Source organism: Akebia trifoliata, chromosome 8 (assembly GCF_017979445.1).
Source record: "Akebia trifoliata isolate Shusen 1 chromosome 8, ASM1797944v1, whole genome shotgun sequence".
Taxonomy (NCBI): Eukaryota; Viridiplantae; Streptophyta; class Magnoliopsida; order Ranunculales; family Lardizabalaceae; genus Akebia; species Akebia trifoliata.
Window position 1 is genome coordinate 45,790,814 of NC_141382.1, and position 70,256 is coordinate 45,861,069.

At 35.2% G+C, this 70,256-nt stretch overlaps 7 protein-coding genes across 8 annotated transcripts in view; 6 read left to right on the plus strand and 1 right to left on the minus strand.

Moving 5' to 3' along the window:
- Window positions 1-5,008, plus strand: part of LOC147397169 (hexokinase-1-like) — an 8,033-nt gene extending 3,025 nt beyond the window's left edge. The window contains exons 2-10 of the mRNA XM_086452671.1: window positions 283-433; window positions 524-706; window positions 1,453-1,527; window positions 1,693-1,848; window positions 2,070-2,168; window positions 2,280-2,410; window positions 3,956-4,037; window positions 4,315-4,667; window positions 4,822-5,008. Of these exons, the coding sequence (XP_086308797.1) occupies window positions 283-433; window positions 524-706; window positions 1,453-1,527; window positions 1,693-1,848; window positions 2,070-2,168; window positions 2,280-2,410; window positions 3,956-4,037; window positions 4,315-4,662 (1,225 nt within the window). The 3' untranslated portion in view covers window positions 4,663-4,667; window positions 4,822-5,008. The remainder of the gene's footprint in view (window positions 1-282; window positions 434-523; window positions 707-1,452; window positions 1,528-1,692; window positions 1,849-2,069; window positions 2,169-2,279; window positions 2,411-3,955; window positions 4,038-4,314; window positions 4,668-4,821) is intronic.
- A 4,736-nt stretch (window positions 5,009-9,744) lies between these two features.
- Window positions 9,745-22,556, plus strand: LOC147397170 (uncharacterized). 2 transcript variants are annotated; one of them, XM_086452669.1, is made up of 15 exons: window positions 9,750-10,142; window positions 12,596-12,651; window positions 12,787-12,961; window positions 13,400-13,501; window positions 13,722-13,793; window positions 14,440-14,556; window positions 15,636-15,713; window positions 18,860-18,922; window positions 19,016-19,112; window positions 20,390-20,468; window positions 20,560-20,771; window positions 21,585-21,730; window positions 21,858-21,980; window positions 22,068-22,241; window positions 22,367-22,556. In XM_086452669.1, the coding sequence occupies exons 1-14, from the start codon at window positions 10,056-10,058 to the stop codon at window positions 22,221-22,223; spliced, it is 1,563 nt and encodes a 520-aa protein (XP_086308795.1). In that variant the 5' UTR covers window positions 9,750-10,055; the 3' UTR covers window positions 22,224-22,241; window positions 22,367-22,556. The 2 variants fall into 2 exon arrangements, with proteins under 2 accessions (XP_086308796.1, XP_086308795.1); XM_086452670.1 differs by having other exon boundaries at window positions 9,745-10,142; window positions 21,585-21,655; window positions 22,068-22,556.
- Window positions 22,557-30,105: 7,549 nt separating this feature from the next.
- LYK3 (protein kinase family protein / peptidoglycan-binding LysM domain-containing protein) lies at window positions 30,106-43,458 on the plus strand. The gene is made up of 11 exons (XM_086452672.1): window positions 30,106-30,953; window positions 32,298-32,378; window positions 33,272-33,562; window positions 35,285-35,430; window positions 35,532-35,621; window positions 36,006-36,111; window positions 36,718-36,869; window positions 36,952-37,049; window positions 37,134-37,281; window positions 42,223-42,330; window positions 42,965-43,458. Exons 1-11 carry the CDS (start codon window positions 30,323-30,325, stop codon window positions 43,127-43,129), a joined length of 2,016 nt encoding a protein of 671 aa, XP_086308798.1. The 5' UTR covers window positions 30,106-30,322; the 3' UTR covers window positions 43,130-43,458.
- A 128-nt stretch (window positions 43,459-43,586) lies between these two features.
- LOC147397172 (senescence/dehydration-associated protein At4g35985, chloroplastic-like) lies at window positions 43,587-50,822 on the plus strand. The gene is made up of 5 exons (XM_086452674.1): window positions 43,587-47,098; window positions 48,150-48,280; window positions 49,089-49,255; window positions 49,356-49,440; window positions 50,538-50,822. Exons 1-5 carry the CDS (start codon window positions 46,514-46,516, stop codon window positions 50,689-50,691), a joined length of 1,122 nt encoding a protein of 373 aa, XP_086308800.1. The 5' UTR covers window positions 43,587-46,513; the 3' UTR covers window positions 50,692-50,822.
- A 1,014-nt stretch (window positions 50,823-51,836) lies between these two features.
- On the plus strand, window positions 51,837-55,842 carry LOC147397173 (uncharacterized). Its single transcript, XM_086452673.1, has 4 exons — window positions 51,837-52,166; window positions 54,253-54,363; window positions 54,447-55,323; window positions 55,410-55,842. The coding sequence occupies exons 1-4, from the start codon at window positions 51,981-51,983 to the stop codon at window positions 55,622-55,624; spliced, it is 1,389 nt and encodes a 462-aa protein (XP_086308799.1). The 5' UTR covers window positions 51,837-51,980; the 3' UTR covers window positions 55,625-55,842.
- A 5,831-nt stretch (window positions 55,843-61,673) lies between these two features.
- On the plus strand, window positions 61,674-64,457 carry STP14 (sugar transporter 14). Its single transcript, XM_086452678.1, has 4 exons — window positions 61,674-62,032; window positions 62,690-63,012; window positions 63,100-63,729; window positions 63,816-64,457. Exons 1-4 carry the CDS (start codon window positions 61,891-61,893, stop codon window positions 64,254-64,256), a joined length of 1,536 nt encoding a protein of 511 aa, XP_086308804.1. The 5' UTR covers window positions 61,674-61,890; the 3' UTR covers window positions 64,257-64,457.
- Window positions 64,458-65,102: 645 nt separating this feature from the next.
- Window positions 65,103-70,128, minus strand: CAF1 (RNA-binding CRS1 / YhbY (CRM) domain-containing protein). The gene is made up of 5 exons (XM_086452677.1): window positions 69,227-70,128; window positions 68,791-68,918; window positions 66,622-66,847; window positions 66,394-66,521; window positions 65,103-66,299 (listed from the first exon to the last, which is right to left on the minus strand). Exons 1-5 carry the CDS (start codon window positions 70,041-70,043, stop codon window positions 65,337-65,339), a joined length of 2,262 nt encoding a protein of 753 aa, XP_086308803.1. The 5' UTR covers window positions 70,044-70,128; the 3' UTR covers window positions 65,103-65,336.
- Window positions 70,129-70,256: the final 128 nt, after the last annotated feature.

The following is a 70,256-nucleotide window of genomic DNA, read 5'->3' on the forward strand; positions in this document are numbered from 1 at the left end:
AGGAACTGAAGCTCCATCTCTTTTCAATTTCCATTTGAGACCTTAATAAATGGAGAAATTCCTTCACTTAGGAAATAGGAACGCCTACAATTTTCGTCGCTAGAAAAAAGAAAATGGTTCTTGTTACATATACCATAGATATCATTCTATTAGATAGGGGCACAAACGCGAAATATTCAATGTTAACCTTTTCAAAGTTTTATAGTGATGAAAAGACTTTCCTGAGAATTTATAGATATTATTATTGAATGTGCTCATCTTTTTTTGTTTTTGTTGTTGTAGGGATGAGCATGGATTATTTTATGCATTGGACCTTGGTGGAACAAACTTCCGTGTGATACGTGTGCAATTGGGTGGAAAGGAAGGGCGTGTTATTAAACAAGAATTTACTGAGGTGTCAATTCCTCCAAATTTGATGGTTGGGACTTCTGATGTAAGAACAACTGCCATTCCAATCCTTTGCTAATTCATCATTCAGATTCCTACCGCAGACCTCTAAACTGTTTAAATATTGTGATTTCAGGAACTATTTGATTATATTGCTGCAGCACTAGGAAAGTTTGTTGCCGCTGAAGGTGAAGGTTTTCATCTTTCTCCCGGCAAGCAAAGGGAACTAGGGTTTACTTTCTCGTTCCCAGTGAAGCAAACATCAATCTCATCCGGGTCTCTTATTAGGTGGACGAAAGGCTTCTCCATTGATGATACGGTTAATCTTGATTACTTGACTCTTGTTTACATTCTTTAATATTGATTGATCCTTTTCTAGTTACGAGCTAAATAGAAATATAAAAAATTCAAAGAAGTTGATGGTTACCAGTAACTATCTGGATTTTGCTTGAAAGTTATATCTTTAATCAAAATAATGTAGAAGCGTGAAGCTCATACTTCTTGCCTTTACTGTCCCCATGTATTGGCTAACAGCATCACATTTTAAGATATTGCTTCCTACAAATGCTCCTATAGCTTTTCATTATATCTCTATATCATTCAAAGTGTGCAAAGTGAACACTTAATGCCTAGGGATGGCAATCTTGCACCAGTGCACCACCACTACATTTTTATGTTCTATCCCTTGTAATTCAACTAGGAATAAATGAGTACCTATTTAACAACATGGAGCTTTTAGGGTTTTGTTTTCATGTTGGATTCATATTGACTCTCGTATCCATGGAAACACGTTTGGACATGTAAGGTGGTCACCTTTTTTTTATTATTAATTGTCAATATTTTATATAAAAAATGATTTCTAAAGAGGCTGTTATGTTCCGCCCTCCATACACTAATGTTGTAGTTTTCAGTACAGTAAATGACTCTAATTGAAATTGTAGGCTCTCTAAAGCACTATCAAAGGAGAATTATTTCATAGATTCCAATTGAACTCTGTGACTCACCACACTGCTCATGTCTTGTCAATTTTATGTGACATGGGTTTCTTGGTTTCTGTGTGACTAGGTTGGCCAAGATGTGGTGGCAGAATTGACAAAAGCTATGGAAAGGCAAGGTGTTGATATGCGAGTGACAGCTCTGGTAAGTTCAAAGTTGTCTCTTCTTGGAACCTTCATGTCAATCAATTAGTGTTTGGAGTTCAGTCCTGGTAGTCAATTTTCCTTATTTCAGACGGCAATTTTGTAGGAATATCTGAAAAATGTCTCTTGTTAATATCGGTGTGCATAACTAGCAATGTTGGTGCAGGTCAATGATACAATTGGTACATTAGCTGGAGGTAGATACTACGATAATGATGTCACTGCTGCTGTTATCTTGGGTACTGGAACGAATGCTGCATATGTCGAGCGTGCACATGCAATTCCTAAGTGGCATGGTCTTTTACCTCAATCAGGAGAGATGGTTAGTATTATCTCAATAGCTGTCATTTACTTAATATTTAATCTGGTTGGAATATAATACTTGCTCTTCCTCTTTTTGAATATATTTGAGATTTCAGTAAACTGCAAATAGGCTTTATAACGTAGAACAGGTCAAACCTGTATTTAAGAGTCTCAAAATGAAAAAAATGAAAAGAGAAGAAAAGAAAATGTAAATTGAAGTCTGTTCTTGTGAGACTGTAGGTTATCAACATGGAGTGGGGTAACTTTAGGTCATCACATCTTCCTATAACAGAATATGACCAGGAATTGGATGCTGAGAGTTTAAATGTTGGTGAGCAGGTATTTATGCTTTATTCATTTAATGAATTCTAGTTTTTCATTGTTTTCATAGAATTCCAAGAAAGCATAAAATGGTGTACATTAAATTACTTAATTAATTAATGTTCACAGATTTTTGAGAAGATAATTTCTGGAATGTATTTGGGCGACATTGTACGTAGAGTCTTATGTAGAATGGCGGAAGAAGCTGCTTTTTTTGGTGATACTGTTCCACCAAAACTTAAAGTTCCTTTCATATTGAGGTATTCCATCGTATTAATTTTCTAGCTATCCATCTAAAACGTGTCTTTATGATCTACTCCTGCTAGTTTTTTTTCCTAGTTGACGATATCTTCTTTCGTGTTTTAAATCTATTTGGTAGGCATCAGTAGTTGTATATGCCTGTAAATAACTTCATTAATAAATCAAATTATGCATAGTTACCAAAGAACACATCCAGTGGCATTAAAGAATTCTATTTCAATGACTCAAGATTTTGAACTGCGCTTGTTGAGTCAATGGCTATAAGAACAGTTACATTAATTGGGCCAATACTGTTGGTTTCAAGACATTAGGATGTCTGCCATGGATGACATAAGGGTGTCTGACATGGATGCCATCAGGGGCTGCGAAATGGATAGCTTCGCCCCCCAGCATGTATGTACGTGGGAATGTATTTTTGTGCTTGATCCATGTACCGTCCTAGTCATCACAAGTTTTGTAAGTGTGGTTTATCTATGAGCATTTACAGATGCATGCAATCTGTCACATACTGTTGGATGGTTAGATGAACTTCTTCATTAATAGAGCTAGAGCTCGTTTGGTTAGAGCTATCTGATTGGCTTAGTTTTTGGGATCAAAGGTTGCACAGACGTGATCCACCAAAATGTTTCTTTTGTTTCATAGAGAGAAATTTATCAGTCTTCTGAAGCTGTTGTATTCTGGAGTGGGCACATATTCCTGAAGGATTTCATCTGGTGGTTCTATTTGGCCTCTGTTGCTAGTCAATTCTGCTGGTTCATGTCTCTAGGAAAAGTCTCTGGAGTTTTTGCCACATCTAGATTGTCCATTTGGTTGCAGGAACCTTCTAGCACTCTCTATATCTTGCCCCCTGTTCACGGTCCTAAAATAATTTAATTAGAAAGAGTTTGCAACTTTCGCTCCTCTCATACTACTACTCCCACTTCATGCAACTAAGCACCAACTTGCTAAGCTATTTTTTTATGACCTGTCAATTTGTGAGTGACACTCTGTTGTTTGGATTCTGTCTGGACTTTGCACAGTTCATTACGTTTCTGTTTCTATTGGGTATCCAACTTCCTAATCCAAGGGACGCCAAAAGCAGTGCTGTGGTGCCTCTCAACTCTTGCGATGGATGTTAGGGTTGTCTTGGTAATACTTTTAGAATGTAAATCAAATGGTCAACCTAGTCATTGCATGACGCCATGTGTTAGTAATCCATGTTAATGTGGAATGTTTGGTCATCGACTTCTAACAAGACAACTTACTTACTTTCAGTGGACAATGGCATCCCCATTGAATCATGGAGAGCATATTAAATTGATTTTTTTTCCATAGCTTAGCAGAACAGGAAGAAATGAAAGTGAGAAAGAAACGAAATGAAACTCAATCCTATGGTTATAGTTGTCCACGTTTCTAATTCGTAGGCTTGTCAGATAGCACAACCCCCTCTTGTCTTTATTATCAGTGTAAATTTTCAGTTTCGAATCTTGTAATCTTCATATCAGATACCACTACAAAGATATAGCTTTGCATTACACATAAATTCTGAGGTGTTCAAAATGCAGGACTCCTGAAATGTCTGCAATGCATCATGATACGTCCCCCGACCTCAAAGTGGTGGGGAACAAATTGAAGGATATCTTAGGGGTAAGTTTTTCTTTCTTGACCGTATCTGAAGTTACTAGTTACTCTTCTTCCCATTTACCTATGCAACCATGAAGAACTTGATGGCTCACATCACTTTCATCTAGAGTGTCAGTTCAAATTATTATTAATTTGTTTTTCTTTCTTTTAAGTTGAAAATTTGTTTTTTATATATCGTCAATTGTGATGGAGAGTAATTGAAACTGTTAGTGGAAACAAGCACCGAAATATCTGACGAGCTTTGCTCATCTATTATTATTATTTTCCCCTCATATTTCAGATATCTAGTACATCCCTGAAAACTAGAAAAGTTATCGTCGAGCTTTGCAACATTGTCGCTACACGTGGTGCTCGTCTCTCTGCAGCAGGGATCATGGGCATCCTGAAGAAGATAGGAAGAGATACAATCAAGGAAGGGGAGAAACAGAGGACTGTTATAGCCATGGACGGAGGGCTCTTTGAGCATTACACCTTATTCAGCGAGTGTTTGGATAACACTCTGAATGAGTTACTGGGAGAGGAGGTTGCAGACAACATTTTCATCGAGCATGCAAATGATGGCTCGGGCATTGGAGCTGCTCTTCTCGCAGCTTCTCACTCCCAATATCCAGATTCCGAGGAGTCCTGAGAATGGTCAGTTTGAAGCGAATGTGCTTTATTTGTTTAAATGTTTTTCCATTTTTTTTTCTTCGTTTGCTCGTTTGAGGTCGGTTCTTTGAACTGCTAACTTATGGCATTGTAGAATTATATGATAATGAGAAAGAAGACTAAACTGTATGAATTGCAGGACCTGGAAGGGCCATCTTCTTTCTCACTTTGGGCTCTCTGCATTTCTGCCACATTTCGTCTTCCTGCTGGATGAAATGGTAGTGTATTTTTCAATTTCCTGACTTGTGAGAATAAAATTCGGAATTAGGGGTTTTTTTTTCGGTATTTATTATCTCTGAAAGTTAATAAAGCAGGTTATTATGACAGGATTCTGTTAGGGTGTTATGTTCTGTATAATTTGTTTTCTGGAAAAAAAAAAAAATGGGCTTCCTGTAGGTACAATTCTTCGGCCCAGCTAGCTCGAGGCCCTTCTTGGGTAGTTCCACTTCAGCCCAAACCTTTTGGGGGCCTACGCTGTCTGGGCTGAACCGCCCTCGGCTTGTTAATGCTTTTATCTTGCTTGGTTGAAGGGAAAAAATCAATTCATATTTTCCTTTTCCTTCATATGATTTGGGGTGGCGTCAGCAAAAATTGGTGTGTCAATAGAATATCTGTTAATAATGGGGAGTTGCTTTTAAGATCCTAGAATGGAGTTAAGATGAATGTTGTGGACTAAAAAGTTCTAAGCTTTTGAGAAAAAATGGGGGAAAATTGAAGACTGGAACTCATGCCTCGCACCCCAAATAACAGATTACTGAGAAAAAATGATGCACCTTTCAACTTCTTGTTAACGTTATCGATCTACTCTGAATGGGTTTGATAAGAGATTACTGAATGGACCTATTTGGTATATTTTTTTGAAGTGGGTTGGGTTTAAACGAAAATTTGTTTTTAAAAAAATGACCTTTACAATATGTTTAATCTTGTTAAACATTAATTTGTTTTTTTGTCCAATAAATTAATTAATTTATTGAGATTATAAAGATACCTATTTTAATCTGTAATATTTAATCAGAGACTCAAATTCAAAATCTCGCATATTAATATTTTAAAATACAAAATTATCTTAACAATGTATTAAAATTATAAATTCTGATATGAACTTGGATTATCTATTTATTTTAAATGATTGTTTAAATTAACTATAGGAATTTTAATCTTAGATAAATCCTATTTCTTGGAATATCATGGATTGGGTCTGGATCGAATTGATTTGGTCTGGATCAGATTGAGTTGATTTGGTACTGATCCAATAAGTATCAGATATCAGATTAGGACATGATTGATTCAGATCCGATCCAATATGATATCTGATTGGATCAGATCGGATCAAATCCCTTTAAAATCCAAAACATCAATCTAGACCAGAAGTCATCGGATCAGCACTACTTGTCATAAGACCTGTCTTGCACTCATCCTTACTCCTTACAAAGATTATCAGTAACAAAATTTACTTTATTTTAATATTATATAAAATATAAAAAACCTATTTACGTTTTATTCAATTTTAAGCCTGAAAGATACTATTTTATGGGATAGAATCCTACGCGTTGTGAACACCTTTATATACACGGAATCTAATTTTTAATGAGTCGATCAATAATTTTTTTTTTTTTTTAATGAGTCGTGATTTTCTGACTCGAATTTTTTTTTACTCTGTCTGTACTCATACAGAAAAAGAAAAAAAACATCTATGATTCTGTGGTTGCCATGTCAGTCGAGTACAGACCGAGTGAAAAAAAAACGAGTTGAAATTATTAGCCGTGTTTAATCTATCTTGTTTATAAGGGTAGTTAAATTTTGGCTTTTTCTAAAAACAATTTAAAAAATATAACTTTTGACCAAATGCTAGCCCCATACTCTCCCCTTTTAGGACACGTGTATCCTTAGTTTTTCTAAATATTTTAAATATCTAACTTTGTGAATATTAGAGATACCTACTTATATTTTGAAATAATTGAACTACCCCTTGACCTTAGTCTTTTCTTATAAACAAATAAAACGTGACTTCCTTGGCAATTTGTGGGATGCCCGTGGTGTTAGGGTTGTCAAGTAAATCTTCCAAGGTCAAGGAGTTCCTGTCCTGAATCATGGTAGGAAGATAGGGTGGTGATGTGATCCAGTTGTGACTATTACAAATTATGTTATTGTTGTTTCTATGATGAAGTATTTTGTCCCGAGTAAGTTGTCACTCCACAATTAGGTTTGTTCGAGATTACAACGACAGTGAGATGATTTAATAACCTTATCATCATCATCATCATTGAAAAGTGACCTCAATGCCCCCATCATCATGATCATCAAAAAGTGATCTCAATGCTCTCGTCATTGTCATCACGATCATCTACACCATCGGCAAGCAGCATCAATGCCCATCATCATCACCACCATGGTCATCATCTTATTGGAAATGCTTAAATTATTAGTTTTGAGAAGAAGAATTAAGGATTTTTCGGTCACATTACATTAGTTGCTAAAACTATAGTCAGGTCGTTGGGGGCGTGTCATTAGTTTGAAAACATTTGGGTGTGTCAAATGTTTACAAGAACAAGGAAGAGTCCGTGTTTTTAAGAGGTCCTCATAAATTTTTGGGTGATTTAGACACATCCCTCAACTTTTTAGTGAATACTTGGGATACCCCTAAGCTTTTGAAACTAATGACATTCATCCTTTGATCTCAATTTTCTTAATGGACTAGTGAGGAACAGTCCAAATACCTTCTTCTTCAATCTCTAATTAAAAAATCTTGTTGTAGAAAAAAGTAGGATTTTCTACCATGGATTAAGGTAAGGTAGAAAATGATGAATCAAGACAAGGTTGAAAAGATTAAAATTATCAAATAGGTTGAAGAATTTGAAGATAAATGGCTTTGAAAAGAATGATAGATTAAGATTTTAAGGGAAGAGTAAAATGGTATAATTTTTTTTATAAAAAACTTCAGGGCTTTATATAAAGGTTAAATGTTAGATGGAAAATGATGAATTAAAGAGAAGATTGAGGAGATTACACAAAGAAACCATAGAGATTGAAGAACTAAAAGATGGGGAAAAAAAATCTAGGGTTTTTAGTCAAAAGTCGAAGATGAGGATATCTAGGACTTTTTTTTTATTTAGTCTACTAAGAAGACTAAGACCAAGGGAGGCATGTCATCAGTTTCAATACATAGGGAGGGGGGTATCTACAATATTCACAAAAAAGGAGGGGGGGGGTGTATATGAGGAACTTAGGGCAATCGAGTTAAGCTTCTTTCCTTTTCTTTATGTTGTTGGATGGCAAAATTTTCAAAAAGTAAAGAAAATATGAAAAATTTCCAAAACAGTAGACTAATATTTTAATTTAAATCTTGCGCTTAAAATTAAATTTTTTCCAAAACAGTATATTGTTGATTTTACTTGAGAAAATGGTAAATTACCATTCTTGAAATTAGGAACTTAGGCAACCGAGTTAAGCTTCTTTCCTTTTCTTTTTGTGGTTGGATGGCAAAATTTTCAAAAAGTAAAGAAAATATGAAAATTTTCCAAAACAATAGACTAATATTTTAATTTAAATCTTGCACTAAAAATTAATTTTTTTCCAAAACAGTATACTGTTGATCTTACTTGAGAAAATGGTAAATACCATTCTTGAAATTAGGAACTTAGGCAACCGCCTTAAGCTTCTTTCTTATGTTATTGGATGGCAAAATTTTCAAATAGTAAAGAAAATATGAAAAATTTCCAAAACAGTAGACTAATATTTTAATTTAAATCTTGTGCTAAAAATTAAATTTTTTTCAAAACAGTATAATGTTGATTTTACTTGAGAAAATGGTGAATTACCATTCTTGAAATTAAAATAATAATCTACAGTTTAGGAAAGTTCCAATTTTTAGTTCGTGTTTCATTTAAAACTGCTTTTTAAAATAAAAATAATAATTGATTCCCTGACCCTTAAAAGTCAATAATAAGACATACCTCGCCATGTTTTGGTGAAAATTTAGAATAACCTTTTGCTTTCAAACTGATGACCATCCCTTACCTCAGTATTCTTTTATAAAATGACGAAAATAACTTAAATGTCCTCATCTTCGACCTCTAAGTAAAAATAATCTTTGATTTTTCTCTAACAAATCAATTGAACTCTTTGATAAATTATTTTTAATCAATTTAATCACATATTAACCACTTGTAGATAACCCTCTATTTTTTTTTTTTTTATTATTATCCAAAAGTCCATCATTTTCTAAACTTCTCCCAAAATCCTCAACTTGTTCGTGTAATTTGAAGGTTGAAGATGACTAATTTTATTAAAAAAACTTGAAGAATCTTTAACTATATGTTGAAGATAAGGGCATTTTTAAGTTATGCACTTTCATTAGTTCATCGTAGAGGATCAAAACAGAACTCGAGTTCCCCCCTCCCCCTAGTACCAAGTTTAATCATTTAAATTGATTTAATATAATTTATTAATATATTTTTTTATTTAAATAATAATACATATCTTTTTTTATATTAGTAGATTCTCAATCACAAAATCTATGTTTTATAATTTCACACAGGTGACAAACATTTAATAAGAATGATTATTTTATATCTAACATAACATCCAATCGACTCGATCATGGACGAGTAAATTCGAATGAGTCAAGATGATGAACGAGTCATCTTGGTCTCGAAGGAGTTTTAAAAACATGAGCATACTTTCAATTTTTTTAAATAAAATAAAAATAAATATTAGGGATGTGTAAAATATTAACCAAAACATAGAGGGGGTCAAGGCCAAGGGTGTATCTAAAAATTAAAATTCTAAACCACCTTAAACAAACGAGCCCCAATATAGGACTCGAGAGTTCCACTCGGTCGACGTGGCAAGTGCAAAAGGGCAAAAAAGGTGGAAAAAGACCGTGTATTTGCCACGTCGACGGAGTACAGACCGAGTGAGATTATCGAGTCCGTTAGGTTAAAGAACAGTATAGGAGAGGCAGATTCGGAACATATTTGAGTATCTTTTTGAAGGATCCCATAGTTTTACTTACACGTGGAGCTCGCACATTTGCCATTTGGACTTTGCAACCTCACTTAAGTAAATCACTAGCGATCTTATCTTTCTTCTTCAACGGTTTCTTCCAATCTTCTGCAAATATTTGTGATCTTAATTTAGGGAAGATTTGTTGTCCAATCAATGTTACAATAGCGTCTCTCTGTTTCTCTTAAAAACCATTTTATAAATTAAATAACTTTCTCTCTCGCATTTTATTACCTCTGTTCTTTTCTTCCTCTGATGATGATCGGTATGTGTTTCTTATTTTAATGGCGATTTGAAAACCAGAAAGAAGAAACTTAGGGCTTTTTTCTACTCGAAAACTACCCTAACAGACAGAGAGAGAGAGAGAAAATGGTGACGCTCGAAGCTCTAGACACGTTTCTCTTCTCTGCCAGCAGATTTTGTTGCAGTCCTCTCGCTGTTTTCGTCCAGATCCAGGTTTTGGTGATAAATTTTTTTCTTGATGATGATGATGCTCTGTTACTCTTTTTCTATCTCTCTGTGTGTGTTTCTGTTTCAGATTTTGATTTGAAGCTTAATTTACTTTTGTTTTTCGAATGATTCAATAGTGATTCTCTTTTAACGAAATTTTGCCTTTGAACTTCATATCTGAGCTTCGTTTTTTTTTTTTTTTTTGAGCGAATACTTTGCTGGAAAAATTGGTTGAAAACAGGACTTGATCATAAAAAAGTTTGTATGTAGAGCTTAATCTATGGAGTTATCGAAATATAGTTGCAAATATTATAATTTTTATGTTAAAAAAAAAAATAAAGACAGATTTTTTTTGAATAAATTTCTAATATTGGACCAGGTTTGTCAATTTAATCAGCTAGGTTACAAGACAATAATTGAACCACAAATCCCTGACCTGCAAAATAATACACCATTTTCTGTAGCCTTTCCTTTCTCAATTACAAACTTTGGGAATTATGGGTTTCCGTCTATTTATCTTTACTAGAAGAGAAAGAAGAGATGGAGACAGGAAGTTTACTATGAGTCCATTCAAAAAAAAGTTTAGTTTTTGGGTCCAATAAGAAGAGTATAATAAGAGTGAAGGGTGTCTATGAGACTGGGTGACAAATTCTAACCTTTTCCAAACCATTTACCAAGATACAATATTTCCAAGGTCCCAAGTGTTTGTATAATTTTATCACTGCCAACCCCTTAAAAACAGTATAAGTTTCATCCATGAAGTCAAATGCTGTTGTGTGATAGAATTTGATAATCAAGATGTTGATGTGGAATTAGGTTTTTACTAGGATGAAGTCGCTGACATTTTTAGGTGGAGTTTGGGATGGTTGGAAGAGTATTATCTTTGGTATGCCTGATTTGGAGTCCTCTATGTGCTGGTTGGTTAAAGTCGATTTTGATTGTTGTTTGCTTGAGAACCACAATTCTGGAGGGATTGGTGTTGTGTTCATAGATAATAAAGGCACAATTTTGTAAGTCTTTTCTATCTTCATTAGTGAATGCATGATAGAGATGCTAGTGAAGTAAATGCCCTGGCACTTGTCAAGGTTTTCTCATCTTCAACTCTCTTCTTTCCCTCCTCGAAGTAGAGGATGTTGCTAGTTTGCCATCTCCTACACTTTGAAAAAAAAGGATGAACCCAACGGAGATTTGCTTGTATCCTTCTTCATAATTTGATCTTTGTCCCCAGGAGTGGAGCTGGGATTTTCTTGTATAGGGGGCAAACTATAGTTGCCTGTAAGGTTGAAGATGAGTGGTTTTGAGGAGAAAATTTATAGGTCTTTTGTTAGATGTTGAAGAAAAGGGCATTGAGGTCATTTCTCATTAGTCTATGAGAGAAGATCTTAGTCAAGGGACAACGACATCAGTTTAAAAATATAGATAGAGATCTCAAATATCGACCAAGACGCCTACATGGCTCCGTGACCTTGGTCTTTTCTAATAGATTAACTCAAAATAACCTCAATACCCTTGGATTCAACTTAAAATTAAAAAAACCTTTGATTTCTATTCCCAAAGGCGAGATCTTCAACATCTTGAGTAAATTTTTTTTTACCCTAGCCTTGAACCGTAGGACTAATCTCCTTTAACCTTCAAACCTGAAGAACAATATATGAATTTTGAATTAGAAGATGAGATTTTTTGAAAGAAAATTTTAAGATTTTCTACAATGGGATTAAGGCGGATTCAAAATGATGGACTGGAGAAGAGGTTAAATATATTAAAATTAATTTTCTATAGAAGTAGAAGATTTTGAAGATAACTACTGGTTTTAGGAAAAAAATGAAGGATTTTTAGTTACAAGTTGAAATAAGGATATTTAAGTTATTTTTTGTTATTGTAGGTAGAAAAAACAAGGTCAATGGGAGCATGCCTTCAGTTTGAAAACAAAGGGCTTCTCAAATATTCACCCAAATGTGGAGGGGTGTCCAAATTAACAAAAATATTGGAGGGAAGGGGGGCATGTCATTAGTTTGTAAACATAGGGGTATCGCAAATGTCCACTAAAAATTGAGGGGGCATGTTATTGATTTGAATGTAAAGTGGTGTATTGAAAATGGCATGGTTTGAAAATACAGTTGGTATCTCAAATATTAACGAAATAGAAGGGTTTCTAATAAACCCAAAAACATGAGTGGGGAGGGGGCAACTGCCAAAAATTTGTGGGAGCAAACATGGGGGTAAACTCAAAATATCTCAAATTATCAACAGGGTCATGTAATTTTAAAAAAATCTTGTGGGGGCAAGTGCCACCATTGCCCCACTGTAAATCCACCCTTGTTTGTCCCTATAATCTTCTTAATTCTTGCTGTTTCTAGTGAGCCACTAGTAGTGGCAAGCTATGGATATTGTTGTGGTAGCATTTTTGCATGACTAATTCTTTTTTCTTTCTCCTTTTTTGCATTTGTGTAATGTTGTAGGGATGTCTAATTTGCTTGACTCTTGCTCTTGGATGGATGCTTGCTGCTTATGTCAGGTATCATATTTCAATGTATAGAATTGAATAATGTTTTTCTCAATAGCTCTTAGGTCATCTTGTAGTTATTGCTTGATAAGGAAATCTCATGATATAGTAATAAAATTATTGCAATCAATTTGTTTCTTCTCACAGGAATAGAGAGATCAGACGGATTAAAGATAGTATGAAACGTGGCAATGAATTTGCATTTCTTTGTCAAGATATCAATGACCTAGAGCACTCTAATCAGATCAAGTTGCCTAGAGTGTCAGTTGTTATGCCTTTAAAGGGGTTTGGAGAACACAATCTACAAAATTGGAGAAGTCAGGTTCGAATGCTTTTCCTCCATGTTAATGGTCAATTAAATTTAGGCAATGTGTAGGCTATAGGGTACATTTGATCACAAGGCCTAGGTTGCATAGTGATATTTTATTTATCTTTAAATATATTTTATTTATTATTTATAAAAATGAAAACATTCAAGGGAATCAAGGAATATGAGATAAATTAAAAGAAAGTTGAGTGAGATGGTTTGGACATGTACAATCTCATTGTGGATGGGATTGCTGGAACCTGTTAATCTCTTCTAGGAGATCATCATCATTTGTTCCAAATATTGGGGGTCAGCGTTATTTTTCCTATTTGGCCGGTTAACACCATATCTAGAGTGATATGTTCAGTCACGACACGTGTCTTTAGATATTGTGTGTGTTTTTCTGATTATCACTAATTGTTATAGTTTTGGTTCATGAATCATTGATTGCAGATCACATCTCTTTACGGGGGTCCTTTAGAATTCCTTTTTGTGGTGGAAAGTACAGAAGACCCTGCTTACCATGCTGTTTCTTTGTTGATCTCAAATTTCAAGGTAAATATTGTGTCACCAGTTCACTTGGTTTCAGAGTTGTATCCCTTACCCTTGAGAATCAGCCTCTTATTTTCAAATAAATATGTATCATGCTCTATTCACTTTTGTAATTCTGAAACACCCCAGTGGTCAGTCATTTACAGATTGCGGCTCAGCTTCTTGTTGGATCTTATTCTTTTACTTTCCCTTTCTAAGTTGTTATCCATGTTATATTTTCCAGGATAGCATTGATGCAAAGATTGTTATAGCTAGTTTCTCAACAACATGCAGTCAGAAAATTCACAATCAGTTGGTATGTTAAGTATTCACACCTATTGTCTGGTCTCTTTTGTAAATGTAAAAGTGAGGCCAAGCATTACTTAATTAATACTTTGCACTATTAATATGTCTGGTACTAATATTGAATAAAATTTCTTCTTTTTGTAAGTTAAATTGAAAAAATTCTCAAAGAGAAAATGTGATATAATACTGCTTTGCTATTAATATCATCTTTTCCAAAATTCGGTCGCTTTAGACTTTCACTATCTAAATTGAATAGAGTTTTTTTTTTTTTTTTTTTAAATGGGTAAGCTGGACTTGAACCCACGACCTCAAAGTTGTTTTGCAATGTGTCAAACCAACTGAGCTATGGGTCTAAGCCCTGAATAGAGTTTTCTTATTAAGCATGATATTGAATAGGATAGAGCACAGGCATGAACACCCACTTAATGTTTCTGTAAGAAACACATTTAACAAAGCAAGGACTATGTCACAGTTGCAAGATTGAAATAGAAATGGCAGAAACTTATGTAACACAGACCATTGGAATGGAGTTATATAAGCCCATGGACTTTATGGTTACTGTTGACATGCTATTTTGGTTTATGAAAAGTATTTGTTGATTGTGAAGTGCATCAGCTTTATAAATTCGTTGGGATTTTTGTGGCGCACTTTTACAGGTTGGTGTGGAGAGGATGCATAAAGACAGCAAATATGTTTTGTTTCTGGATGATGATGTTAGGTTGCATCCTGGGTCCATTGGAGCTCTCACTGTTGAGATGGAAAAAAATCCTGAGGTACTGTTTTATTTAGTTGTTTATTTAGGGGTGCAACTTGGTTCGGTTTGGGGTCAAATCAGAACCGAATTGGCCATAGAACCAAACCAAACCGAACTAAGGTCGTTTGGTTCGGTTCGGTTCTATGGGTTTCCACTATCCTACAAACCTACTTGGGAGCAACATATCTTTAACGAAAAAAAAAAACACAAAATAAGTAATGTACATAAAATTTCATATAATAAATCATTAATCAACCCATGAAAAAAAGTCAGTACAAGCCTTGAATTGAGAATTGAACCGAATTGATTGGTGTAAAATAATTCATATATATGCATATATACATACATACATACATACATACATGCATATATATATATAGGGTAGCGTTCTTTTGACAAAATCCTAGACAACATTCTAGACAAAGCATTTTGTCTTATATGAGCTAAAAGTTTCGGAATGGGTTGATTTTTTGGGAGGATGATCTCTATGGTGAGAAAATCACCCTCATAAAAAATTAGCCAATTCTGAAATTTCTAACCCTAGTTTATGAGTTGAAGAATTGTGAACCGTCAATTTTTTACCGTTAGTTTGTAACCACTTTTCATGGGGTTAGAAGTTTCAGAATTGGCTGATTTTTTGTGAGGATAATCTACTGACTATAGAGATCATCATCACAAAAAAATCAGTCCATTCCGAAACTTTTTAGTCATATAAGACAACTTTGTCTAAAATGTTGTCTAGGATTTTGTCAAAATAACCCAACCCATATATATATATATATTAAGGGTTCAGTTCTATAGGAGTCTTGAACCGAACCGAATTGATCAGTTCTACATTTTCTTAACCCAGAACCAAACCACGACTTGTTCCAAACCAACCTAAAGTCATTTGTTTGGTTCAGTTCTCGGTTTAAACTGAACCAAATTGCACTGATTCTAATTATGCTTATGTCAATAAGTAACCCTGACCTTGTAATAGAGAATATTCTGTTGTTTCCTATACTTCTTTGAGGTGTTTCCATGTATTGATACTGTCACATCATGTGAAGTTGAACATTTTTTTACTGCCTTATCTTTTTTAGCAAATTTTATGTGCAGATATTTATTCAAACTGGATATCCTCTTGATTTGCCCTCTGGAAGTTTGGGAAGCTACTGCATTTATGAATACCATATGGTATGGAACCGTCTATAACTTCTATGACTTATTTTTCTCTTCTTATGTGTGGTTCTCTTTAGATCTGTATTGGCTTGTTTTATTGTTTTGTTTGTTCTAGCTGCCTACGTATTCTTTTTCATCACATAAAGCAAATATATGCTCTGCTACTGGCTTTGATTGGTCTGAATTCCATAAGTTGGATTAAAAAACGATTGCATCTCACTTTTAACCACCATCGGTTACCCCTGAGTTTGTCAGTGAACTATATAGATTTGGCAAACTGCTAGTTGGATGCTGGTTTTCATCGAATTAGATCTCAGTACTTATATTGATAGTAGTTCTCTTGCTGGTTTTTGACCTTCAAAAAACTACAAAAGAGGGGAACATTCAACAACATTAGCTGTGGTAACAACAATATCAACACCACCACTACCAATAATAATACTAATGGTAAAACAATAATGATAATGATAATAGTATTTATCATTACTATGATGGAATAATCCATAGACGAAGATCCATAGAGAAGAAAACTTGAGGTAATGGTTTGCAAATAATAGTAATATATAGATAACCTAAAATGTAATAATCTACAGAGAGAGAAATCTTTCAAGGTAATAGTCTCCTGGAAGTGGTGGGCATAATCACATGCCTAGCGTGGCAACCCCAATAAGAAGAAATATTCAAGTTGAAGGTCCTAAAAGAGCAAGACGAAGATCCAATAAAATGTGGGTGGAGATGGTGAAAGGCTGAAAGCGTATACAATCTCACTTTCAATGACAAAAGACGTGGCTCTGGATAGAGTGGGATGGGATGAACAAGATTCATTTGTTGTTGTTATAGTAAGTGTTGCTGAAAAAGTTCTACATTTGTTACAGCGTGAACCCAAAATAATGATACTTAGCTTAAAAAAATAAAGAAAAAAAAATCACAATATTAAGCTACAACATCAAATACTCATGTTTGTTTTCATGTCTTGGTTTTTGAGAAAAGAGAAGTCTTATCCTCATTTCCTATACCAATATTGGGCACCTAGATTGGGATATCATGAGTTCTTTGTTGGTGGAGAGGAAAAAAACTAATGAGGGGTGTTGATATTTTTAGGGCACAAAGAGTAGACAAAGTTATTATTGTAGCTTATCGGGGCACTTTGATTGAGATGTCACAAGTTCTTTGTTGGTAGAGAGATAAAATGAGAAAACTATTCCCATCTTTCTTTTCTATTATTTTCCATTTTTTTTTTCTATTTTGATTATTATTGGCCGACCATTGAGGAAGGACATCACGTGCGATATTCTTTAAGAAAAAGCGGTGCCATCCCGTGCTTCGCAACTCGATAATCCTTCAATTTTTTATTTTTTTTTTTTAAGTTTTATTCGTCGATTGGTTAGATGATGAGTTAAAATTTTGATTTGATTAGTCAATTAAGTTAACATTTTAATTTCAATGTTCGATTTGATTGGTTGGTTAAGGTTCTCAAGATTTTAATTTGATTGGTTAATTAATTTTAATGTTTGATTTGATTGGTTGATTAAGTTCAAATTTTAATTTCAATGTTCGATTTGATTAGTTAATTAAGCTTCTCAAGATTTTAATTTGATTGGTTAATTAAGTTTTAATTTTTTATTTAATTTGTCGATTAAGTTAAAATTTTAATTTTAATGTTCAATTTGATTGGTTGATTGATTAAGGTTTAATTTTCGATTTTGTCATTTTACGTGAAAATTTTCAATTTTCTTAAGCGTGAGGTTTCTAATTTTTTTGATGTGCGTAAATTTGTCGGAAATTTATTTTGTCACGTCTTACTAGAAATCAAGGTTTCTAAAAGTTGTCGTCAAAGGGTATTTGGTCATTTTTTGCGATTTTTCGTAAACTTCTCCGTTTTCATCGATTTTAGTCTCGTTAGACTTGAAATCATATTTCTAAGGATAATAAAAGTACTTTTGAGACTTTTCGGAGGTATAGGACCTACAAGGGGTATTTTTATTATTTTGTCAATTTTTGCGGATTTTGACGTGAGGTTTCTTTTAGTCCCAATGTGATTATTTCTAAGTCTCGAAGTCCTATTTTCTTAGCGTGGCGAGGTCTCTAAGTTATCAAAATGTGTAGCGAACCTAAGCGTACGTACTTGCTAAATCAAGTGTAGAATGTAGCGATCCTACGCGTGTGTAATTTTCTATGTTGAGTTGTAATGAGTGAGAGAGGCGAAAGGAACGGCTAGAAACGGAAAAATTGGGAAAGAGACTCTCAAACTTTCGAGTTCTTTGCGCTCATCATTAGGAATCCATAACAGTCAGGTACCGAGTTGTCAAATTAGGCAGATGCAAAAATGAGATGTCTACACAACCATTCAAGGGTTTTGTCTCCTAGGACTATCAACACTTTTTCCCCTAAAATGAAGGTTTTGGATTCAACTGTTGCAATCAGAGTTCAAAGATTTGTACAAAAGCTTGTATATGAATTGAGGGTTTCAATTATTTATCATTTGAGAAAATTTTGGTCCAATTGGGGAAAGATTTGTGGTTGTCCTTGTACGATCATTGATTTTCCGTGGAGCTCAAAGCTATGGTGTTGACTACCAGTTATGTAGCATTTAGTTGGCTCCGGACCACTTTATGTACAATTTCCAAACTGCTTTGTAGCATTTAGTTTGCTCCGGACCACCTTATGTACAATTTCAAAACTGCTTTTATTCTATACCAGATCGCACCAACCATAATATACCTATAATCTCATACTATCTCTAATTTCTCTCTTTTATGTTACTTTTCTCTTTATTTTTTCCATTTAGTTGGAGATGTCCATCTCTACAATTTATCCAAGCCAATTTATCATCACAATGCTGCACACGTATTGATTCAGGATTTGTAGCCTCCAATGACTCAACTAAGGTTAGAAGGAAACCTTGCTGCAGTAGTGGTCCTTTCTATGTTTGTCTGTCGTTTATTCGATGATCAATGAATGTTCCATTAGCATACCATTTAGCTTGATGGACCTTTTACTATGGGAAACAACCATCGGTTACCTATGAGTTAGTCAAATACACATGTTTATTAGTAATGGTAGGCATCTACTTTCTAAATTGTCATCTATTACATTGCTCGTTTAAAATCTACTCTCTTTTTTCCAACTCATGAATATACTGAATATTTGTCTACTTTCAGCCTTGCTCGATGGGGTTTGCTACTGGTGGAAGAACATTCTTTTTGTGGGGAGGGTGCATGATGGTGAAACCTCTGTACTGTCTTTTTTGGTTGTTTGGTCAGATTGTTATGAAGTAAAAGTTCAATTTTTTTTATTTCTTTTGTCTATATTTTCAGATGCATGCTGATGATTTTAGAAATGACCTATATGGTGTTGTCACTGGCCTTCGAGATGGTGGGTACTCTGATGATATGACCCTCGCAGCCATAGCAGGTAATTTAGTTTCAGTGTTTTTTTATGTCTGCAAGCAAGCTAAATAAATTTAGCATCTGCATGCTTTCTCCTAAACTGTATACATTATAAATATGCTTATCCTCTGAATCTGTGAATGCTATTTGAGTCTTATCCATTAGTCTTTTTTTTTTTATCGGAAGAGAAACCCTTTCAGATTTTTTTTTTCTTTTTTTATTTCATTAGGTTCAATGCTACTGATAGATCTGAAAACTTAGATTTTCTGAGCACCGTGATACCAAGGGTTTAAAGTTTCCATTTCAGAATGCTTCAGGCAAGACATTCCAGTTTCGACTAAGACCGAAATGAAATATTGCCCCCCCCCCCCCCCCCCACACGCACACACCCACACAAAAAACAATAATAATAATAATAATTGAATTTTTGGGGAATATTTTGATCAAGATAGACTTGATTTTTCTACTGACAGAAACATTGCTTTGAAATGAGATTTAACCTTGGTCATGCTGCCATGACTCATTATATCACAGTTTTAGAAAAATATGGGTATGCTCGTCCTTGTTGCGCTATATGAAGCTTTGATTTGAATCTCTGAAGATTTTGGTTCTCTAGCTATCTGTTGAGATTAGTTGCAAAACTTCTTAATTTTTTAAATGAATAGGAATCATTGTTTAAAACATGGTGACAAAGTCAGGGTTCAGGAATAATTTGGCAAGAAAAAGCTTTGGAAAAAGTCGGGAAAAAATCAAACATTGGATAAATTGAAAAAGTAAAAAAAAAATGTTTTACGTATAAAAATTGTAAAAAAAAAAAAAAGGTGTATTTTATATATTAAATGAAAAAATAATACTAAAAAAATTGTTAAAAACAAAAATAATTTGTGATTTTTTTTGCAAAAAATTGTTGATTAAATCATGGTTTTTTTTAGAAATCAAATATTTTTTTCAAAAAAGTAGTGATTTAATTGACAACTATTAAAATCATGCTTTAATCCCAATTTTTTGAAAATATCGCAGATTTTTGTCACTATGTTTAAAATCATTTTGGACATTGTAGAACTGTCAGCCATATTAGTTAGGGTCAATATCGTACATTGTACCACACTTGTACACAAATACGGGGATCACCCGAATTTGAAGTTGAAACGTAGGGTCAAAATTTTGGTGGGGTTGGATATATATATAGGCAATTGTAACACATTTTCAGGTTGCAGGAGAGTTAAATCAAACAGGGAGGCTCTCAGGTGACTATGCCTTTTTAACTGCTAAGCTAGCTTTAATTTTTGTTTTGCTTTGCAGGAGCACATAAAAGACTCATTACATCACCACCGATTGCCGTCTTTCCCCATCCCCTTGCAAGTGATCTTAGTTTTGTGAGGTTTGTGATGTTCACTTTCAGTGTTTCCTTCAAACTAATTTGGCATCCTCATTTTTCCATGTTTAATTATATGTTTTCTTGTTATTGTTAGATATTGGAATTACTTGAGAAAGCAAACATTTGTTTTGGAATCGTACATGACAAGAGTTAACTGGATGATGAACCGTGCATTATTTACTGTTCACTGCTATCTATCCTTGGGATTTGTCACACCATACGTTATGGCTATGATTCATATTGCTTCAGCTTCAAGAGCACATTTTAGACGTTACCCAACTGAGGAAACAACTTTTACTTCTTGTGGTGAGCGCATGACTTTCCCTTTTTAGGTAGGGTTCGATTCAGTCGAAAGTCCTTGTGTAGGATAATATTATGTATCATTCTTCTTTCTTTACGCCCAAAGATTGATTACAAGCTTTTAATAGGATTCTTAAAAGGCATGTGCCTCCCCCTTATATACATAAGCTTTTGATGGAAAAATGAAATTTTCTTAAAGCCTCAAGGTCTCTTTTGAGAGCCTCACCCTGAGACTAAGGTGTAAGCCTCCAATGCCTTTGAAAACATTAATTGCTACCTTTAACATGGGTTTAAATTAGGGCTTAGAATTGTCTGGTTCGGGTTGGATCTGAGTATATCCATATCCAGATCCAAATCAGAATTCGGATCTTATTAGCAAAAATCATACCTGAACCATTTTGCTTTCACTAAATCCTGATCTGGATCTGCCCCAACCGAATTATTTGATTAGGGTTGGTCAGGTCGTATAATTTTGGGCTGTTCAACTTTTTTGCTATTTTCTTTTCTAATGGCTATATATACTATTTTATTTTACTATTATAATTGTTTTATTTTATAAGAATTCATATTATATTAAGCAGTAGAAAAAAAAAGATATTTTGAAAAACATAAAAAAATATATATATATAATTTTTAAAAACAATATATCATTCGGATCTAGGCGGACATGGTGATGGATCCATAACTGACCCGAATCCAACCCAGATCAAGGGACATCAACCCATATTCTATCCATTCAGTGAATACCTTATAGAGGACTTGGGTTCAAAAACCCACCTTCACTATTGACCTCTAATATACCTGCTTGCTTTGGCCTAGGTTTGAAACTTGCAGGCTGCTTGGCTATATGCACTGTTGTAGAACTCCTTTCAATGTGGAACTTGACGAAGGTAGAAATCCAACTGTGCAACATGTTATCTCCAGAGGAGCACCCAGTCTCTCTTGGTTCTTATAACTGGGGCCTTGTAAGAATTTCCGGATCCTTGATAAAGAATGAAAATTGTGGAAAGTAAAGCAAACTTGCATTTACAAATATGATACTTATTCTTTCACATCGATTATAATTCTCCCAATATAACTGGTATTCGACAGGTCTTTATTGCAATGCTGGTAGACAACTTCTTATACCCAATATCTGCTTTGCAATCACATTTTTCTCAGTCAACAGACTGGTCTGGAATCAGATACCACTTGAAGAATGGGAAGATAAGCAAGGTACGTATGATGATAAAAGCCTTTGTTATATTTGAGTCGTGTTTTTTTCTCAGTAACTGTTTTTTTTTTTTTTTTTAAATTGTGCAGATCGAAAGAAGTACTAAGGAATGTGATTCAAAGTATTCAGATTTAGGAGGAAAACACCTGTATGGAAAGAGGGGAGTTCCTCCCAAAATCTCGTTCCTTGGCTCTTTGGTAAGAAATTTCCCGCAGTGGCGCCAACCAAAGAAATTCGATGTCTAGCTAGCTAGGCCCTAAGAAGTGAGAATTTGTCCATGTGTTCTGGTTGATTTTTCTTTTTTCTTTTTTTAGTTTTAATATTATTTCCTTGTTTTCTTTTTCATTATTTTCATTCAATCAATTTGATTTTTTTTTTTTTTTTTCAGTTTCAGCCCTTAATCATTCATGGGGTTGATTTTGTACTGCCACTGTGTTTGTTAACATTGTATAATTATGTAATTAAAATTTTCCAATTTAGACAATTGAGTTGTGTAATCCCTGTTTTATTTTAAATGTTACCATGAATCTGGTCTCTGATGCAGAGGCCCTAGTGTAAGTTTTTCTTTTTCAAATTCATTGGTGGTGTTTACGTCCTTAGAATTATTTCTCAATTAAAATAGTATTGGATTGGTACCTGCTCAATACAGTTTGATCCAAGTGATCCAATCCAACTTGACCAAGTCAGACCCTCTTAAACAAGTTGAAGATAGGTGTCGAGGATGTCAATGCTGGTACCTACCATGTCATAAATGGCCTGCATTGTGCCTCATGGCATCGGCTCTTGCGATGACTTCGATAGTTTCCATGCATTAGATGCTTCACAAGAAGGGTAGGTCAAGTGTTCAAAACCCAAGCAATGAATTCCTTGGGGCCACTCTTGGGTGGATTTACACTGGGGGCACTTGCCCCATATGAATTTTCAAAGTATCGATCTATTGTGACAGATATCAACAACGGATAAAAAAAATCCGTTACCATTGCCCCCACATGGGCAAAATCCTGGCTTCGACACTGGCCACCCTCTAAGGTCCAGTTGACTTGACTCAACCAGTTGCACATAGGACTTTTCAAGGAGATGGTGCGTGTGACCATGTGATTAGTCTCACTCGATGGGTGGGGACCTGGAATGAACCCAGTTCATAGGGTTAGGTAGAGAATTCGTTCCATGGTTTGATATGATATGCATGAAATCTGACGGTCAAGATTATATACATATGCCGATGATGCATATCTTGCTCTTAATTATCGCAAGGATTTGTTATACACTGCCTTGATCATGTGTTATTCCTTGAATCACACACATCATATGTACATCTTTACTATTAGATTGAGAGAAGGTTGCATAGTTGTTTGTTTACACAAAAATTTGGAAGACTAAAAATGCCCCCATTTTTACAATCCAACCACACTATTATCAGGGTCATTATCGTCAAAAGAAATAGAATTTCAATCCCACGACATCCTATTTCACTATATTAAAAAAAATGTGCTTTATCTCTCAGGACCCAACTTCTTGGTGGTCGGTTCCTCCTATCTTTAAACTAGTACATTAGAATTGAATTCTAAAGAGTCTTTTCTTGTTAAACATAATTTTTTTTTTTTTTTTTTTAACAAACAAAGAACAGCCTATGACAGTTGTCGACAGGTGATTGGCCAAAAGTTTACAACACTTTCAAGGTGTGACAGCAAAGTTTGACAAAGCCACTTATGATGCTGTTTCTCGATGGTAGACCCTCATTCATATATAAGTATACTATAATTGTCTAGCAACCAATAAATTCATGCCATGTGTCTCCTGTGAAATCGGTCCCCCTATATCTCTCTCTCTTTCCCCCCAACAAGAATGGCCCCCAAAGTTTGTTTTTATGGCACTTTTTAGCTATAATAATAGCTCCTAAGGATTATAAATGTGACATCTAGGCCTTGCTCGGTACGAAGCAAATCATTTGCAAATGTAAATAATTTGTTGGAATCTAACTTACAAATGCTTGATTACAATCTGAAATTTTTTTACATTGCAAATTATTTGCATGGACTTGCAAGTCCTTCACAAATTTTAACAAATAGTTTGCGGTTTAAAAGGTATTGCAAATCTTTTGCATTTGCAAATGATTTGTATGGTACGAAGTTCCTAAGGACATGGAAGATGAAAAAATATTGGGCTTTTGACATCAATATATGAACAAGACTAATAGTTCCTAATTATTGCAAAATTCACAAAAATACTGATTATAACCTATAGAAATCAAGTAAAGAGATAAAAGATGTGATGACAACAACAAGAAAGTAGAAATTTTTTGAATAAAATAGGAGTAAACTTATATAAGTAAATTTCTTTCTTTTGCTACTTTTTTCAATGCAATTTCAACTAACAATTTTTTAGTTCACAGGAGTAGTAGGTAAGGGTGTCAATCAGGGGCGGAACTAGTAAGGAGCTGGTGAAAGTAATTACTCTCACAGAACTTTGAGACAACCCTATATTTTCAACTAATTATATGCCCCATTTGTCCCCACTCCCTTAACTCTCTCCCCATACCCTCCCCTCCCCCCCTTTCACTTTTTTGTTGATGACATTGCCTCTTGATCGGACCATCTCATTTACTATTTGAAAATGATATAAATATCATTTTCTTCAACTTCTAACCAACAACCTTTGAATTTCTTCCTAAAATCATTCATTTTCAAGTTTTTCAATTATACAACTAATCATAATTTGCCCCCACTATAAGAAAATCTTGACTCCACCCTTAGAGTCAATGGGGTCGGTTTCTATTTTAAGAACTAAACTAGAACCATCAAGTGTCATAAATTTCAATTCTTATCGATACTGGTTATCAAATTAATGAAAACAATGAGTAAAAATTTCTCTTAAAATTTTTTTGATCATAAAATTAGATTTAATATATCCGATTCTAATAAAAGAAACCCTTCCACCAATACGATAACGAGGAAATAAAAAAAACCTTGAAATGAACGCAAGCTGTTGAGATTCTCATTAAATGGAAATCCATGGGTCAAAGGACTGGTGGGGTCGACAACTTGTACAGGTGACATTTTATTAAACCCAACCTAACCTAACCTAACCTAACCCGACCCAACAAAACAATCACAAGAAGCAAAGAGTAAAATAACATTGATAAAAGTGTCCTTTATATATTCTGTACGATAAATCCAGTCTGGAAAACAATTAATGTTGATAAATTGGATTATAATTGTAATAATAATATTTATGTAATAATCTCTAATTTGTTTTTATTAAGAAATCTTTAAAACATCTTACATCAGTTGAGCTATATCCAGCGCAGTCCACCACATGTGCATGAAGTGGGCAATGGGTCCCACCCTCATGTGTATGTTTTTTCTTTTCTAAGCTTTGAAAATATTCTTACGAAAATGCACCCATCTCTTTTTTTTATTTACAAATTCTACTTCTCCTTCACTTTTTATATTAAAGGGTAGATTCGTAAATTAAGGATTGAGAGGTTGTTTTACGTCTTTGTTTTATCTCTTCATGCGTTGGGTTCATACTTTTGGCGTTTTCTCCAGGTTCGATCTGCTTCAGAGATTTTTTACAGTTGTTGTGTCCCACGTGCAGGCCTATACGGTCAAACTAAAGTCGCCGATTCTTTAGTATTATGGGTTTTGATGTACTGCACCCGTTACTATCATATTTTACTTACTACAGTGTTGCCTTTAGATCTGTAGACAACTTGGTTTTCTTAGGTGATAAGAAACATATGTGACCCACTGCTTAGGTTTTATAGAATTTCAAATTGACTAACAAACATGATATTGCATTTATTGAGGGTTTCTATATTTTTATGAATTAGGGATGCCTTTGATGCACATAACGTTTGGATCAGTCAATCCAAGATTTTGTAAAATTTTGAATTGACTTTTCTGTGAGCAAAAATATCATTGGTTGCTTCCTTATGAAATAATGATCTATAAATCTGATTAAATTGATTTTTTTTTTTTAAGATTCGTGCTGGAGTGGCCTCAGTAGGAATCATAGATGTTTTTTTCACTTATATCTCGATGAAAGCATCTTTAGTTCCCATTCACTTTTCACGTCAAGAGGTGTAATATGAGATTCTAGCCTGAGGCCACTTCAGTATTATTCCTTTTTTAATAGGTTTAATTACATTGATAGGCCCAAAAAATGTGGTACACACATGTGCCATGTTCAAATTAGATTATTGAAACAATCTAATCTATCATATGAGTTATGGACGAATTGAATATTGAAATTCAATTATGACTTCTTCCTTGATGAATATTTTGACAATCCAATCAATTTCAAGTTAGATAGAACTTTAGTTAAAGAATCTCTACGATGCATGCGTTCCACTTTTTCTTTGTGTCTTAACTTGTGTCAACTGTGGTGTTTGGAGGTGAATCTCTACGATGCACGCGTTCCACTTTTTCTTTTTCATATGGTGAATTTGTTTTTTCATGTGTTACGTCATTGCATTTCTTTAAAAACCTTTTCATGTTAATGTGTCGGATCATACATTTCTTAGCTGTAATCCTTTTTAATTGGGCATGTAGTATAACACTACTTCTTGAGGTTAAGTCCTTAGTATTACCTTGGCACGTTGTCAAATAATTTCTATTTAAAAGTATCATAGGAGTGATTTTTGCTCATAGTGCTCACAAATTCTTTAGTCAGTGCCACGTCAACCAAGCAAGGGTAGTTTTATAAATTAGGGATGACATTTAATACACGTGGGTTCAAGTGATTGGTGGATCCTGAATTTCTGTGAGTTCTGTGTGAGCAAAATAATTCTCTTTTTATTTTTACTTTTGCCGAAACTATGTCATCTTTAACTTTGGGATTCAAAAACCTATGACGATAGTAGAAGAAGGATCAATTATGAACATTTCAATTTATAGTGGTGATTTCTAGACTTGAGTATTTTCACTTTGTCGAACTTGACAAGAGCACAAAATTGTTGATCAATTTCTTCAAGATACACAAGACACCAATCAATGATTCTATGCCCTTGCCACTTCAGTTCAAGTGAAAATACTCGAGTCAAAAAATCATTAGCCTTTGATTCGATTATGGTCCTTGACGCCATTGAGTACCTTCGTGGAGTATAGTTCTTTTTTTCCGTCTTTAGAATTTTAACTCACTTTTTTAATGTGACCCGACTCATGAAAAGTTTATCCTATAAATAATAATTATATCATCTAATAAAGTTTTTTATCTCCCAATATCTCTTTGGTGGGACCTTAGAGCAACTAATGCTCATAAAGATTCAACAACAGTTCAATCTTTCATTATCGGTCTACAACAATTTATAGTTATTAAATTTGATTAAGTTGCGTGTCAACATTCTAACACTATTTAATAGCTGGATTCACTGCTCATCTTAATTACGTGGAAGCGAGAATGATTCTGTGCTTCACAACTCATCATTTTATCGTTCTACCATATCTGTAATCTTGAACAAAATCACAATCGATTCAAGACTTTCACTTGAAAATCTTCTATGATTTTATTTTCAATGGAAATGATCTAGTATCCCAGGTACCATGTTTCTCCCTCCCAATCCAATAGCTTCAATTTTCTAATCCAACGGTGAGGATTCCTGTCGTAAGTTAAGTAGATGGATGTATGTCATATTAAGTATACTTTTATTATTATGTTTAATGACTAATTATTAAGTCAACTATTAGGTCAACGCCGTACTTTGAATGACATGATTCCTCGTTATTTAGCATTTCATCGGCGATTTTTATGGTCTCAGCAGAGTTAAGAATCGCAATATTTAATTCTTTTATGTCCCACCAACTGTCGTTCTCTGTCTCAGCTCTCGCAATTTGTGTTTTCAGTTTCCCGAAACCAGTCTTTCTGCAAAAACGTAAAATTGAACTTCCCAAAATACCCTTTTGATTATCTTTAATTATTAGAAAAATATTCTTATTTTCTTAATTGTCTTAAATTATATATGTATATGACAAAACTACCCTTTAGACATGCAATATTGTTGCCCGACACACCACTCGCTAGAACTCACGAAACAATTGTACTAAGTTGGGAGTGGCACACCTTCATGTCACGTGCGACATCTAGAACACATCACATGCCATGCCACATCTTGCAAGTTTGATGTTTCAAGATGAAGATTATTTCTAGTATAATACACATAAAATACAAGTATAAAACTGAGTTAATTGATATCTCATTGTAGTAGGGAAGAAATTGATGAAAATAAGGGTCTACAATCTACATAATCAAAGAAAAATAGTTTTTGAGGGAATATGAATTCCTCGAGAAAATGAAATTCCGTGGAGAAGAGATTTCTATCACTCAATTGAATCTAGGAAAATCTCAAAAATAGAGTTGAGTTTTAATTTATGAGTGAGGATTAATTCTGAGAGAATAACATTAGGAGATGGGAAATTTTCCACACCATTATTGAAATTTAATTTAAGAGGCAAAATGTGCAACATACACCTGAAAATCACATTTTATATACAAAATAAATTCAATAATAAAAATAAAAAATAAATTATATAAGGTTCAAACCAATTTAGGAATTGACCTACTACACCATTTTGAAAGTCAAAGAGACTAGAATGATGTCAACTCGGGGTTCATCAGTATAGAGATGTCTTGAAAATCATGGCCCAAGAAGAAATATATAGTTATTTTATGAAAGTTTGTATACATTATAAATTTTACACTACATTTAAAGAGTGAGGTTTGAGAGGACAAACAACCCCCTTAATAAAAGAATCTAGTTTATGAGGTTGCATAAATTCTTAACTGAACCAATCAAGTATGATATGGGAACTAATCAAGATTTGTATTTTTTATTAGATCATTTGAACCATATCATACTCGGCACTAAGGAACTGTATGGTCGCAAAAACTCCATTTTTAAGGAAATATGAACTTCTTTAAAATATTATAATCTAATAAGGAATTCTATCAATTGATTGCATAAAGGAAAATGTGAAAAAATATGATTAATTTTTAGTTTTGGATGAGATGAATCATTACGACTTCTTTCCCTTGCGTCGATTCCTATCAGTATTATCCTACTCATTGCTTGATTGCCGTAGGCACCAATAGCAATCTCTTTCAGATCCTAACTACTAATAGTAAGGACGGAGATAGAGAAAAAATACCACACATTTGTAAGGAAGCATGAATTCCTTTAAAACATGATCATCCAAAAAAATGAATTTAAAAAATAAAAATAAAAACTATACAATTTAAAATTGCATTTTTAGTGAAAATTATTTTCCCCATCCATTTATCATAAAATCTATAAATAATTAAAGAGTCAGTGATTTTCTAATGCCCCATTTGACTTAACCCCCCAACATAACATAAACTAAACACAATAGATCTTTTTTATCAGGATACACAACTACACATATATGTATGAAAAAAGATCTACCGTTCTAATTCATCCCACATCAGGGGCGTATGTTAGAGGAACGTCAGAAAATCATTACTCATATATATATATATATATATATATATATATATATAAGACAGTGTTTCATAGATAACATTTTGTCTTATACGACAAAACAATTTCAAAATTGACTGATTTGTTGTGAGAGGATGATCTCTATAGAAAAGTGATTACAAATTATTAGTTAAAATGAACAGTCCATGATTCTTTAACTTGAAATTGGGATTACTAATTTCGGATTGAATTGATTTTTTTGCAAAGATTATCCCCTTATCATAGAGATCATCCACACAAAAAATTAATTTATTCTAATTTTTTTTTATTAATTCATATAAGACAAAATACATTGCGTAGAATATTGTCTTGTCATCCCAACCCAACCCATGTATACGTATATAACATGCATTGAAGTCATTTTCGTCTATTTAAGAAAAAGACAAAATAAATTAAAGCCTGAAAAGAAATTTTCCATTTAATTTTTCATAAACCGATGCTGAGAGTCTATAAATACGTAACATATGTTGAGGCTATTTTCGTCAATCTAGGAAAAAGCCAAAATGAATTAAAGCTGAAAAGAAATATACCTATTAAACTTTGGCATTTAGTTAGTTTTCAGTTAAAAGAAGGGGTGTTTTAGTCAGTTAAAAGTCAGAAAAGATCTCCCGGTTATTTTCATGTCCTTCAAACCGCCTCACCAGACAGTAATACGGAGTACCGTTTTACTGTACTCCCCCTTTTCTTCCTTCCTACTGTCACATCTCCGCTAAACTTAGCGGAACCTTTTCCTTCAATTCTTCCACTAAAAATCTTTCTTCTATTTATATGATCTCCGCCAATTTTAGCTGAGATTTCTTTCTTTCTTTCTCGAGATTTCCTTCAATTTGAAGTTAAAATTCACTCGAAATGATACTTATTTCGCTATTTTTAGCAGAAATTTCTTCAATGAAGGTTCTTCAGATGTCTATTTTGATTCCATTTTTATTCTTTCTTAACCTGCGCACTCTGTTTTCTTATCCTACGCCACTCAATTGCTCTGAGACTACTCGCGTCTGCACTTCCTTCGTCGCCTTCAAGCCGAATCAGAACCAAACCTTGGCTGTAATTCAAAGCATGTTTGATGTTCTTCCCGATGATGTAACAATCGAAGGTAACTGTCGTGATTATCTCTTCATCAGGAAGAATTGTTCCTGTGCTTCTCAGATTCATAAGTATTTGTCCAACACGACATTTACTGTGAGGAGCAACGAAGGATCGGTGTACGAAGTGATTAGGGAAGCTTATGATGGGCTCGCGTTTTTGCCCAATTCGACGCGGCCCGCACGTGCTGGTGCTGTGGTGTCGTTGCATCTCATGTGCGGTTGTTCGAGTGGGTTGTGGAATTATTTGATGGGTTATGTGATGGAAGATGGGGACACGATCGAATCGTTGGCGAGTCGGTTTGGGGTTAGCATGGATAGTATTGAATCGGTTAATGGAATCGCTAACTCGGATAATGTATCTGTGGGGGCTCTTTATTACATTCCTCTGAATTCAGGTTAGTTTTTTTCTGCATTTGGTTGATTAATTAAAGTTCTATTTGTGAATTTGCTGAATTCGGGTTTAATTTTGTTCTATATTTGGTTTATTAATTAAGTTTCTATTCGGGAATTAGGCTGAATTAAGGTTAGTTTGTTCTGCATTTGATTGATTAATTAATCCTCTATTTGGGAAACTGGAGTAATTATGATTTTAGATTTATAAACTAGAGGTTCCGATGGTGTATCCTTCGAGATTCTTGAGAACTTCCATTAGTAGGGTTGGGTGTATTTAGGAAGCTCTATGGAGACCATAACTTAATTTAGGTTAAATTAGGGAGTTCATATTGCGGTTTAAGGCTGGCTTAGGAATAGTAGTCTACAGATACAAGTTATGGTTGATGTAAAAACAAAGTTGATTTTGATTATAAAAAAAATGAATTTTCCCTTTTCCGGCCTCATCAAGACTTGTGTGGCTAGATGTTTTATTCTCCACAGTTTTGTATTAGAGTTGATTTATTGCTCCTTGTGTCATTTGATTTAACCCGTCACGGAAGTTAATTTCATAGTGAGAAAGCATAATTGCCCAATCCACCGTTGACTATCCATCAGCACCATCTTTCATTGCCCTACTTGTGTGCATTTTATTCCACTACCGTTATCACTCCATATCGTTGCAAATTATCACCAACCATCGCACATATATTCTTGTGCATGTGCTGTTCGCTGTACTGGTTGATTTTGCACTAATGGGTATGTAGTGTGGTCTCCGAGAGGGAAAAGAGATGCCATGTGTCCATCACAATGCTTTCCATGTGGCGTTCATTTAGTATCATCTACAGTTAGAACATTTTCTCCATTAATCTGTTCGTTGTATGAAGTTTTTAATGGCCAATGTAAGCTTTCGAAATATATGGTAGCCGATCTTACATTCTGCACCAACTACGCATGCCATATATGAATACGCATTAAGATATTGTTGTTGGTGGTTAGTAATATTCGCAGATATAATAATGTATTTAATACCATTTTGGTACCTAGAAAGAGAAGCAAGGTTAGAGTAGTTTGTACTGAACATATAACATTTGTTTCCTTGGGATTTAGTGCCGTTTGAGAACTTGTTTTAGCATGATTTGTACATTTTTAATGGGTAATTGAAAAGTATGGGTGCTGTTGTGCAAGATGCAATCTTCCTTTGGTTGGTAGCAATTTTTTTTTACTCATTATATTATTTGCTAACTTTGTCTCGCATAAGTCACCATGGGTTGTCCCTTAGCAATGAAATAGTTTCTTACTAGTATTTGGGTATGATTGTTTTCACTATGGGTCGTCCCTAATTCTGGCAATAACATTGCTTTTTGTAGTTCCTGGTGAGCCTTATCCTATGGAGAAGATTTCTCCTGCTCCAGTGCCTGAGCCTGAGCCATCTACCGAGACTTTTACAGGTATGGATTGTTTATATGTTAATTCGTTGGTTTTGGACAATTATCGTTGGAAATTTATGGATTGGACACAAGTTCCCTTCCTTTATCTATCAAATGATGAAATGTCTTTCCTTCTACAGATTTATTTATATACAATGGTCTTAAAATTTAATGCAGAATGACAATTGCAACTAGACATACTGTGAGGTTTACGACCTTGATAGTTTTGGAGAACTCTCAAAACTTCCCTCTGAGGCATAAGCAAGATCATATTTTGTGTATCTTGATGTGTCAAAATCAACATCATGATCTTGATTAAAGACAAAGTGGGGTTCTCTATATAATTCCACATGGTTATATCCCTTTGAAGGCCAGATTCTCAATGTTCCCCCCGCCTTTTTTCTTTCTTTCTTGTGCAGTTGACCTACTATTTTCTTTAGATATTCCATTAGAAAATTATCATTGCATTGACACCATGAAACAAAGGATTCATAATTTATCCTAATTGATCGTAATAGTTTTGGGAACAAGAATTAACAGAGTGAACGTGGACTTATTAGAATTAACAGAGGTCACTACTTTGGACAGAATTGAATAGAGAAGCAACATTTGTTCAACTGAGCTCAAATTTTTGGTTTAAGGATTCTATGTTGATGATGATCATTAAGGTATTTTTGGGAGGCTTATTTGAAAAAAAATGTAGACTTGGCTTGGTGGTATAATGCAAACTCCTGATTTTCAGAAAGATCCTACAAATGAGCATTGAATTTCCATAAACATCAGTTTAGGTGATATAATGGTGTTGGGAGATTAAATAGATTTCTTTTTTGTTGTCATTCTCTGAATCATTTTATGTTGGACAATCTACTACTCTACTAAGAAACTTAATGACTTACATGCTACCTGTTTTGCAGAAAGTAAGCTAAATCACAAGGCTCGGTTTCCATATGGATGGACTATAGGGGGCTTTGGGGCCGGTCTTGTTTTGATTTTTGTAACAATAATCGTCTGTATTTCATTCAAGTCCCGTGCCCAAGTCCCAGGAAGTCGTGCTAAAGATCCTGATGGAAAGATCTCCCACAAGTTTCACATTCTTGGGAGGACAAGTTTTTGGTGTGCCTCAGGAAGGTCCCTCTGTAGCAAGTCTGGAGACTGGAAGCCTACTAATGGGGAACCTAGCGATAGCAAAATAAATATTCCCAAAGGTATCAAACTATGCATAGCTGTAAACCTAATTATGATCTAGCTTTCCTCAGGGTACTGTCATATACGTGATTGCTATTAAATCCTTAATCTAGTATGATTAGATTCCTTTATCATTATGCAATGCAATTGTTCTGATTTTTTGGTGAGTAAAATTGTCTGAATTTAGCCGTCCATTAGTGGTGTTCCATATAGCAGACCTAATTATGTGTGCTATAGCTATACTAGTTATTATAAGGGTTGTGATATTACAACACTATTATAATTTGAATATACACCTTAAGTGATTTTATTATAAATCACACCATATGAAGTTTTATGACTATAACATCTATTCACTTATTGTGATTTTATAATAAAATCACTAATGACGTATATTCATTATATAATGGTGTGGGAATATCATTGCCCTATTATACTTTACAAAACTTTTGTTCCTATCGTTGCCCTATGTTGACAAATAAGTTACACAACATAATTTTAGACTGGTAGCTCTTTTTATTGGATTAAAATGGATCTGTAATATGAAAAATGCAGTAAATTATATATGAACAATACCTATCAGTCGAAGAAAAGAACAGGGAAACGTTTGGGCTTTGACGTTTAACTGGTCAAACACACAACATGAGTGATCCCTCGAGTCGACTTATTATCAGGGAAGGAAAATATGGCTGGTCTCCAGACTATAAATCTCCACTACCCTTGTACTGAAAAGAAATAGGAATTTTTCTTCAAAGCATTGGTCATCTCCTTTCTTCTCCCTCACCTCTTCCTTACAAGACACTTATAAAGTGTTACAGTGCCCCTCTATCATGGCCTAGGCTTGACATAGAAGGATTGAGAAAAATGTATTTACATGTGGAGCCCACCTTGCCTGCATGGTGGGCCTAGGCTGATGAGGCAAAATCAACTAATGGGCATATTTTTGGATAGCTTTCTGAAGACAAGTCATAAGCAATAGGAACTTTGTGAGTCAAAGGGGTGTGTGCGGAGAAAAGGCCCGACCTCAGTCTTTGATGTTTCCATCTGCAAAAAAAAAGGAAAGTTCTTGGCACATTTTTTAAGGTGTGCCAGTCCAACCCTTTACCATGACCAGTCCATACCATAGGAATTTTCTGGCACAACCTAGGGCCATCTTTTGATGATCCTAAAGGGAATAAACATAGTTTCTACTGACATAGAGCTTGCCAAAAATAATGCTGTGGTGAGAGACTAGCATGGTGGAGCCATTGACTTGCAAGACTTATGATATTGATCGCGTATGCTGATTTTGTCACTCCTCTTTAGACTAAGAGAAAATCATGTCTCTTACTTCTGTCATTAGACAGATTGGCTATCCCCAATCATCATGGATTGGATGTGCCTTTACTTTGAGAAGCTCAGTGTTCCTAGGCCAAGTTTACCATCATCAGGCAACATTATATTGAGCGATGCAATGAATGTATGCTTGTTATGGAAATGCTTGGTACGATACACAACTTCAGCATCTCAACATTGACTTCCTATAAAAATTTGTCAATATATTTGTTGTATAGCTTTTCTGACATTTTCTTGTAATGGAGAGAATCTTATTTGTGCTACTTTTGAGCTCTTTTAGTCCATGCCTTTACCTTATTTTTTACTGTTATCTTTTTTTTTTATACCTTTTTATCTTCTCTCTCTCTCTCTCTTTGTTTTTAAGGTTCTAAAGTCTTATCTCGTATTCTTATCTTATTTTCTTGCAGCTATGGGGACTGATGTATTTGTCATGGAGAAGCCTGTTGTTTTCACATACCAAGAAATTCTTTCTTCAACTGATTGTTTCTCTGATTCTAATCTTCTTGGACATGGGACATATGGTTCTGTATATTATGGACTTCTGCGTGACCAGGTCTGCAAATTTATATATGTTGACTCTTCTGGTTAATTCTGTACATATGTAAAGTGATGGTCTTGTCTATGCTATTAGTGACATTTTCTTAATCCTTTCAGGAGGTTGCCATCAAAAGAATGACTGCTACAAAAACTAAGGAATTCATGGCAGAGATGAAGGTTCTTTGCAAAGTTCATCATTCAAATTTGGTACAGCCCTTTATGTTAAAAATGGAGTCTAATGAGAATTCTTGGATGATCATTACATAAAACCTACTAGGGCATTTATAGAGATTATGTCAACCAAGATATAGAAACTAACCTAATATAGATATACTAATTATCTGTAATTCCTAATGTAGAATATCTTAATAGATATTGCTAAATATTTTATTCTCAATCACAACCTTAACCTTCCTTTTATTATGAGATACATTGACAATGATACAATGTATCTCATACATCATAATATGATGCATCCTATTCTCTTACACTTTGTACTTGTGTAGTGGCACTGATTGCTCTTTATAAGTTATTCTCCTGGTTTCAGTATTTTAAAGCTTTGACTCTTTAGTTTGTCTTACATTTGTCAAGGTAGAACTGATTGGTTATGCGGCTAGTGATGAGGAGATGTTCCTTATTTACGAATGTGCCCAAAAGGGTTCACTTAGAAGTCATCTGCATGATCCTCATAACAAGGGTAAGGCTACATTTTCATGATTTGGGTGCTAAAATTTCATGCATGACTTCTTCAATAATTTTATTGTGCAACTTCACTAGTTTTGGATCTGTTCTCTTTCTAAAGGCGGAGATATGTTTTTCCAATGTTTACCGGTTTAAGTAAATAACTATGATATGTTGTTAATATTAGGATTTTATTAAATATGACTACTGAATTCTCCGAAAACCTAAGCTTGAGCTCTTCTTTGTCAAAGTACCCTACCATACCAGTACCATGATTGGAATGGTTGTCGTTAGAAAAATAAGTTAATCCTAATATACTAACCCCCTCCCCCTTTCTTTCTCTCTCCAAAAAGGAGGTAAAAAAAGATCCAAAAGAAATTTCTGTTGATGTGAGTGTAGTATAAAATCTGTAAGTGAATGTTACTCTATAAACTTTTTGGAATATACTTGCTTTATACGTGGAAACACTATACTTGTACCATTCATTTTTGCCTATTAATGACAGAATGAAAAACTTCAAATGGCTTACTAAAGAAGCAACTGGAGGACGTCTAGCATGTTTGAGTTGCATACTGCGTATATGTACCGATTTTAACATTTCTCAACCCCGTTGGACATTCAGGTATTCCATCTCTTTCTTGGATCGTGAGGGTTCAAATTGCACTTGATGCCGCACGGGGTTTAGAATACATTCACGAACACACTAAAACTCATTATGTCCACCGAGACATCAAAACAAGCAACATCTTACTTGACAGTGCCTTCAGAGCAAAGGTTTGTGGCCTGTTTGGATAATTTTATTAGTATTCTTAATGGTAGTTAATTTAATATAATTGTCTTTGTTTTTCATATGTAGATTTCAGATTTTGGGCTAGCGAAACTTGTTGGCAAAACTAGTGAAGGAGAAGCGTCTGCGACAAGAGTTGTTGGAACTTTTGGTTATTTGGCTCCAGAGTAAGCAAAAGTACCTGCAGGTGATTGTGGTTTAAACAAACTTGCATTTCCATTCACAACTTTAACCACTGTGGTTCTTTACAGATACTTGAGCGATGGCCTTGCCACAACAAAAAGCGATGTGTATGCTTTTGGTGTTGTTCTTTTTGAGCTAATATCAGGAAAAGAAGCAATCACCCGAACTGAAGGAATTGTACCGAAAAATCCTGACAGACGCTCATTGGCATCTATTGTAAGTCCTATTTTGCACATTCTAATAGAGCTACTAAACTGTACATCGAGCATATATGGACACTGTTTCCTGTGAAATGAATACTGCTACTGCTACCTTACAGCTTATCGTCAAGCTATCTGTATTCCTATAATTTGATCAATGCTTGTTACAGATAAAATATAAAATATTAAATGGCATGACTCATATGTGGAAACTTCCAGTCATGACTTTCATGAGGAACCGTGCAATATCATCTACTAGACAAACTTAACTTTAGTAGGTTGGGAATCCAATAATTGGTTTCCGGTATCACTTTAGCGAACCCTACACTTGTAAAGCACTATTAATAGTTTGACAGTGATGATTACTGAACTTTTGTGATTACTTAATGTGTTTAAGTTTCAAGATGGGAATTGTTTCCTTTTTTTCTCTGACAATCATCAGTGTCATACAATAAACAAGGAAAAAAAGGACGGGGAGGATGTTGGAGTGTGTTGGGTGTTCCAGAATCCATTCTTCCATAGAGATTTGATAATCGAAAGGCATATGAAAGGTGAAAGCTTCTCATGAAATGCATGACTGAGGAAATATGAAGAAACGGTAGTTCTGAGAGAAATCATTAGAGAAAGAAAAGTTTGATATATCTCAAATATCGATAATACAGCTATCCGTAACTAATCTACTATTTTGCTTTCTATTCTTCATCTAATGCTTCATTAAGCTGTGAAAAAGTAGTAGGCTTGGTCTATAAACAAGATCATCATCATTGAAGCCTTATCACAAAGATTTGGAGTCAGTTAAATGAATCTCGTTCCTCCAGTCAATTTTGTCTAGAGCCATCTCTTTTGTTGCTACAATTGTATTCATATCTGCTTTCATTACCCCATTAACATTATTTTGAGCCTTCCCCCCGTTCTTTTAGAATCTTCAACTTGCACATTCCTTCTAACTACAATTGTAATCATTGTTCATTGAACGTAACCAAGTCATCTCAATCGACTTTATCTTAGTTTATCACCTACATTTTCACGAATGGCTTCATTTCAAATATTCTCTCTTAGTCTTTCCACTTATCCATCTTGGCATCTTCATCTCCGCTACGCTCAATCTATTAACATGTTTCTTCTTGATCATTCGACATTCATCTCTGTAGAGGGAAATAACCGCACAATCATTTAGACCGTACAAGTGTCCAAGTTGGTTAAGTAGAGGGAAATAAACGCACAATCATCCAGACCGTACATGTGTCCAAGTCGGTTAAGTGGTATCATGTGTAAATCAACATACGTAGCGATGCCCAGCAGAAAGGCAGGACAAGGTAGAAAGCGCCTTACCTGACTAGAAGGGCAGCACAACACTGAACAAGACCTAGTTTGCCAAGCAGGGTAGGCCTAGTCAAAGATTATCCGCAATCTTGATATGCGAACGTCGAGCCCGGAGATCTCCCCAGTATAGCAAGTCCAATCCCAAAGATCCCTATTCCATTTAGGATCCTGAGAATTAGGGGATTCTCCGGGATCAACTCCCGCGAGAAGGGGAAACCCTGATTCAGAGGAAGGATCTATAAATAGTACAGTGGGCACATGCTTAAGGATCTTTTGGTCGATTGAGAGTCTAACCAGTAATATCAATTATTCTTCTACAACTTTAACTTGAGTGTCGGAGAGTTTTTGGCATGTACCACACCTTAGCAGGGAGGTGAAAGGAGTGACTTCGGATCAGTGAGGCAGAGTCCATCAGAGCCTTCACCGAAATCTGACCCCACAATCTCCATAAAGCATTGTTTCTTATATTGCTGCCTTCAAAACTTTTCCTTTTAGTTGGGATGCACCTGGCACATAGCACTCTAGAAGCACACATCTTTAACTGTCTAACTCTAATTTTGTGGGCATCCTTCTCCTCAATCTATCCATCCTTATGCATAAGAGATTTGAGTTAATGAAAATGATCGTTCCAGTGTGTTTCTTACCTCTCAATTTTTATATTACGAAAGGTGCATTTCCATGTTCTCTGTATTGTTTTTACTTATTATAATGTCCTTGTGCCCACTCAACTCTTCGGAGTTCTATTTTTGTGTTGTCTCCCTCTCTAGGACCATCAACTAGCACTACACCATCGATGTGCTATTGAATATTAGTCACTTTATCTATAATTAGAGAAAAAAATATGAACTCAAAGTTGATCTCTAATGTAAACCAATTGTAGATGGGAGCTCAATTTTATCCTTGCCATTTGTTCTCAAACTAGTCATAAGCCTCTCATATGTATCCTTAGTTGTGTCAATACATGCATTTGGGACACATTCCTTTCCCCATACCAACTAAATTGACTCTCTAGTTTCTTTGTCATAGATTTTCTCTAAGTCAATAAAAACAGATGGAGATTTCTCCTCTTTTCTCCAAACTCCTTTATTTGTCTTAATAGAAAGATGCCTCGATGATTGATTATCTTGCATAAAATAAATTTATTCTTTGATATCTTTGTTGTTTTGTCTTATCCTTTGTTCTTTTACACTTTCCCATAATGTCATAGTCTGGCTCTTAAATATAAATAATGCTTCGATAGTTAGTATAACTTTGTACGTTTTCTTTATTCTATTACATTGGTACGACAATACCTTACCATTCTAGTACATTGGTACTAAATACCTTACCTTCATTAATACAAATTCTTTTTAATATTCAGCTATAGAACAACTTAGTTAGGACAATCCAATACTTCCAATCGATTTCTATACTTCACTTTTGAAACACAAAATCTAAGGAACTATGAGTGCTTTCGTATCTCCTCTTAGTCTAATGTCCCTTGTGTGGTCTTCGTTAAGAATTTCTAAAATAAGCATGCCACTTTTCGCTAACTTCATTATTTACCAGGATTTTCTCATTTTCGCGTTTAATGCACCTAATGTTATCCATAAAATTTTCTTCAGTTACCACTCGTTTTTGAAATTTTTATATCCTTTTAAGCATTCTTCTGTTCTGTTCATTTGCCAAGACTTGTGAAGATAAAGAAAAAAAAGAAAGATTGTGAAGGATTACCTTTTTTCCTTCTAATGATGACATTAACTTTTTTTTTTTTTTTTTCTTTTGATAAGTGATGACATTGACTTTTTAATACTAAGATTATGAACTAGTCTAAACTCTAACCTACTTGTAGGCAAAAAGATTTGCCTCACCCCCAAACTCGAATCTCAATAAAAATCCTTTCTAATTCCTGCAAAAAGTCTCAAAGCTGGGAAGTTTTTCCAGATCAAGACCCTCTGATGAACAAGTTAGCCAAAAACCAGAAGTGTAATGACTTGCAAAGCCGATCCAAAAAATTCCTTTACTTGTGTTTCGAACCTATTATTTATAGACTCTAAGAGTCCATCTACAACCGGTAACTTCTTTCACAAGAACCTTGCAAATATTTCCGCATCCCAACTGAATTAGGATTTCTCCATTCATCTTCTTTAATTTCGTATTGTATTGGAATTCTTTCTAATAGCAATCAATTACTAATTGATCTAAGTATATAATTGGGATTAGAATCCTAATATCACTAGAAAACTTTTGCTGCGATTCAATTTGATTCACTTATTATCTCTGTAATCTTTCCTTAAATGAAAGAATCACTCGGCTGCACAGAGTCGAGTGCTCCTGTCTTGTCACATGTCACTCTGGCTGAGTCTTCTTCAGGAATAAGGAGAATTGGCACGTGGAGCGGCTAAAAACCATTCCTCAGTCGAGTAGATTTGTTAACTTTAAAGTCACAACACGTGTATTATTTGACTCATCCTTCTCATGCCTTAGTGGTAATGTGGAGGCCTATTACTCGTCCACATCATCAAACATAATTATACACCCACACTACCTACCTATGAAAAAGAAAAGAAAAGACAAATGTGTTCATTCCTAATTTTTAGTTATATCTAAGTCTTGGTTAGGTTAGGTTCATGATGTATGAATTTTTCAGATATCGATTGGCAACCTCCCAAGAGTTCGAAGATCCACTGTAATTAATGTACGATACATGCAAATTCTGAAAAACCTACGCATCTATAACAATTTGACTACCACTAAAGGTTGACATCTATTCCTTCTAGAGAAATGCCTGGTTATTCTGTTACATGTGAGATTGGGATTCAATTTCTGATGTGGACCCAATGAAAGACTCGGTTGTAGTAAGAGAAAAGGGCACTTTATTGATGATATCTTCACCTTTTTGTGTTTAAATCAGTTAAGTCCAATAAGATCTCAAGTAGTAAAGATATTGTGTTTTCTCCATTAACTTGGGATGATACTAGAGTAAGTTACAACCACTTTCTTCCTTGATCTGTATGATAGCACAATGTTGACAGTACTGAAGGCAATCTTGTCATTTCTAGTGAATGTAGATTTTTCCCCAAATCTGGTGTCATTCAATTGTTCCTCTCTACAATATTTAAGAAATCCTACTTGACTCACATTTCTTATCTCTATTTTTTTTTTCTGTACGTAAAAACCCTCTTTTCACACATTCTTTTCCTCTTCTTATTTCTAACTACACTTGGAAATTTTCTCTGCTTGGAACTATGGGTTGCAAGTACACATATAAAATGTTTAACCAGTGCTGCTTGACTCATTTATTCATTAACTGATCTTAAGTGGAAAGACATGCTTTAATGATGAGAGGGAATACGCGAGACGATGCTTTCCCGAACATGCTCAATGCCAATTATTGGAGCTGCGACTACTGTTTCCCAAGGATGCATAAGTCCAACATTTAGGGTTTTTGATAGTAGCAAACTGGGTTTCCACTTATTGAGTAGTTAGAAGTATGTTCATTGTCATGTGAGAACAATGTCTGCATTTATCTAATGCTCTCAATGGTTAACCATTTGTTATGGATGTGTCAATTCTTAATCCTTATGCCAAATATTCTCACAATATACAATTGGCAGATCATCTAATTGCTTTTTTATTGTTGGCATATTTTCAGATGTTAGCCGCACTTAAAAACTCCCCCAATTCAATGAGCATGTCAAGCTTGAAAGAATGCATTGATCCAAATTTGATGGACTTATATCCTCATGATTGTGTATACAAGGTAAGCATCATCTTTGTGTGATTCCACTTTGCATTTTTTTTTTCAATCATGTGAATTGGGCTTGTGCCCCTGTAGACCGTGAAGATTGCTAGCTAGCTTTTGGGTTACCAGTCCAGTCAGAGCTTCACTCACCGGGAACAACTAAAATATGAGAGCATTGAGATGGGAAAATGCCTGTCTCATGACCAAAAGCTGAAAATCAACATGTACATGGTTGGATAAGTTGATACATGTAAGCGTATCCTATACATCCTTTTGGAGAGAGTTGGCTAGGTTGTTAGAAGTGACGGGGAATGGGAACAGAAGCAATAATTCAAGAACAAAATAATCTAGTCATGCCACTATGTTATTGGACGACGTTACATAACCATAGTTGCTCTTCATTTTCTTTAGTTTTATTTATTTATTTATTTATACCGTTGAGGACACAACAACGTTGATTCTATAGAACCTAGAAGCTCTAACTGGAATGTCTCACTTGCAAAAGCCTAAATTTTTAATGCTACAACAGTAAAACACACTACCAAAATAAATAAGCTGAGAATTGTTTCAATTCTAGAATCAAAATTTATTTTTGTGGGTATTGTAGAATTGAAGTTGTTAGTCACTCACCTATGATCTCTTGTGTGTGTAGATGGCCATGCTAGCGAAGCAATGCTTGGATGAGGATCCCATATTACGGCCAGACATGAAGCAAGTGGTGATATCCCTGTCACAGATCCTCTTGTCCTCGGTAGAGTGGGAAGCAACTCTTGCTGGGAACAGCCAAGTATTCAGTGGCCTTGTACAGGGAAGATAAAATGATGGGGGTACAGTTCCCTTTCCACCACCCCTACTTTCAAATCCTCCTTTCCCCAAATAACATTTCTATAACTGTATGTGTGTGTGTACAGTAGTATAAATGAGCAACTTATAAATCATAAAAGTATAGTATCTACGCATGCCATCAACCTTTTGCCCCCCAACCCCCTATTTGCTTTATTCTTTTTCTTTTCAAGTGTGTTGTATTCTTTTCATGTTAGCTTTGTGTGAGAAATTTTTGATGTGAGATGTATGTACCAATGAAGCTGAAGAAGGGTTTACTTGTTTCTGATTCAATTATGATATTTGACTAACTTATTTCAACAATTTTTTCTTTCTTTCAATATTTTATTCATATTATGATGCTAATTGAGTTTTGTTGATGCAAGATATTTAAAGTCGAACAGATGGTTCATGAACGGCAGTTGAAGAAGGGCCCACAGGTAATAAATGGTTAGGATCATCTGACCTGATAGATAGGCTTTTAGTTCTTGTTTAGAGCATATATATATATATAAATATAATAATAATGACATTTGATTTGCGTGTTTTATGGCATGAAACTTATCTTTTTTTCTTTTGGATCCATTTATGAATACAGCTTGCTTTTTTTTCAAGAGTGGGTACCAGGTAACAACCTTTATAGTGGAGCCAGGGTCTACAACTTTCTTAGTCTATGATTGATGAGATTATTTCTAACTATTTTGGTTAAAATCAAGGATAATTTAGACATACCCCATTGGATTTTTGTGAATATTTGAAATACCCGTGTTTTCCGTACTATTGACATCCCCCCTTCACCACCTGAACTTATGGGAGACTGACATTAAAAAAAAAAATTGGTTTTTTTCTTCAATCTCTTATCAAAAGTCTTGATTTTTTTTTCTCCAAAAATTCTTCAGCTCCAATCTCTCTTAAAACCTTTGATCTATCTGGCAATTTTTGTTCTTTATTTTTCCATTCCTTGAAAGAGCATATAATTCTTTCCTAAGTCTCCAACGGACAAAAAGGAATTTAAATTACCTCATCAATAATCTCGGTGGGATTAGGTTTGTTCTATTGCTTTTCCTTAGGGTTTTGTAACTTAGTTGGTCTTATCGACATTTTTTTCATTAAATTTTGTTACTTATTAAAAAAAAAAATTTCTCAAAATGAGTCTACTATGACTTAATACTCCTTACAACGACAAAACTTCTCCTAGGACGAAAGTTGAGAAGCTGGAGTGCAGAGTTACTACTACGATGTACAATCCATTATGAATAATGGCGAAGTGATTTGAAGATTGTACATCATATCCTACTTTCCTGACGTGGAAGTGTGTAGGAACCGTGGAAGCTTTCCATTGAGATACGAGTGAAAAAGCATCTATGGTTCCTACTTCCTACACCTATACACTTCACTTCCAAGTGAGATATGAGATACAATATTGAGGTCACTCCAGCATGATTCGTCCGTTATAACAGCACCACAATACGAAGTCACAAATGTAACACTGGTCCTATTGCTTTAATGTCAAAGGTTGGTTGTATTAGAATGCATAGGTGTAGCACCATTTCATTATGTCTTATTGAGTTTTCTATTTGTGTTTTTTTTTCTCCTCTTAACAGACTCTGAATAAATAGGAATATTATGTTATTTTTGCATATATATAATATTAAATTAGATGAGGTGAGCTGGTTGGCTCTACACTTGAGCAGTCATCTTTTAAGTTGCCTGCTGTTTGATCCTGAAGTGGAATAGCAGCCGGTATTCGAACTTCGAAGAGATTTCCATTTCTTTACTAGCAATTATTCCTTACTGGAACTGAATAAAATTTGCTGTAAAATATGGAATCAGTTCTCTACCATCCAAAACCTAACCAAACAACTTTTTTTCTTTTTGCTATTCTTTTGGGTAATTTAGGCACTACCCCTTTTGGATTTTGCTGAATATCTGAGATACCCCTCTCCTTTCCTTCCAAGCTGATGACATACCCACTCTCTTGACCATAATTTTCTAGGAGAGGCTAATAGAAAATGACTGAAATACCCTTGTTTACAACATTTTCGTGTTTCTCTTATACCAAAAACTCAGTTTTTTACCCAATCACTTGCTATCTTCAATCCTCGATTCACTGGTCAAAATCTTCAAAGAAAAAAATAACTTTATCCAAAAAAAACACACACTGAATATGTAATAAGCTGGTGAAAAATGAAGTATGTATTTAGTGCACTATGGCTTTTTAGCATACATTTTCCGAAATGAAATAGTGAATAAAATCGAACAATTAATCCAATCGTACAGGGGCAATTTTTCTACCAAAACTCAAGGTTGAAAACAGGATTGCAAGAAAAAAAAATTAGTCCAAGGATTTTTGACAAAAGATCAATGATGGCATTTTGGTCATATTATGTTAGTCTCCCACAGAAGATCATGGTCAAAGGATATGTGATATGTTATCAGTTAGATGACATAATCAACAAACTGTGATCTTTTAATTGAACTTTGAAAATTCTTCACCTGTGGGGCCAACGGTGTGGACTTCTTTAACATGCACCGAAAGTTCATTTCTTTCCGAGTCTAGATCCAATGCAACCAAGGTGAAGGATTGAAACTCTCCTCCCACAACTCAATACACATCACATTAGTCATAATTCAAGGAATTAATATCTAAAATATCTCTTTTTTAAAATATCCTAAGATTATGACTAACGTGGCATGTGTTGAGGTGCAGGGAAGGGTTTCAATCCACCACCTTGAGTGCATAAGATCTGGACTCTTTTTTTAATACCTTGTGAACAGAATAAAGATCTTTATTATAACATAGAATGGAATCAACCAATCAATCCATGGTTTTCAGTAAAATACCTAATGCCCCCTTGAATTTTGCCCAAAATTAGAGATACTCCCTAGGTTTTCAAACTGATGGCTTTACACCTTGACTTTGGTATTCCATGAGAAGCTAACAAATTTTTTTTTGACAAAATGCCTTCACCATCTACCTCTTGCAAGCTAGTTTCTAGTCTTCAGCCTCTTCGATCGTTTCTTTAACCAATTTAAAGAAGAGGGCATTTCAAGAATTTTTGGCAAGAGAGGAATAAGAGGGCATTTCAGTCATTTTATGTTAATTTATCATGGAAAACCTAAGTCAAGGGGTACATGTAAATCTGTTTGAAAATCTAGGAGGCACCTCTAATTTTCACCAAATCCCCCAAGAGATACCTCAAAAGTCAAAATTACCCTTACTTTTTTTTATCTTGATTATTATTATTATTATAAATTTAATAATAAATATAGTTCAAATTTGTTCTTTCTACTCTACAACACTCCTCTTTCATTCTCACCAAAGTTGAAACAAAGATTAAACAGAAAGAAAAAAATAGAACCAGAAAGAATAGAAGAGATGAACTGTTTCAGGAATCGTCACAAAAACCACTCTTCATGCAAAAGCACCAACCTTGAAACTGATTTTCCATCAGACCCAGATAATAGTAAACTCAAAGAAGAATTACTATTAAGAATTCCTGGATGTACAGTTCACTTGGTGCAAGATGGAGAGACTATAGAACTCTCAAAAGGAGAGTTTACGCTCTTCAGGCTCTGCGACGACAATGTCTTCCTTGCAACTGTTATAAAAGTCGGCGACGATCTTCAATGGCCTCTTACAAAAGATGAACCAGTCGTAAAACTCGATGCACTCCAATATATCTTTTCATTGCCAATTCAAGATAGTGATCTTTTGAGCTATGGTGTGTCTTTCTCTAAAAAATTCAGTAGTGAATTGGGTTTGCTAGATTCTTTTCTTAAAGAACACTCCTGCTTCTCTAGCAATTCTTCGTCTTCTTCGGATGCTCGTGGCGTTGTAGATTGGAGGGACTTTGCACCGAGGATCAAAGAATATAATGGAGTTTTGGGGAAGGCGATCGCAGGAGGAACGGGTCAGATTGTTAAGGGAATTTTCAACTGCAGCAATACCTACACTAAGCAGGTTGCACTACTACCATTTATACAAAAATGAACAAAAATAATCAAGAAATTTTTTTGTTGTTTAATCTTTTTTAGTTCTTATATATCAAATCAATTTAAGAAGTATTATAGAATAATATTATTTTGTGCAGAGAAAATTTTCTAATATGTAGAAATTGTTTTGATATATTACTTTGGGTAGACATGATGATGGGTTTGAGAAAATTAACAAAGAAAAAAAAATTTAATGGTATATAAATTATATATGAATCTAGTGTGTAAGTCAAAAGTTACAAATCAATTAATAGATAGATTTGAAATAATCTACAAGTAGTTTAAAGTGTTAGATGAAGAAAAGAAAAAACAAATTGAATATTTTTTCAATGAGTAAAATATACTTTTTTTTTTTTTTTGATAAATATAAGCTTAAATTAAAAAACGGAACGAGAAGAGGAGGCTGAGATAGCCCCCCAATACAAGATTAAAAAACAGTAAGAAAAAACAAAGAAAGGAAAAAAAAACTCCCCAAGAAGGGAGGACCTAATCACAAATAGCTTCCCAATTACTAACAAAATCATGGAAGCACACTCCCTCAAAGTCTCTACTCAACTTTGACTAAAGGAACAGAAATCCCAAAACCTCTAAAATCACAGAGTAAGTTGAGCTCTCCTTGCCATGAAATATTCTGTTGTTCCACTCTCTCCAGAGACCCCAAGCAATGGCCGATGGAAGGATAGCCCAAAGGTATTTTTTTCTCGAAGAGAAGATATTAAAAGTCAAACCCTCTAAAAGCGCAAAAAAAGATAATGGAAGAACCCAATCCACCTGAAAGCGAGAAAAGAAACACAGAGCATTTGGCAATAAAGAAAGTAGTTAATCTTTTTAATTAAGAAGATTTCTTTTTTGGTCTAAAAACAACAACAACAAAGAAGGAAGTCATATAAATTTGTTAAATAACTATATGACCAAAATATTATCTATTAAATAATTATCTGAGGAATCATTTCATCGTATATATAGAGAGAGAAGAATCATCATCTTACTTAGTTATGTTTTACTGATAAAAAAATCAGGTTCAAAAGGGAGGAGAGGTGGTTACAACTCGTGCCACTGAAGAGAAGAATGACATATCTGCCTCAGGAAGTAAAAGCAACAATAGCACTGGTGGGACAAAAAAGAGCGGCATCAACAAGGGCCTAAAACGGTATTCTAGAATGGGAATTAACACCAAAATAGATTCTTCTACATACGAGAAACTTTTATAAGCCATTTCTTTCTCCATCTTTTTTTTTCCCTTCTCTTTAAGTAGGAATAAATATATAGAATCAAGCATGTAACCTCAACCATTGAAAATTCGTTGTTGAGTGTATATTTTCCTCCACTCTTGGGTGTGTCATACCCCAGTTAAGCCCCGTGACTGCCTATTCATAGTTCTCCCCTTCTCCAACAGATCGGTCTTTTGGAGTAGTTGGTTGGTTTACTTGGTACAGAGTGCTCGGTTCGTATAGGTCACGGATTCAAATCTTTCTACCCTTATGGGCGAGGGGGAGTGTTTGAGTGTATATTTTGCTCCACTCTCGGTTGTGTCATACTGCAGTTAAGCCCCGTAACCGGCTATTCATAGTTCTCTCCTTCTCCAACAGATCGGTCTTTTGGAGTAGTTGGGTTGGTTTAACTTGGAATCAGAGCGTTAGGTTCATATTAGGTCACTTGGAGTAGTTGGTTGGTTAACTTGGTATTAGAGCGCTAGGTTCGTATTAAGTCACGAGTTCTAATCTTTCCACCCTTATGGGTGAGGGGGAGTGTTGAGTGTATATTTTCCTCCACTCTCGGGTGTGTTATAACCCCAGTTAAGTCCCATGACCATCTATTCATAGTTATCCCCTTCTCCAACAGATCAGTCTTTTGGAGTAGTTGTTGGTTAATATTCGTCCTAATCTAAATGGCATAATAAGGTCACATCCATATAATGATTTACAAAACAATGTTGCATGATTCTCTGTTTTCCCCAGGGTGAGGAAGTTGTCGAAGATGACGGAGAAGATGAGCAAATCTCTGCTTAATGGTGTTGGAGTTGTCACTGGGTCTGTAGTAACACCCATGGTTCGATCCCAAGCTGGGAAGACGATCTTGGCTACGGTTCCTGGAGAGGTCCTCTTGGCCTCACTCGATGCTGTCAGTAAGTGCACACACACACACACAACAGATAGGCAAATGCATCATTGTTATTTGATCGAAGAAGAAAATGAACTAACAAAATTTCCTACCTGAAACTGCAGACAAGGTTATGGATGCAGTTGAAGCTGCCGAAAAACAATCTCTCACTGCCACCTCCAGAAGTGCAAGAAGAATGGTCTCAAAGAGGTAAGGAAAGGAAACAAAAATACATACTATATATCATAGAGTTTGGTTCCATTTATTATAAACAGTGTCATGCAATGCATATATAGCCCCATACATGTCGAACACATTCCATGGAACTCAAGTGTCTGCAATGCAAGCTAGTCTCACCAAAAAGATCCCTGAATATTAAGCTAAATCAACTTTAGAAAATGATCCAAAACAACCATACTTATATATCAAAATTTCCAAAACACTTGAGCTATATAACTTCTGTCTACTTCTCTTGAGGTTGGTTTTTTTTATATATATTTTTTTCTTTCTGTTTTTACTTAATAGGTAAAGGGATTTCATTAATAAGAAAAAATGGAAGACAAAGATAGAGGTAAAGAAGATTGTCAAGAAGGGGAAAAAAAAAAACAAAGGAAAACATAAATAGACATACAAACCACCTATTGATTCTCACCTCCTAACAAAATCCCACCTAAACAAGAATCCTCAAAAAACAAACCCCTATACTCCTTAAAGAGGTTACACAAAATATACAATAAACCAAAATGTTGATGATGACTTCGTTAAAATGATGCTCATTTCCTTCGAAGATCCATCTATTCCTTTTCTTCAAAATTCTCCGTAATATTGCATACGGGGAGATGCTCCACAAAATTATCTTATGCAATCTCAAAGGAGAACTCCAACCTTGGGAAAGAAGGAAGGCCAATGTGGGGAAGAACCACTAGAAGCATAAGGGAATTAAGAGTGAAACTGGACCAGATTTATCTTGCAAAAATGTAATGCATGTACGATCAACCGATTCGCCCCTAGATTTGCAAAGGGTCGGAAGTTTACAATGGGAAGTTTTAGGAGAGAATAAGTTTAAAGTTACCTATATTTTTATTTTTCTTTTTGTTTATGTTTTTTCTTGTTCATAAACACCAATATGTTCCAAGTGCGATTATTTTACATGAAAGTTGACATGTTTGAATCCCCTCATGTTCATAGACATCTCCAAGCCACATCCTTGCCCCATCTAAAAACTGGAATACTTGTGATATTTGCACATTTTCTTCTTCGATGATGATGACCGATTCCACTAAGTAGTTACTATTGTCATGCAACAGGTTCGGAGAAAGTGCAGGGGAGGCTACAGAAGATGTGCTTGCCACTGCAGGACATTGTGTTTGCACCGCATGGAATATATTTAAGATTCGAAAGGCCATTGACCCCAAATCAGCTCTTCGACCGGCAATTGTGAAGAATGCAAAAAGGAAATAAAAACATTGTAACCAGCAAGAAAATTTATATTCATGAAGCTTGTGTTGGTGGGGACTCCTCCATGTGTTATTACTTTACTATTTAACAGATGTTGAATTATAAGATGTGGTAGCGTGGATCTTATAGAGTAATATGCATGTTTACATGACAAACCATATTTATCAGTAACTAGAGTTTGCCCATGCTGTAGGGCATCCTCTTTGGGGTTTAGGGGGTGAAAGAGGAAAAACAATAAATTTGGAAGGTTATTATTGGAAAAGGGAAAAAGAGAAAAACTAATATAGAAAGTTGTAGGGGTGTTTTTAGAAAGAGGTAGAAAAGAAAAGACAATATTCTCCAAAGATCACACTTTGTTTTAAAAATATGGTGATTCCCTTTCCTTCCAGATGGTCCATCACATATTACACAACAAAGGGTAAGAATTTCCAAGTCTTTTTCAATTGAAGGCTTTAATGTGCAATTCTTGTATTATATCCCAAACCCCAGAAAGAAGAAACCCCAATTTGAAGAAAAATAATTCAATTCTACCAATTTTTTCTATAATTTCAGTTTTTTTTACTTCTGTTGTTAAAATAAACTATCAAAGTATTTGAATTCTAGAAAGAAAATAAAACACAGGAGTACTCACAAGTGACATACATCAAAGATTAATGGATAAGTAAGTTTCTTTTAATCTACCCAATTACACAATATCTACTTTTATCTATTTCAACACCTGGAGAAATAATCAGAAAACTTGTTGATTTTCTGAAAAACAAACAAACTAAAAAAAAAAAAACTTTAAATTGAGAAAGCAAAGCAAATTCTCCTGAGCCATTTCATGGTGAAGTTAGATTTTTCATTGAATCGAGGAGCACCTCCAGAAGATTTAGTCCCATAAAGGATGATGAAAATGAGGGCATTTAGGTCATTTCATGGTCAATATGAGACTCAGTAAGCCTTTGCTTAGAAACATTGAGCCTTTCTTGAAATCTCAGGGGTCACAGAAGCAAGTGGTTGAAGATGACGATATTTTTGTTAATTTCTATTAGTCTCTCACAGAAGACAGCAATCAAGGGCTATCTCAGCAATTTTAAAAATTATATATTACACTAAGACCCGGATAGATATCACAAAATTACTCATCCCCCTACGTTGGGTACCCCGAAATCCCAAAAACATCCCAAGATTTAAATTTTAACGGCAATAATACAAGGGGTGTGGGCGTTGGGACTGGCGGACAGACCATTTTCAATTTTCTTTCCTTCTCGCTTCTCGTAGATCCAAAAAAGAAGAAAATAAGTAAATAAATGCCGAAGAACAACAACAACAGCAGATCGAAATCGGAGAGGAAGCCATTAAATGACATCTCCAATGGCGGAAAATCGTCGAAACTACCAACAAAGAAGAAAATTTATGAAGACAAAGAAGAGGAAGACGACATTCTTGATCGCCTTCTACTTGCTCATTCGGATCTCTCAAATGTCATCCAACAGGTAAACCCTAAATAGAGATGCCCTAATCTAATTATTTGTAATTGAGTAAAGGAAAGATAAAAAAACCCTAAATTTTGTTGGTGGTTTAATCTTATATAATTACGTCATATATCCGATGAAGAAAAACATAGATTCATATATTTTTGAGGGTTTTATAAAACTGGGTTTTCGATGTCGATTTGTTAACCCAGATCTACTATGAAAAAAAACTTAGATTTATATCCATCTGGAGTAATATAAATCTGGATTTTGGCGTCGATTTGCTTATCCAGATCTACAATTAAGAAAACATAGGTTCATACCCCCATCTGAGGTTCAATAAACCTGGTTGAATCTCTAAAATAAAATATACCCTAGAAAATTTGTAGATTTTGGGAAAGTATTTTAATTTTGTGACAGATTAATGGATGCTTGAAATTGTCTAACTTCGTATTGTGCTCCATTATACAAAAATCATATATTTTAGTAAGCCTTGTGGATCCATTAAAATGCCACTTATCTTGGTGTTTTAGTTATCAGTTTTGGGTTGGGTTGTCAAATTTAGGGTTTGGTAACAAAAGGTATTAGGCAAAATGCTAACAACATCAGTAACTCACACAAATTCATTAATGGGTTTTGAATCCAAGACTTGGCAACTAACACTATAGCTCCTTACAAACTCAATTGAGTGGGCATTTGCTTTGTTTATATGCATGAAAGTAACTTCTATCTCCCCGTCTCTCTGTGAATTGGCTTTGATAAATTTTAATTATTAGTTAGTTACATGCAAATAACTTGTGACTTTTCGGTCTCATCTGTTGATTGTTAGTTCAAAACATGAGAGCTGGTCCTAGTTCAATGGTAATTGAAATGAGCAGTCCTAGGTTTTCTTCCATTTACATCTATTTTTCCAAGTGTAAATGTTGATTCCATGACATATTCTGCCCATGTTTCTGTTGAAACATAGCTGCAAAAATTTGTATGAATAGTAACCTAGAACTTCATGGCTGTTCAACCACTTGAAATTTTGATTATTTTTTTTTTCTTGTTGGTAAAACTTAGAATACTCATGTTAGTCCAGCTGAACTCATGTTCTTGATTTGCAAACCTTTTCTTCTTAGAGACTCGGCTTGTTTGATTCATTCTTTTATCTTCTCTAAATCATACTAATGTACCAAATGATTATATATACATCTGTGCTTAATAAGTTTTTGCTTCAAAAGTGATAGCTTCTAAAGGGTTAAGCAGGGGATCCCTTGTGGACTTGGCAGGGCTTAAGGAGCAAAAAAATAAAAAATTAACGTTTCAAAATTTTTAATATCATGGTAAAGGTCATTCAATTTATTTATTTATTTTTTAATAACAAAGAGAGCAAAAAATAATGATAAATATGCTCTCCATCAAACGAGCGGCTGAAATCAGAGGATGCTCCCCTAGATTCCAAAGAAAAGTGAATCCTTAAAAAATATGTTCCTATCTATAGGAAACTTATGTCTTTCCTCTCATATCAGTTGTATGTTTGATGGAGATCCTCAAAAAGGAAAGTACTAGCCTTAAACAACATTTGAGGCTCTCCATCAAATAAAGGACTGAAACAGAAGGATACTCTGGAGGATTTATAAGAAAAATTCTTAGAAGACCAGTATTTATCCCCCAAGAAATCGGTACTTTCTCCATGTTTTGGTGAATATTTGACATACCACTTGTGTTTAAAACTAACAACATACTTCGTAGACCATGGTCTCCTACTAGAGACTACCAACACGTGACCAAAATACCCCATTTCTAAATTTCCGCTTTAATTGGGTGTCTCCTTGATGGCCTAGGTGCTAAAGTGGCACCTAGGCGCTGAAGCGGCTCATCACTAAAGATTTCAACATTCAAGGTGTTTTGTACTCCTGATTTTTCTTTTTGAATCGATTCTCTTGATGGCAATGGTTTCCAACTCTTTCTTATGTCATTTGGATCTGACCTTTATGGGGTTTAGTGCTTATGATCTTTTGTAACTTCAGAACTTGTGCTTGGCAGAATTGACCAAGCTGACCATGCAGCATTTTTCTGTGATTTCTGTATGCTAACTAATATGGGTTAATGCTTTGCTTGGCAGATCGACGAACTGGTTGTGCAAGCACGCAAAGTTAAAATGACCAGCAAAAAAGGAAGAAAAGAAATTGTATCTTTCACAAATGTCTTATCTGATGTGCAATCCTCTTTAAAGGTTGATCCACTAGCCAATGCTCAGTTATGGTTTATGGCAGTTACTTATCCCACCATTAATGTGGCATGTTTTTCTAAATGCAGACCTGGATTCCTAGGTTCCGAAAATCCTTGTCTAGTCCATCAATGGAGTCTGAAACACAGTTGGACTCAAGTAAAACTGTTCATACTACAAATGAAGAAATAAGCAATAATGCTGACAGTCCAGTTCTGTTGGACTCTCTAGTCTCTCCCTCACCCCTCGTGTCCTGGTGTGCTGATCGTACTGTCGAGAGTGGAAGACAACTGTTTTTGCTCACACCGTTGCCTATATCAAAAGAATTAACATCCAAGCGCCGAGGCCTATCTCGATCAGTTTTTCAAAGAAAAATGGATGCCCTTCCTGATAATACTACTTTCGAACCACCTTCACTAATGAATATTTCTGAAAATAGTAGTGATGATTTGCTTGAAGGAGTAGAGATAAAACCAACACCAAACAACTTTTCTGCATCTTCTTCTGTTCATGAGATGAAGAGTACTTTTGAACTTGGATTTGTTTCGCCATCCAAGTTTGTAACCAGGGACCACTCTATGTTTCTTATGACCCCGCGTCTGAAAATGTCACCACCAAAGTCTTGTGTATTGCTTGAACCAATTTCTGAGTCATTTCAGCAAAACTACAATGACATCCCCAAGTCAACCCAGTTTCATGATGGAACCGAAAATCACCGTTCGTCCCATTCTTCTGGGCCTTCCAGCAGCTCTATCTCTGCGAATTTGGCATTGAAGTATCCCGAACTCTTCGGGTTACATCAGACTCATAGGTCCAGAGTTGGGAGGAATGAAATAGAAGAAGCATCATTGGGGTGTTGCAGGTCACCTCCAAAATCCTGTATTCTGATGGAGCCGCCGGACGAGAACTTGTTTCTCAACCTGACAACTAAAGGTGATTTGTCGACTAAAAAAGCATGTAATCGAGGTACATTTTTTTCCTGTTTCTTTGTCCTGCAAAAATTCAACCAGAAGTATCATTAATATATCTTTCTTGTTTTTCGTATTTTTCAGAACTTGTCTGTGAAAGCAAAGCATGGTTTGAAAGCACTCCCATGTGGAATGTGTGTGAAAGCACAATTCGTACTGGTAAGCGTCCTGGTGAGACCACATTAAAGAGGGAGCTATGGACTAAATTTGAAGCAGCATCTTCAAATGTGTTGAGCTTTGTCTTCCAAGAGACTGCCAGTAAAGGATTTCTCGACAGACTTGAAGAGGAGGCATCTTGAGAGGAATCGAGTTCAGTACCCGATGGTTTGCAATAAACATTGGTCTTTGATGTTGGCTTAAATGGTGTTGTATGGTTAAATGTTTTAGCCTCAGGTTTGGCAATTTTGTATTTTTTAAAAGTACAATCTATATCACCTAAGACTTCTGTTATGTGGATTTTGCTTGGCCAAAAGATATAAATCAGTCATAATGCCATATTTCCTATTTGATTCGTCTATTTGCGAGGTCATATCTGATAATTCTTTGGCCATCGGAGCACTGTCATTTGGATAGGTCACTGACTGTGAGACACACACACAAAGACAAGTGCGTGCACAAGGACTGTACACTGATTGTAGTATCATTGGATGGTATTTTTTCCTCATTAGAGTGAGAGAGATCATCTCTAATTGATGATTTAAAATTAAATTTCAAAAGTTCAATTGCTTAGATATCAAGATAAAATTAAAGATTTATCGGTCATTGAATAATAATTATATTGATACTAATGAGTTCATATACCACTAGTTTCATAAAATGAGAAGAAAAAAAGATGTTTTTGTAATTTAAAAAACTTGTAAGTGTTGTACACTTGACGGAAATCGATGGTTCTTTGCATAAATAGTGTTGTAGGCATGGTTTTTAAACTCGTCCGAGACCGAGACGTATCGCCCGAGTTAACTCAATATCAGAGCTGAACGAGACCAACTCACAAAGTCATTTTTTGACCGAGTTTTACGTCTCACAGTTCAATTTTTTGAGTTATCTCACGAGACGTCTCAAACGTATCAGAAAACTCGTCCAAGACGACTCGGTATCGGAGCTGAACGTGACGAGACGCGATACCGAGTTTAAAAACCATGGTTGTAGGATGTTAATGTAACGCAGCTTATTTAAACGTAAAAGTGAGGATATTTTTGGTCATTCAAATTTTGGTGTCGACCACTTCTAATCAGCCTTCTCTCATTATAATAGTAAGAATAGTTTTCACTCATATCTCGAGGAAAATCATTTATAACCTGTGCAGTGTTGAATGAAGTGATTGTATGGAGTCAACTTAGCATTTTTCGAATAAGAAAGATGGTGATATATTAAGAGAGCTGCTATTGACACATCAATTCTTAAGTAAAATTTGCACCCGGTTGGTGTGGTGTTAGCAAAAGTTAGTGTGACAAAAACAGCTCTCTATATTAATAAGAAAGACAATTAAACCAAGAAAAATGTTGAAGTGACCTCAAGATTGGACCTCGCATCGCACCCTTGACGTGAAAAAGCATCTATGATTCCTATCTACTTTTTCGTTAAAATGTGCGATATGAGGTCTAATCTTGAGCCCACTCCAGCACGACTCTTAAATCAATCTTAATGATTATAATTATATAAGGGTCTTGTTAACGTGTGCTTTTAGTGTACGTTAAAGGACAATAAATACACTTGGAAAATTGAAATTTGTATCGAAAATACCTTTTAAAGGTGTATTTATTGCACTTTAACTTGTGCCCAATGTTAACAAATCCCATTATTTAAAGAAAAATGTTTGATTGACATTGAATGATCCTTATTTGATCTCAAGCCAATCTCGACAACTAATAAGTAATCTTATGGTACCCACCACAAGAATTAAAAATTAAATTTTTTTATTTATTTATTTATTTATTTTTTGACCGCTACCCTTTTATGATTATTATTATTTTTAGAGTCAATATTTATTTATTGTAAGAAGCTTATCCTAAAGAAAAAACAAAATATCTACGTTCAAAACAAAATGGTCCAAATGTCCGGCTTCCAACTCTAGTCACATCATGCCTTTTACCGAAAAAATAATAAAAAAAGAGAATTTGTACTAACATACCACCTTTTACTTATAACACACCAATCTATATGACAAGTGTTCAATTTCAAAAGGATTGGTGGTCCATAAGATTAATGGTTCAAAGAGACTCTTGTGATATTTGAAGTTGGGAGCAATTAATTAAGGAGATTTTCATTTCAATCATGATTACTATTATTTTTCTTTTTTGAAAATCATCAAAATTTCATGAGAAATTTTTTTCCCGAAGATTTCATGGAAAAATGGGATTTAGTATGTAACATTAGTATTAAGTAATAAAAATTTTAGGAAAAATTACTTAAAGAACCCTCACGTAATGGTTTCTCTCCAAATAGTCCCTAAATTTTGCGTGTTAGCTTGACAAGACATTTAGGGTATGTTTGATAACATGAAAAGTCACTTTCCATGGAATTTGAAATCCATGAAAAATTAGTTGTGGAAAATAGGTAGGGTTGGAAAATCAAATTCCATTGTTTGATTTCACTTGGATAAAATCATGGAAAAATATGAGAAAAAAATAAGAAGAGGAGGAGGAAGAAGATGAAAGGAGGGGGAGAGGAAGAAGAAGATGACGAGGAAGAGGGAGGGGGGAGGATGTGGCGACGGTGGAGGCAACGACGGCAACGGTGGCGGCAATGACGACGACGGCGGCTACAACGACGACGACGGTGGGGGCGACGACGAAGGTAAGTGAGGAAGATGGGGGGAGAACGTGGTGGTGGTGGTGGCGGAGGAGGTGAGGGATGGAGAAGAAGTAGAAGAAGAAAAAGAAGAAGAGAGAGAAAGAAAGTGGTCGGAGACGGAACCGACGGCGACGACGACGGCGAGGTTAGTGAAATGGTAGTGGTGGTGGTGGTGGTGGTGGTAGTGGTGGTAGTAGAGAAGAATTGAGAATGGAAAATATAGGTGAATTTCATTTTCCCACCCATATGGGTGGGAAAGTGAAATCCATGATTTAGTGGACTTTTTGAATGGTGTGGAAAATGAATTTCCATTTCCATGTGCAATCAAACACTTGAAAAATGTCATTTTCCATGTAAATTTATTTTCCACCCTATTTTTCATGTGCAATCAAACATACTCTTAGTAAACTTTTTCTTTCTTAATGGTTCTTTGTACTGTTGAGTTCATCATTTTTTAAAATAAAATATGTTGAACTTGACATTGGTAAAACCCACCTATTTTCAATTTTCGAGTTTTTTCGACTAAAATACATGGAAAGATTGACTAAAAACTTGAGATTATGACTTGTTTAAATGATTTCAATCTAAAAGAATCATTATTGATCGATTTTCATCTAAAAACTTATAGAAAAAAAAAGTGAAAAAACCCTTGAAAATGACTTCTTCTTATTTCTTAAATCCTTTATAATGGAATGAAGTCTCCAAAACTCAATTGAGATGTCAAAAATATAATTTTTAGATAAAAACGATGAGTTCAAACGGTTAGGACATTCAATTGTGCGAAATTTTGGAGATGAGATCCAAGGACCATTTGAAAGAAAAAGTTTATTAAATGTCCCACCAAACAACTATTGAAAATTTAATGACTATTTAGAAAGAACTCTCTCCTTCAACTAATTTTTCCAAATTTTTAGGGATTTTGTTGTGTGGGGTGCTTAGTGGCTTACTCAATCGACTCATTGACATGGACAAGTTCGAGAATCATAGATTTGTATGCCTCGAAATACACTTTTTTTTGAAAAGTTTAATCATGTAATCCGAGACATACATATCTACGATTTCTGAACTTGTCACATCAAGGAGTCGATTGAGTTTACCACCTGGTGAGTCATATTATCACCACTCTTGCTTGTAATTGTGTTTCGTTGGCCATCTGAACCTCTTCTAATGAGTCATTTTTCCTAATGAAAACAAAAAAGAAAAAAACAAAAAAAATGGACATCAAAATCAACATCTGCATGGAAGTTGGACTATAATACAACATGACTGTCATGTTTAATCATGGATGACGATATCGATATCATGTCTAGACTAGCTGACCTTTCCATTTACATAATTGATACAGACCCAAATTGCAATTGAAATAATAGGAAATACATCACACGATGACAAAACATTTTTTACACTTCAACTGTTTTATTTTAAAATTAAAAAGAATCGAAGACATTTTAGAAGAAAATAACAAAATTAACACAATTTTTTTTTTTTTTTTTTGACCTCTACTCTTATATATATATATATATATATATATATATATATATATATATATATATATATTCTATGAGAAAGAGAGTCTATTACTTACTCCCCCAATTTGTGGGGTCCATCTAGATAATATCTAGATGATCCAAACAATGTAAATAGTCATTATAATTAGTGTAATGATTTTTTGATGCCCCTCGCTAACATATGCCCTCCTACACCTCCATCACAGAACCATAGATCGTTTATCTTGGGATATGCATAATCATAAATCTTTTTCTTGTGTATCCCAAGACAAGTGATCTATGGTTCTATGATGGGGGCACACGTCAAAGAGGGGCATCATATTATCGCGACTCTTATAATTTCTATAATTAAGATTTAAAAATCTCGTCTCAGAGCATGATAGAAAATATTCAAGACTAATCTTGATCTAAACATTTTGAGACAAACTAAAATACAATTTTCAGGCTAAATATTTTGTTATAAAAAAAAAAATTTAACTTTAGAATTTACTAAAGAGTCGTTATAATCTAACTACCCCATATGACATATTCAATCGACTATTTGACGTGGTATGTTCGGGAATTGTAGATCTATGCTCCTTAGGATACACGATTCGCTCGAGATACATTTTTTATGGAGAAGTGCACTTGTGTATCCCAAGGAGCACATATCTATGGATTTTGAACTTATCACATAGTTGATTGAGTTTGTCACGTGAGGTAGTTAGATTATCACGATTCTTTACTAAAATAACAGTTCAAATGAATAAATTAGTTTTTAAATATCAAATGAAGTCCATAAGTTTACTATAAGTAGGTTTTTTTTTTTGGTTACGAATTAATGTACATTTAATTCTATTTAAAATTACAATTACAGCCCTCATTTATGAATATTTGAGATACCTTCCAACCCTTTAATCTCAAATATTAAAAATTGACTTAAATATCCTTGAACTTTTCTGTTTTCATACCAATCATCTTCAACCTCTTGAGCAAGACGACGTAGATGAGAGCATTGGGATGATGTTTATAAGAGAAAACCAAGGTCAAGGGGGCAATGTCATCCATTTAAAAACATATGGTAGCATCTCCAATATCCACAAAAAATTGTAGTAGAGGGGCCTGTTATTATCTTAAAAATATAAGGGGTTTTTAAATATTTACCAAAATATGGAGGGCTCTTGAAACTAGAGAGAGAGTCCGACGTTTCCACCAGGGAACGTCGCCTCTATTTGCGCAATGAGGATATCGTTTTCTCCATCAAAATTGGAAAACGGTTGTCATTCCTTGTATGACAATAATGTCCTCACACTTTCTCAAATGGACAACTACATCCTTTAGACTTGTGGATCAGTTTTGGATCAATCATATTCCGATCTAATAATATAACGAGAAAACATGTATTGAAGCCGAATCAATCCAATCAAATCATCGGATCTAAATATTGTGATCCGTGTAGGACCCGATATATTTATTACCAAGAGATTAATTAATTATAAATTCCCTACAATCTGACCTGTCCAGTCAATTATTTATAAAAAAAATAAAAATAAAAATAAAAACTAAAGAAATATAAATAAGGAAAATTAGTTAGACGTTGAATTCTTTACCTATTCAACCGGAAGCTGATAAGGCAGTACATGTGTCAAAGATTATCCTAAATCCAATATAGGATAAAATATTCTTAAAAAAAATAAAAATAAAAATTGCTAGTTGGTTGGTCAACTAGTCTAAGAAAATACCAAAATTGACCTCAATATAAACGCACAATTCTATAGTATATCCTATGAACCTTAATTTAGAATTTATACAAAAATATTTTTATTTTATATTTGTGAAGTTACCCATTAGAGAAAAACACCAATATGTGTGGGTAATATAATTTATTAATTAGTTAAAATGAAGGGTAGTTATGACCGAAAAGAAATGGTTGGATAAAGCTTACATCCAGTTCAAGTAAAACGAAAAAACAAGACCATAAATGGAGTTTTATGGTTATCTTTATTTGGTTAGAAGCATATCTCTTTGTTTAGGATATATATACGTATATGATTAGTCTTCTTCCACATTCAAATCTCTAATTTTTATTTTATTATATATTTTGAGGTTTGTTACTTCGGGTCTTCGGCTTTGAGTCTGCTGACCTTTTTGGTTTGACCTTTGGCTATATTATCTGATTTCTTCTTTGAATTCTTGTTTGCTAACTCCTCTTGAGAGTCCCCCTTTCTGCATAAGTAGTCAGAAACTAGTCTCAGAGAGAGAGAGAGAGAGAGAGAGAGAGAGAAATGGCAGGAGGTGGGTTTGTGGATCCAGGGGCAGCAAAGAGAGCTCATCTCTATGAATATAAGATAACCAGTTATTTTGTCTTTGCTTGTGTGGTTGCAGCCCTTGGAGGATCTCTTTTTGGATATGATCTTGGTGTTTCAGGTCTCTTCTTTTATTTGGATTTTTTTATTTTTTTTGTTTTTTTCTGAATTTTTTAGCAGATTTTGTGATCTGGGTTTGTATGCTTTTGTAAAGTTATATGATCTGGGTTTATTTGATTTTGATGCAACCTTGCAACCTTATGCCCCACTTTTTGTTTTTGTTTTTGTTTTTTTTTTTTTTTTTTTTTAAATATTTGACTGCAGTACAGGGTGTGTCATATCTTTTTCCTTCTCTGCAAATTTTTTTTTTATAAAATTATTTTCTCCTTTTTGATCTTTTAGTTTTTTTGGTTGGATTTTCTTACAGAGGTTGAGATTGGTACTAAGGTTTTGATTTAACTTTTTAATCTTTTCTTGGAAGATTTTATTGCAAGTTTAAATCAGTTTTTATTCCTCCTACTTGACCAGTTCCCATTTTTGGCAAAACAATGTTCTTATTTTCTTAAGAGGGAGTGTTTTATGTCTTTTAAAAACAGTATCATTCAAACTGTAACGTATATTAAATAAGAAAACAAGCACCTTGAGTTCTACAAATGATTTACACTCTAAAAAACAATAAATTTTCCATCAATTTCAAGAGCTTCAACTTTCAGAAGAGATAAAAGGACACAACAGAATATGCAAATTTACAAACATAACGATTTCCACATTGATTCAGGTGGAGTGACTTCCATGGATGATTTCTTGAAAGACTTCTTCCCCAAAGTGTACAGAAGAAAGCAAGAACATCTCACCGAAACAGATTACTGTAAATACGACAATCAACTGCTTACACTCTTCACATCATCCCTATACTTTGCCGGCCTTATCTCGACATTTGCAGCCTCATATGTGACCAGAACCAAGGGAAGGAGGGCAAGTATCCTCGTCGGCGCGATCAGCTTTTTCTTGGGTGGAGTCATAAATGCCGCTGCAGTCAACATTGCAATGCTAATCATTGGCCGCATCTTTCTCGGCATAGGCATTGGATTTGGCAATCAGGTATAGCCCAATGCACTCAAAGAAACACAATTTATAGAAATTATTTACTACCCATTGGCCATAATCTTCGATTCAATCTGATTACAGGCAGTTCCTTTATATCTTTCGGAAATGGCGCCCGCGAAGATTCGTGGAGCAGTTAACCAATTGTTTCAATTAACAACCTGTGTAGGCATCCTCGTAGCGAACTTCATCAACTACGGCACAGAAAAAATACACCCTTGGGGATGGAGACTATCTCTTGGTCTAGCCACAGTTCCCGCTACTTTAATGTTTGTTGGGGGTTTATACCTTCCGGAAACCCCAAACAGCCTTGTAGAACAAGGCAGATTGGAAGAAGGAAGAACTGTTTTGGAGAAAGTAAGAGGTACAAAGAATGTAGATGCAGAGTTTGCTGATCTACTCGAGGCCAGCAATGCGGCGCGAGCCATAAAGCACCCATTCAGGAATCTTCTGCAACGAAAAAACCGCCCAGCATTAGTAATAGGAGCTCTTGGCATCCCAGCATTCCAACAGCTTACTGGGATGAACTCAATCCTCTTCTATGCTCCTGTGATCTTCCAGAGCTTAGGGTTTGGGTCAAGTGCAGCTCTATATTCATCTATTATAACCAGTACGATGCTTGTTGCCGCTACTTTTGTTTCAATGGCAGTTGTCGATAGGTTTGGAAGGAGGTTTCTTTTCATGGAAGCTGGTTGTCAAATGATATTTTCCATGGTAAGTGTAACTTTGTCATTCTTCAATTCTCAACTATTGCAAACTATGTATAAATGGCTAAAAACTAATTTGGGCACTTCGTACAGTTGGTCTTGGCTATTATTCTAGCTCTCAAGTTCGGACACGGGGTAACCCTTGCGAAAGGATATGCAGTTATCCTTGTGATCATGATTTGTTTGTTCGTTGCGGCTTACGGGTGGTCATGGGGTCCGTTGGGGTGGCTTGTGCCAAGTGAGCTCTTCCCGTTGGAGACGAGATCAGCTGGACAGAGTGTGGTGGTCTGCGTCAATCTTTTCTTCACTGCTGCGATTGCACAGTGTTTCCTTGTGTCACTCTGCCATCTACGATACGGTATCTTCTTGTTGTTTGCAGCCTTGATTGCTACCATGAGCCTCTTCATTTATCTGCTCCTGCCAGAAACGAAGCAAGTTCCAATAGAGGAGATAAGTTTTCTGTGGCAGAATCACTGGCTCTGGAAGAACTATGTTAGTATACCACATGACAATGAAAAGCCGCCTGTCGTTTAGAATCTCATAAATAAGCCATCAATGTGAAGAAAAATGGCGACAGTGAATCGAGACGACAATCGATCGTCTATCTTTCCTTAGCAGCAACCCAAAGTACAATTAGGAATATTTATTATGTATCTGTGCTTTTTTTCCTCCAAGGGATAGACTGGAATAGATATAAGACAAGTAGTTTATGAATGCAAATTCTTTTCAGAATGACATCAGTATTTGAAATAAAGTTTTTGTGATCGCGACAATACCTGACATACATTCTTAACTGCGACCAGGCAAAATAAGGAATCCCTGTCATTCTCAACCATGTGATCATCTCAATCTGCATAACTTTTTGTTTCCTCTCTTTTTGATGGGTAAAGACAAAATATTGTTAATAAAGATAGAAGGGAGCCCAAGATGGCTGTCCAGCTACAGAAAAACCAACAAAGAATCCAAAATGGACAAAAAAAATAAAGATCTTAGGCAGCAAACACCCACCTCCCCCCCCCCCCCCCCCCCCCCACACACACACACACACACACACAAATCCATCTAATCACAATGATGATGCTCTAAATTCCTCAGTTTTTGCTCCAGTAGAAGATCAGCTCCAAGATCTCCATAATTACTTCATGCATTCGGTGTTCTTTCCCTTCAAAGACTACTATTCCCCACTCTAACAGATGCCCCAACAAACAGCCAAGGTGATTAAAGACTAAAAGATTCTTTTCTTGGTAGTGTTATCATTAAGGTACCAACTTGGGAAAAATAGCTAAAACAGAAAACACCAAGATATCTTGAAAAGTGAGAAAGTGACCCAAACTTTTGTGAAAGAAAGTGAGCCCGAACTTTTCTAGCAAAAGAACAGTGGATAAAAAGGTGATTTGTCGATTCACCTTTTGATTTGCACAAAAAACAGAAATTGACCAAAAGTGATCCCCCTGGCCATTACAATGTATAAGGTGCATTTGATTAGTGCTTCACCAGCAAAGAAGTAAGCACTTCAACGAGCCTAATTATAATTTAAAATAACTGGAAGAATAAGGTAACACTTTATGGGATAAAATAGCGTTCTTTTCTTTCTTTCCAAAAAGTGCTATTGTATTAACCTAGAAGTTTAGCAAGTTCATCTACTCCAAGACTTCCATGTGGTAATATATCAGGATAAATTCCTTTGAAATCTTTTACTCTTTGATTTCTAGAACTCTTCTTCTCGATTCTCTTCTCTGAAACAAGTACAATTCCTTCCACCTCTGGAAGTGCAGTTTTTTGCTCCACGTTTTTTCGTACCGCGACCTTCCTGTGTTTCTGCTTGAAAACAGGCCCAGGTGGAGTACCCTTGGCAAGAGAAACTGCCCTATTGTAAACAATGTTAGCATCCAAAGATGTGTCATCTAAAACAACTGCAGTCCCACTTTCAATAGCTTGCTTCCAAAGTAACGTGACCCCTTCCATAAAATTCAAATCTGAGGTTGCAACCTTAATAAGATGCGAGCCTAACGATGAAGGTTGCGGCCCGTCATTAGTCATCATTCCATTTGATGCAGGGACAACCCCAAGTAAATGTCTGGAGGCAGCTGGCATAGTTTCTGACTTATTAGGGTTGCCCATACTGTCCAGTGCAGCAGGAACCATTGACATGGTTTCTGAATGATCATCAGTGCTCCATATAGTCTCAGATATTGCAGAAGATTCAGGGGTATTAATTATAGAGGAGACCATATTAGTAGCTTCATGTGACCGATCTTCACTTGCAGAATGGGATAGATCCCGAGTTCCTTCTAAATCCAGAATGTTACTATCCAAGGAGGGCATGCTTGAACTGGGCATTTCAAGAGTTGCAACGCCTTTTGAGCTATTTTGAGCACATAACTCTGATGTTTCTTGCTGTCCTTCAAGTAAGGAATCAGTGTAATTGGGTGGACTGATGGTTGCACCATCTGTTTCAGATTCTGTAGCCTCCTTGCGTTCATTCTCTGATTTTGAAAAGGAGGATTTCCATTCTCTTCCCCTCCACATTAGGATATGCTCATTTTCGAACGAGATTAGGACACATGGGACAAGATCCTGCAAGTTCCAAATTTATGGGGATTCTTTTATTTGAATAACATAATTAATCTTATAAACAACAAGAAAAGAGGTGGAAAAAAACGTTGCCAACCTTAAGTTTAGCACCTATTTTCCTGTGGTCGCTTCCATTCATTCCTTGGCAATTTATTCGGACCAATTCACACTCTTCAAATGCTTCTCTGATGTGTTTAACTAGGTCAGAATATAAACCATTTTTTCCTGTCAAAGCATACACAACAATGAATGGTTAGTTTGTTCATCCTTCTTTTTTTTTTTTCTGTACTCATAAATGAATTTAAAGAATGGGTAAATTAAGTACCAAGCTTGCACAACGGTGGTAATTTGCGTCCTCTTTTACGCATCTCACGTGCTTCTTCCAATTCTAGTCCCTCCGGAGCCTGCTGAATCAACCTCGGATATACTGGGGTTACAGGTTTCCAAAGCATAAGAGGAAATCGGGGGCGAGTCCTATAGTTGTAATTCCTACCACGGAATAGGAATAGCACCCCTCCTCTACTGTAGATTATCTTCCCCCCAGTTTTCTCCTGTCAAATCATTAATCTCAGTAGAATGAAGCTTTCACACAAGGAACAAAAATCAAAGCACGGTAAATAAGTGACTTCTTCGCCCAAAATATAATATTTTTCCAATTTTATCTCGAGGAGTGACACCGTCTAACTGTCTAAGATAGACTCACAGGAGCTACCAAGAAATTATCCACTTTTAGTCCACATTTGATTTTAAGTTAGAATGCATTGCCCACACCACAACCATCACTGATTTTATCCAATCACACTTCTAAAATTATGTTACATTGAATCAAAATACTATTTTAATGACTAGAACCAAAAAGTATTTAGAATTGATGTTTAAGAGAAGTTTTTTGTTGACCTTTTGCCATAGAGAAGAGGCTAATTGAAGATAAAATATTTGAAATAGACAAGCCAAAAGACCTAATGGATCTGAGTTGAAAATTAGTAAGAGAGGGAAAATCTACTCAAACCACTTGTTCCTATCTAAAACGGTTATTCTTGCCTTGGGAAACCTAAACTTCATTCCCATCACACTGAACAGCTTGATTTTATGTCCATTAAAGATGCTGAAAAAACACTGGAATTTCTAGGACCTTCATCTGTTGAAATGTCTCTTTGATAAGCCTTTCTTCAGGAAGTTGGTTAGTATGTGAGGATTTTCGTAAAAGCATAAGAAATCATGATCCCAAAAGAATGATCCTCACCCCAGGAGGCAAAGCTAGCAGTGGGTTCTCAAGAATTTCTTTAATAAAAACGAAAGGAACCAGGAGTTTTGTGGACTCCCGACAGGATTGGTCAATAGAACAGAAAAAAAAATAGATTTTCAGGGTCCATCAAGAATGCAGCAGCTGAGGGTTAAGATGGTGTATTTCAGTAATGAAAATATATTCAGCCCGTGGAGTACAGCAATTGTTTGCAAGTTGCCGAGTGGAAACCCCTACAGGAATGATATAAGTGTTGTAAGCACAGAAATTTTCTCTATTTGTAACTAGGTGAAACAAAATTTATCCTGTAATATTGAACAAATTTTACCATCCAAATGCAAAACTTCAAAAAGATGAGAATGGTTTAAAAGCATTTTCCCCATTTCTTTCTGCATCTAGTTGCTTTTGGGAGGTTATCAAGCCAAAAATGATCCCTCCATTCAAGGTTCTCATGTCAACAAAAATTGGGGGGTCAAAATTTACTATGAAGTTGTTTTTGACAAAAAACATATTTCATTGTAACTTCAAGTTTTATTCGTAGTCTTTCTTCTCGATCTGAAAAAAAAAAAACCACACATTTACAGTCTTCAGTAAAGTTTGTTATGAAAATATATTGATGTAATTGAATTATAATTACTTAAAATGACATTACCTTTAGATTTTGCAGTATGGGCCAAATTCAAAGTTTACGATCACATGTCATTCTAGGAGTACATCTACATTAACCATCCAATTCTATTTCTATGTATGTTATCCCCCTCAATCACTCCACCTTTATGGATGATAGAACCAAGGTGACAAAAATCAATTTGTTTCTAGGTGACTTTATTTATGACGATTTTGGCTTCACCGCCTAATCCATTGGCGGCTTCTACTTTCAGTCCTTCTCATCCACCTCTTAGTGCAAACATCCACACTACAAACTACATTTTCTTTTCTCTTTTTTTCTTTGCCACTACCCTTGTTTGACCTTTCTCTCTTTAATGCATTTATTTTTGGTTATAAGAGAAGAAAAAAAAAACCGAATGGAGGACCAAAAGAGAGGGACTGAAAACATAATCCACATTGGATCAAAGATAAGGAACAGACCAAATCAAACCATAAAATCCAATCATTCTTAGGATACCACCCTTTTTTGAGAAAAGCAATGAAAATATAGAAATACATAATACTAGAGAAAAATGAAAATAAAAATAACATGGGAGTAGAACAACAAAGAGCAATGAAGAACCACAATTAAATGGCGCTAACCTCTAGTTGTTGGCGAACATTATCCATGTCAATAGTGCACACCCCTTTGCATTTGATCTTGCACACTCTTCGTCGCTTCCAGTGAGCATGGATATTGTCCAACATGTTATGTGTCAAACCGTCTCTACCTGCACTGCCACTGAATATTGAAACAAAAGAACCAGTAGACCAAGGCACACTTTTTTGTATTTAAAAGGGAAGAATTTAATTTTCATAGTTTAAAAACTCATCTCAAGGCAATGTTTAGATCAAGAGAAAATCCATATTGTCTCAACCAAAACATTCAGATACAGCCCAAAATATTTCTGAAACATTGAATGTTTCGGGCTCAATTGAATGCAGAGAATACCAGGACTCAAATTTCATAATAAACCCACAAATTTCTAAGATAGGAAACTAAAATCTAACAAAGCTGAATCAATAAATTCACACTAACCCATATTCAATTGTCTTCTCGATTTCAAACATCCTTGAACAAGAGCTTTAATCTCCTCCTCTGTCAATATCTCGCCCAGAATCTCCTCCCTCGACTTTACAAGTTTCGGTCCCATTCCAGCCAGGAACGGACCAGGGGCCTGCACCGACTTCACTCCCTTCTTATGTGGAGGTGGCAAGCGAAAAGAATCGAATTCCGGTAACTTCTTTTTACTCGGCGGAAGTGGAGCCCGTCCGGTCCACGGCCTAGGCATCGTGCTTGGTCCGAATGGCACAAAAGGCGGCTCTCGGAGAGCCAAAGGCTTCACCTTTGGGGTCTCAGTATAACTGTACTGGAATTCAAATGGAGCGTTTGGAATTCGATAAGAAACTCCATTCTCACCGATAGAAATACCATTTGTTGCATCAATTGGAACCCTAGAAATCTTAGGAGCCTTGGTAACTCGAGAGAAAGCTGGGTGAGAGATTTTAGGGTTAGGGTTAGGGTTATGGATTTTGGAATATTTTGAAGATTTTCCAGGAATTGAAGGTCGGGAGGGTGAAGAAGGGGTTCCAATGGACTTGAAGCCTTCGTTTTCGTCTGTGGTGGTGTTGGTGATGGTAGCATCTTCGTAATATTCAGCTATTTTAGAGGCGGATTCATACCGTCTTTGGCGGCGGATATCGTCTTCGATTTCTTTCTGGGCGCGTTCATGGCGGATGAACTTCTCAGCGTTAGCGTTGTTCCAACGAGAGAATCGAATTTCAGTGGCCGTACGATGAGATGGAGATTTTGGCGCGAAAATCGTAAGTGGTGGAGAAGAAAACTTTAGCGCCATTTTCAGATGGTTTCGCACTGGTGTTCTCTCATCAGGATTCAGCTTCTTCAGCTAAACAGTCGAGTGTGCGCAAATGAGCAGAGCCGTATGTCCCAACTCCCAAGAAGAAAAGGTCTTTTTTCCCTCCTCTCAGTTTTGTTAATTTAGATATATACCCTTTATTTTTTGTAAATATTTAACGTACCCTCGCATTGTCAAACACTCAAACTCATG

Bases quoted from the DNA above. Each gene is read 5' to 3' on its own strand.
- STP14 (XM_086452678.1), top strand. From the start codon at position 61,891: ATGGCAGGAGGTGGGTTTGTGGATCCAGGGGCAGCAAAGAGAGCTCAT. The intron at 62,033-62,689 runs GTCTCTTCTTTT...ACATTGATTCAG, and splicing joins ATATGATCTTGGTGTTTCAG to GTGGAGTGACTTCCATGGAT. The intron at 63,730-63,815 runs GTAAGTGTAACT...CACTTCGTACAG, and splicing joins GTCAAATGATATTTTCCATG to TTGGTCTTGGCTATTATTCT.
- CAF1 (XM_086452677.1), bottom strand. From the start codon at position 70,043: ATGGCGCTAAAGTTTTCTTCTCCACCACTTACGATTTTCGCGCCAAAA. The intron at 66,848-68,790 runs GTTAGCGCCATT...ATGATTTGACAG, and splicing joins ATGTTCGCCAACAACTAGAG to GAGAAAACTGGGGGGAAGAT. The intron at 66,522-66,621 runs GTACTTAATTTA...ATGCTTTGACAG, and splicing joins ACCACCGTTGTGCAAGCTTG to GAAAAAATGGTTTATATTCT.
- LOC147397172 (XM_086452674.1), top strand. From the start codon at position 46,514: ATGAACTGTTTCAGGAATCGTCACAAAAACCACTCTTCATGCAAAAGC. The intron at 47,099-48,149 runs GTTGCACTACTA...TAAAAAAATCAG, and splicing joins GCAATACCTACACTAAGCAG to GTTCAAAAGGGAGGAGAGGT. The intron at 49,256-49,355 runs GTAAGTGCACAC...CTGAAACTGCAG, and splicing joins GGCCTCACTCGATGCTGTCA to ACAAGGTTATGGATGCAGTT.
- LOC147397170 (XM_086452669.1), top strand. From the start codon at position 10,056: ATGGTGACGCTCGAAGCTCTAGACACGTTTCTCTTCTCTGCCAGCAGA. The intron at 13,794-14,439 runs GTATGTTAAGTA...GCACTTTTACAG, and splicing joins AGAAAATTCACAATCAGTTG to GTTGGTGTGGAGAGGATGCA. The intron at 15,714-18,859 runs GTATGGAACCGT...GTCTACTTTCAG, and splicing joins GCATTTATGAATACCATATG to CCTTGCTCGATGGGGTTTGC.
- LYK3 (XM_086452672.1), top strand. From the start codon at position 30,323: ATGATACTTATTTCGCTATTTTTAGCAGAAATTTCTTCAATGAAGGTT. The intron at 30,954-32,297 runs GTTAGTTTTTTT...TGCTTTTTGTAG, and splicing joins TTACATTCCTCTGAATTCAG to TTCCTGGTGAGCCTTATCCT. The intron at 33,563-35,284 runs GTATCAAACTAT...ATTTTCTTGCAG, and splicing joins CAAAATAAATATTCCCAAAG to CTATGGGGACTGATGTATTT.
- LOC147397173 (XM_086452673.1), top strand. From the start codon at position 51,981: ATGCCGAAGAACAACAACAACAGCAGATCGAAATCGGAGAGGAAGCCA. The intron at 52,167-54,252 runs GTAAACCCTAAA...TTTGCTTGGCAG, and splicing joins TCTCAAATGTCATCCAACAG to ATCGACGAACTGGTTGTGCA. The intron at 54,364-54,446 runs GTTGATCCACTA...TTCTAAATGCAG, and splicing joins ATGTGCAATCCTCTTTAAAG to ACCTGGATTCCTAGGTTCCG.